Source organism: Falco punctatus (genome assembly GCF_963210335.1).
Source record: "Falco punctatus genome assembly, chromosome: 6".
Classification (NCBI taxonomy): Eukaryota; Metazoa; Chordata; class Aves; order Falconiformes; family Falconidae; genus Falco; species Falco punctatus.
Window position 1 is genome coordinate 55,384,684 of NC_137585.1, and position 60,948 is coordinate 55,445,631.

At 43.2% G+C, this 60,948-nt stretch overlaps 1 protein-coding gene across 1 annotated transcript; it reads right to left on the reverse strand.

Annotated features, from left to right (window-relative positions):
• Positions 1-1,549: 1,549 nt before the first annotated feature.
• WIF1 (WNT inhibitory factor 1) lies at positions 1,550-54,518 on the reverse strand. The gene is made up of 10 exons (XM_080390784.1): positions 54,049-54,518; positions 53,817-53,956; positions 31,910-32,018; positions 27,125-27,265; positions 23,127-23,222; positions 21,386-21,481; positions 19,930-20,025; positions 15,762-15,857; positions 15,061-15,156; positions 1,550-12,754 (listed from the first exon to the last, which is right to left on the reverse strand). Exons 1-10 carry the CDS (start codon positions 54,179-54,181, stop codon positions 12,633-12,635), a joined length of 1,125 nt encoding a protein of 374 aa, XP_080246910.1. The 5' UTR covers positions 54,182-54,518; the 3' UTR covers positions 1,550-12,632.
• Positions 54,519-60,948: the final 6,430 nt, after the last annotated feature.

The window sequence follows — 60,948 nt, forward strand, 5'->3', positions numbered from 1 at the left end:
AATTGCAGAGCATGGCAAATCATGGTCAAATTGTGCCTTAAGCTTACAGTGCTGTTTATAAATGCAAAGGTATCCAATAAAAGATGTTTTTTGGATGTGTAGATGTACAATGTGTAGAGGGGCAAGACTGTTTCAAATTTTAGATGTCCTCAGGTACAGATACGGAACAAAGTTTTGGTTTGAGCACTATAGGTCATGCCTGTGCATCCCAAGAACTGAAGTGAACTGTGATGTATGTTTAAGAAACAAAACAGGTTTGAGGGAATCACTCCTGTCAGACTGGTCTGACATGGATGGTTTTATCTGTTGTCTCAAATCTATGTCCACATGATGTGTGGAACTAGCACATAGACAGTAGGCACAGTGCATACCTGTCTGTGATCTTATTACAGCTCCCAGACATACCTGTCAGTATCCCTTCATTGAGGCCCATTAAAGAATTGTAATTCAGGTTGGGAGGCACCTCAGAAGATCATCTGGTCCAAACCCCTGCTCAAAGCAGGGCCAGCTGCATTCAGGCAGCACCGGGCTGTGTCTGGGCAAGTGTGAGCACCCCCAAGGATGGAGTGTCCATACCTTCCCTGAAGGTAGGTCCAACGTTTGACCATCCACATGGTAAAACTTTCCTTCCCCCTTTTTACTGAATTGGAATATCCTTTGTTGTGGCTTATGCTTGCTGCTTCTTTTTGTGCTGCTGTGCACCTCCCAGAAGAGTCTGGCTCCACCTTCTCTATACCTTCCCGTTAGATGCACCCGTTCTAATGGCAGCAAAGAAGGAAGAATAAAAGCAAGGAAGGGAAAAAGGTGAGTGTTGCTTAAACCTGGTAATAGGACACCCTGCTAAAGCAGGGGCAGTACCAATGACTGTGAAAAGCCCTACAGAGAGGTCCAGATCACCCTGGATGCCTCCTATTCTTGTAAAAGACCAGTATGAGAAGGCAGTGGAAATGCCTAGCTTAAAAAGATGTAACTGGGATCACATAGGAAGAGGGAAGGGAAAGTTGTATTGGTTTAATGCTCAAACTAGTTTTAAAAATGGGTATAGTTAGAACAAATACACTTGTGGGCTGGGGTTTTTCTCTCTATTGAATGCACTAAACATCACATAAATATGAAAATATATTGGATTGAATCTGAAATAAAGTATGGAAAAAAGAAAAGGAACTAAGAAAAACTATTATTAAAAATCAGCTTCCTTAACTAGAAAAAGTTACTATTTATTACCTTTTGTAACCAGATGCATTACTGTACCAATGTGAAACTGATTTATTTACAGTGATGTTTTAATCTACTTAATGTTTTGTAATTTATATTTCCAGTTGTAGGTTTTCAATTAAAAAATCTGGTACTTGGCTTTTTAAAAATGTATTGTATCTCACAATCGTCACTTTGTAAGGTTTACTACTCAGTTATAAACATTTTCCTACTGCAATACTCCACTGGTCGTGGAGGTATTTATGTAAGCCAGGCAGTTTGGAACTTGTGCGGGGTCTGCAGTAAAATGCTCAGCCAAATGGTTTGGATAGTAAAAGGAACCTTTCTTTCTTTCTTTCTTTTTTTTTTTTTTTTTTTTTTTTTAAATGGGTAGATCACAATGGTGGCTGAGAAATCTTTGTGGTTCCCTTCTCTCCCATCAGCAACACTCATATCCAGGCTGAATAAATCCTTCAACGGCATTCTTGGCTCGTGGCCGTTTGATGTGGTTCCAGCACTTTCAAACACAGGAGGGATCCAAACTGCTGGAAGTTGAAAAGACTGAAACTCCACCATCGTGGGAGCCCTGAATGGTGGCAGGGTGGCCTGGCAGTGTCTTGCAGAACCAAAGGTGCTTGCACAGCAAGTCCTTTTGCTATCCTGCTCTGCAACATGGGAGCACTTGGAGCATCTTTCCTAGGGATCAGGACTGCTGGAGAGCCCAACAGGATGGTGGCAGGGTGCTGTGGGTGGTGCTACTGCAGCCATCACCCAGTGAGCATTGTGAGCGCAGTGGGACTGACCGTCTGTCCATTGGAGGGTAGCTGCTGGAAGGAATGACAGTGCTACACTTATCCTGGCTCTGGTGACATGAGTGGTCATGTGGAACCAAGCCCTCTGCTTACTGTGCTGTACTAAGGGTCCAGCTGCAACAAGAAGGTGGAGAAATCGAAGGTGACGGCAGAGACTCAGGGCCCCCAGAGCAGGGTCACATCGGCACTGTTGTGCCCATGAGACTCTCTCCTCTGGTGATGTCTTGGGGTTATATGGTTTCTGTGGGTTTTATTGTGGTTTGGGAGTTAGTTCCTAATGTCACTAAGCCTGGCAGTTTGGTAGCCCGACAGAATGGTCTCTCTCTACTCAGAAGCTGCAGCCAAGTAATGGATAGATGGTTAGAGAGGGCAAGGCCAGTGGAGGAGACAGGCAGCCTGGTGGCCATGAGCACCTTTCCTGAACAGAAAGTGATACCTCTGCATGACGCTGGCCATTTGTGAGTCTGGTATCTTCTCCTGTGGCAGAAGATCTTGGGAAGCCCAGCTTGGTGATGCTCCAACATGAATACTATCACCTCTTTCCAAGCCCTAGACTGGTTACTGCACACTCATGTCCTTACAGACCGAGGCTTTCTCTGTGATGGCTGTACAAAAGAAAAGCTGGGCTGAATTTGGGTGCAGAGCTGTTAGGGGCTATAATAACCAATTGGCATTTCAGTGCCAGGGTAAATCAGTGCCTGCTGTCCCTCCTGCCAGCAGCAGTGCTGGCTCCCAGCTCCCAGCATGGCCCCGGCAGGTCTCCTATTAACAGCTGTCTTCGCCTGCTCAGAGCTCCAGTTCCTTCAGACTTTGGCTTTCTCCTTGGCTTGGTCCCCTTTGACTTCAAAATATGGCTTACATTTTTGAGTTTATACTAAGCCAGACTGACAATGCTGGGGATAAGGATACTTTCTGAATAGAGTGACTTAGGAATTAGGCTTTTGTAGAAAATGCTGATTTCTCAAAACCAACTTGATTTCCTCATAAGAATATATATTTATTTAAATAAAACTGTCAAAAGGAAGCTCTTCTTGACACCCAGAAAAAAGAAGCAGACCCTCCCCAAGATGTGGAGAGTGCAAGGATGAGTGTGCAGTGTCAGTTTTTTTGCTGTTCATCCCAGATTATCTTTCTTCATCCTTCATTCCTGCATGGTGGAACTGAAGGAAGTATGTGAGGTTTGCTACTTCCCCTGCTGAACTGTGGTATGGACAGACTTTGTCTTCCCCAGCTAGTGTTCTGTCACCTTTCAAAAGAATAAAATTCATGTTAACAACAAAATTCCCAAGTAAGAAACCTCAAATAATTAGAGGAAACCACCACAGAGGTATACAGTATCCAGCTGAAGACCTTGCTGAAAACTGAACAGATTACGCTTGTTATATGTGGTTAAACTGGGCCATTAATGTTAAAACTGTTCAAAACACAAAATAAATTCTGATTTTCTTCTGTCAGAGCTTGTGGTTCAGTGTTCACACATTCTAGGCTCCACTTAAATGATTTACTGTACAACGTAATGCCTTTCAGCTGTCACTTGCACAAAAAGATCCCTTGAACCATCTGCCAGCAAATGAAGGCAACACTTGTCCAGGGTGGAGTTTGGCCAGGACTGCAAAACCCAACGTGCCAAGATATGCAGAGGCAATCACATAACCCACGGTGACCCACACTTGGTACCCAGAAAAGCAAAGGCCACACAGCTGTGACAGTATCTCTAAAAACACTTCATTTCAAATATACTGAGACATTCACTCTACTGTGGGGCTTTTGCGAGTAGCTGTCCCTGCAAAGGTTTGTATCACAGGCATGCTGATACTCTGTGTCCTTAGGAATCTTTCTCTGTTCCCGATCTTTAAATAGTGTGATTTTTTGAAGTTTTTCTCAGAACTCTGTCATCATAGATTTTGAATATCCCATTTCTCACATAACAACAGGGTGACGAGAAACAGTTGCCATGGGACAGTGAAAAATGTACTTCAGGAGCAAGGAAGAAAATAAAAAAGCCACAGCTGTTCTTAAATTATACATTTCAGGGTTTGACACGGCCTTGAGTTCTTTGCCTCATCACTAGCTAAAGTCAAAACATGCTTCTTATGGACCAAATATCAGTGTGTATGAGCAGTGTGTAGCTGTGACTTCAGCCACTAGTAAGTTTCATCCTCCTCTGCAGTGAAACTGTGGAGAAGCACTCAGGAATGCAATACCTGCGTTAGGGTTTGGCCTTAGTTCTGGGATTATTCACCATTGTATATGTTTAAAGCCAGAATAAACTATTAGACAAAAGCTTAAACTAGGCGATCATAGTGTGAAAGGAACCAGAACCTTGTCTTGCCATTTCTACATGAAGCCTGTAAACTTTTTTAGCTAATAGCGTGTCTTTTAGAAAGTTGTGCTTTTAAGCCTCAGGTGATGAAGAATGTGCTGCAGTCCCAGGTAAAACCTAGCCGTTACTTAATGCACTGCTAATAATGTGTACCCTGGATCCAGTCTGAAATTTCTTTAGTTTCAATTTTTCAGCTACAGTGGGCATTTCTGTAAAAGAGAGTGGGTTCCGCAAGTACCTGAAGGCTGTGGCTGGGACACCTTTTTAAGATCTCCTCCTTCTGCTGAACTGCTGGAGAGATGGTTGAACTCACTCAGCAGAAAACGGCCCTTTTTTTTTTTGGTAAGGATGGTGTGTGGGGTGAAGGAAAGACCTCTTTTCTAGTGGCAGGAATTTGGGCAATTCAGGCAGCTCAGCCAGTCCTCCTGAATTATGTTCAAAGTCTCTCTGAGACATACTTTTCCACGATTCTTAATAGCTCCTGCTGCTTTCTTCTCAATTCTCGTAAATTTTCCAAGATCTCTTTTGAAATATGAATACTGGAAGCAGACTCCTCCTTTTTTTTTTTCTGGAACTAGTGCTACACCTCTTTAATAACAACATCTGGTTGAGATCTTTAATTCTGTCTGTCACAGAAAATTATATCAACATCACTGCGAGGTCCTCTCTTGCCCTTTTCATGTGAGCGATGATTCAGTACTGCCTGAAAGGGAAGGGAGTCACTGTCAGCTCCTCATTGCTGCTCCCCTTTGATGGGTAACTCAGCTGGGAGAGCTCTGCTAAACTGGGAAAATCAGGCAGGATCAAACAGCTCAAGATGCTCCTGAGTCTGGAACAATCTCCAGGGCTTGGCAAACACAGCTGACCCAAGATGGCCTGAAAGTTGAACAGACCCTCACGCATACAGCAGTAATTGCTTCTAGACTCCAAATACCTCCCATACAAGAGCCAAGTTAGGTTCGTGCCATGTGGCTGTGTTTTCAGACCCAAAGCAGTGAGGCAGCTGCACTCCAGTTTCACAACAAAATTATTTGCCTCTAATAAGAACTTCAGATATATGAAATAACAGTGTTGAATCACTGTCTGTTTATAAGAGGAGGAAGCGTGAGTGGAGTGTTACACGACGGGTAGGAAGGTGGCATTAATAATGGATGGGGTTATAATTACTGTAAATCACTTGCAAGGTTTTTGAAAGATTCTCCCCCTCCCCCTTCATTTAAAAAGGACATTCATTGGCATGTCTTTTAGGGACCTTACTTGTTGTGCTGGGTACAATGGACAAAGCATACCTCCCAATTAGCCACTTTTTTCCTTGTGATTATTCCCTTTCTATTTTCTGGGATGCTGAAGGGAACACATACAAAAGGAATAGGTTTTGCTAGGAGAGGGTTTTGCATTTTTCTCTCCATCAAGATGTACTGTCCAGCATATCTTTTTCTTTTATCTTAAACTCTTCCAGAACAACCTTTGTGACGGATCTTAGAGTACTGCAGCATAGTCAGAGCTGTTGCATGAGGATATGTCAAATCCACTTAAAAAGTGAGCAGGAATCGAAATATTTAACTACCCTCATGGCTCTTTTCAGGTGCTTTCTGTACTTGACAGCTCACGCATTTTACTTTGGTGTTTGTGTTACTCATTTGCTTCAGAGAAGACTCCTCTCTTTCAAGCAGAACAGACTTGCCTGACTGATCAAAACTTATTTCAGTCAAAATACTTACCAACAAACTATTTTCTTACTGTCCTCTAAATCCCCAAGAAAACATCGCACCCAATGCATTCTTCTGGCCACATGGTTGCTGCTCCTTTTGCTTGTGGGTGGTCCACAAGGTGTTCAAAAACATCATAGTGCTATTGTACTGTCATGGACAAGGGAAGAGGTAAGCACAGTGTTACGCACTATTGAATGGCTCCTCCAAATATGCCAGAAGTGGGGAATTCTGAACAAATGCAATACTTGCGGTTTTCAGTTACTTTGGGTCTAATTAAGTTTTTGTTTATTTGCTTGTTTATTTGAAGTTACTGAATTTTAACTCAAACCAAAGAAAGGGAGTAGTAGTAGAGGGGAAAAACCTAAATCAAATATTTGATGAAAGGCTGGGAGAGCTGGGGCTGTTTGACCTGGAGAAGAGAAGGCTCTGAGGAGACCTTATTGCAGCCTTTCAGTATAAAAAGTTTACAAGAAAGACAGAGAGGTATTTTTACCAGGTCCTATAGTGACAGGACAAGGCTTCTGGTTTTAAACTGAAAGAGGGTAGGTTTAGATTGCATATAAGGCAGAAAATGGTTACAATGAGGGTAATGAGACACTGGAACAGGTTGCCCAGAGAAGCTGTGGATGCCCCATCCCTGGAAGTGTTCAAGGCCAGGCTGAATGGGGCTTTGAGCAACCTGGTCTAGTGGAAGGTGTCCCTGCCCGTGGCAGGGGCTTGGAACTAGACGGTCTTTAAGCTCCCTTCCAAACCAAACCATTCTGTGATTCTGTGATTCTGTATTACTAAGTCATACATCGTAACGATGTTCAGAAACAGCTGCAGAGACCCGCAGGGCTTGTGGTGATCCCAGTTTCAGCTCCTCGGAGGCAACAAAGATCCATTTGCCTCCAGAGGGTCAGTGCACCCACCTCACCTGGGATTGCTAGCCTTACCCAACACCAGACAGTGGGGATCCTCTGGGCTTGGGGAAGTTCCTACTCCCACTGACCTCAAAGTTACACAGAAATGAATAAAAATACTAAACCCACCTCTCCCTGGAAAACCCTCACACCTCATTGTTAAGTGGATTGGTCGAACTTGTGCCATCTGAAACATGCAGGAGCTCTGGTAATTTTTGGGGTGGAAGAAAGTTTCAAATTAGTTCAGTATTTCAGCTCCATTTCAAACACAGTTGATTCCTTTTAAGAATAAACCTTGGAGGTGGAACTATTGCTACTGAATCGCTGTCTCATGTGTGATAGACAGAGTGAAGCAGTACAGTCGGTACCAAGTTTCTGGTTCAGAAAATACCCTCTTTATTGTGGCTGTAACTGTAAAAGGAGAAAAATCTTTACTCCTTTACACAATAAAGTGGTTTAAAAATTTGACTTGAATTGTGCTGAGCATTCATTTAACTTTGGAACTGTATCCTTAATCCTGCAGATGCAAGTCTACTTGGACTGCAAATAGCTGAAACGTTTTGGAATCACAGCTTCTCTTGAGCACAGACCTTTTCCCTTCTGGTACATTTAGGCACCCTGACAAATATTTAAATGGTTTTAAAGAAAAGCAAGCTTTTGAAGAAGATGTTTCTCTTTGCTTTCTCTTTTTGGGTAATGTGGCCCCATTTGCTGCTGGCTGCGGGCAGCTTCACCTCCTCCTCTGCCCAGGCTGTCCCCAGGTAGCACCAGCAAGACCAGATACTGAAGCCAGCACTACATTTCACAGCTTCTCTGTCAATTTTGGGCACATGTGCCCAGAAGCAGATGATCACCAAGTGTGCCTGACATTTGAGCTTATCCCTATAGACCAGGCTGGAGGAGAGGTCCCTTCTGCAAAGTATGTGCTTAAAGCGCAGACTGGCCTCTCCTCGGTCCCCAGCAAAAGATCCTCCAAGAACACACCAGGAAAGAAAGTGTTATAAAGGACTTGTGAGGATGTCTGTCATATGTATCTGAACTGCTTATGAGCTGTGGCTTGGCCAGACAGGTTATGCGTGCTAAACCCTCTGAAAAATTCACCTTTCCATGGAAAGATTTGTGAACAAGGCTGTTCTTGTGCTCTAATGGGCTATGTGGAAAGGGATTAAAATGCAATTTCTGAAACTAGTATAAATAATAGAATATGTTATTCTAAGCCAAAAATATAGAGTGGGGTTTTTTTTAACTTTAAATTGTGATGGTTCATTTAAATTAATATCGTTTAATGTTGTGCATTTTAGAAAGCCACAGAGGTAAGCAATAAATCTACTCAGATCTGCATGTATGCATTTTCCAAACCCTGCTGTTCTTCTAACCCATTTGTTCTGTGCCCAGTTCAGCTTTGCGTCGTTGTTGAGTGTTGGTAAACTTGCACAGCTGTGCTGGGCAGCCACCTCCAGCCAGGGACTGAGGACCATGCAAGTAGCCATGCTCCAGCAGGAGCTGGGAGCCACGTGCGAGTGACTGGCCTCTAGCTCCTAGCGACCCTGTCAGAAAGCTGCAAGAATAAATAAACAACTGGGATTCATTTCACCTGAGAGGTTTTTTTCAACTAGATGCTTTTTCATTTAAAGCATCACGTGAGTAAATCTTGCTAGCACATTTTAGAGGTGGAGGTGTCACTGGTTCAATCATGATCTTAAGGTTTGGCTATGACCTGGCTAATCATAGCACCTCGTCACCTCACTGAACATGATGTCATATTCACACTGCAAGACCTGTGGGATTTAGTAGGATTTAATCCCTTTTATGGATGAGAGCACTTTCGGCTAATGCCATTTCTTTAGACTTGAGCTGAAATGACTGCAAGACCCAGAGCTGCCCTGAAGCCATGGCTCTGAGCGATGCCTTGACAAGCCTCAGTGCAGTGCCACGGGCAGGGCGGGCACTGGAGGAATCCTGGCATAACTTTAGGTCATTTCAGGCAGCTCCGGCTCTGCCGCTGCCAGATCTCCCTCAGTATCTGCAAGTAGAAATTTTTTCCATAGTGGGCAAACTCAGTAGAACAGGTGATGTAGAGAAATCAGAGGGAGGGAAAGGTAACAAGTCTGTCCAGCAGAAACAAAGCTGCAGTGTTTGAACTAACAGCACTAGGTCTGGCCAAAGCTTTGAGCCTGGTTTTTGGAGTTTGAATCTCACAGGCAGCGAGTCATCTGGAACAGCTCTGATTTTTTTTTTTTCCTTAATATTCTTTGAAATATAGTTGAAGCTGGAAGAAGAACAACTGGACATGCACTCACACCACACGGAGAAAGTGTGTCCAGTCCTGGCAGCCAGTGCTGCCTCCCAGTCAGAAACACCCTGTGAGCATCACCCGGTGTGCACAGTGCTGCTGGCCCGCTGCTACCCCAGCAGCACAGCCACAGCCCTCGCTTTGCAGGCGGTAGTGAAGGTATGCTGCTAACTCATACAGAGCACAAGCAAGAAAAGACCCAAATTATCTCCAGCTCCCAAAGAGACAAGTGAAGAGGCATTAAAAGTAATATATTTGAAATCAAATGACATAATTGAAGTTAAAGGGATGTAATTTTGTCAGTTGCTTAAATTGGGATTTCTGCGATAGAGCTGTAGTGATTTAACATCTTATGGTCTTTTATCAGTTTGACCATCTCATTGCTGCTGCTCACAAATGCAACTTTTGGCATCTCACTCTGGCTAACTACAGACTTTCCAAAGCTGTCATTGAAAAGGCAGTTTCTGTCTGACCTATTGTAGTAGATTGGTATTTTGTCTTCTCTTGTTATGTTTAACTATTTTTTTCATCTATGGCACATGCATTTGGTTTTCCCATACATGTATCCTGTCCAGTGAGAAGGCATGATAAATTCTGTAGTTTATTTTCTAATGGCAAAATTGCTTCCAACTTTCTACTGGACTTCCTCTGAGGAATGAAAGTCTTCCTTTATCATTGCCAGATATCACAGACTTTGACTTAAAACTCCTCTGACATGGGGGACTGCCTCTACACAGGAAACTCCATGCTCACCCTGACATTAAAGGCAAAGTGGTGTAAAATTTGCATGTAGAAAGTTGATGTTATTTAAGAGAAAGAGTTGTGTTACAGTGGGCACTTTGAGGAATATTTTTTCCTTTTGTAACTTTTCCAACTGTATTCTTCTAATGTTTAATGATCTTTCCAAAAATCAGTGGTGAAACTCTGAAAACAAAGCAGCAGCATTTAGTGCCTTTGCAACAAGAAGCAAAATAAGTTACTCCATATAAAAGAATGCACTTGCTATTTTTAAGGAAGCACTTTCTAAGATATTGACAGGAGCAGAAAAAGTTCAGCCAAAATATCTGAGGAATTTAAAGTAAGAAATTTCTGTGCTTTTTACTGTAGCACGTGGCCAATCAGTTAGGCCAATCTTTGCTACAGAAAGAGCAAAAAGCTGGCAAATGTGACATCCATGTTTGTACACAGCTCCTGGGCATCCCTGGAGATACAGAGCAGTTACACGCTTAACCTCAGTCTCATATTGATTTCCTCTTTTCATCACTTTTAAAGGAAAATTCTCAAAAAATGTTTCCTTCCTCAACACCTCCCCTGGGTTTTCATCACCAAAGTGTCTTCCCCTGTGCCTCAGGCTCCCTGTTTTGGGAAAGCACTGATGGAGGGCAGAGGCTGAGCTCTTTTCCTGCCCCACAGACACCTTTGCTGGTCCCAGCGAAGGAAAAAGCCCAGTTCACACCAGCAGCTGGTATTCTGCCACCCAAGGGCCCCATGCCCCAGGCTTCCCCCAGTCCCCTGGCAGGTCAGAGAGGTGCCAAGGGGTCCCACAGGAGACATGAGCCTGAGGGATGGGGGACCACCACTTCAGAGCCCACCGGCCGTAGCTGTTACACATCCGTGCTAAGAAAACTCCTTCTTCAGCAAACCTGAGCTGTTTTGCTGCCATCCCAGAGAAGGACATCAGGCAAGTGGCCAAACCACCTTGTTCAGGCTGTTTCTTGCTATTGCCCTGGGTGTAACGGGGACTGGCCTGGCCCTGCCCCTCCTTTTCCAGCCGCGTTTCTGCCTGCACCGCAGCCGCGGGGCTGCAGCCATGGATGGCGATGGGAGGTTGGTCTCCTGGTGGATCAGTCTTGCTGGGCAGCATCTACAGTCCCACCACACGAAGGATCATGTAAAAATGGATCCTTAGAGATCTGTCCTCCCTCTCTATCTGGCCTAAGCAAGTCTTTTTACTCGGCCTACAGGTCAATTGGACTAAATCAGACCAGCAAAGTCAGATTAACAAACTGGACTTTCTCCTTTGTAACTCAAAACCTCTTACTCATTAAGATTAATTTTATGCCCCAAATTTTGTGTTTGGTTTTGTTTGTTTTGGTTCTTCAATTTATGTCCCAGATAATAAGGTTCCCAGAACAGCAATATAGCAAGAGTCCGTAATTATTGGTTGAAGTGGATATTGTCCTTTGGCACACAGAGAAACCATTTTCATTGCCTCCTAGCCACAGCACACTGCAAACTGTGTGGCCCTTGACTGTTGCAAAAGGCAGCACCCAGCCTTCTACAGTCTGAACACAACATGACACGGGACCATCGCTCTTGAACTGGAAACATCACCAGGGCTGGACTGTAATCTGCTTGGACAGAGGCTCTGAGGAGAATACCCTGGGTACCAGCAGCACCACGAGCAGGGTGAACCAGCTTGGCGTGGCTGGCTGGCCGTGCAGGGCAGGACAGGAGGGCATGGTGGAGGGCAAACACAGGGAAGAGGAACACCCTGGCCCTTGCCGCTATCCCCTCCCATGCAAAGGCAGCAGAAGAAGTTGCTCTTCTGAAATATTTTTAAGAGCTGTGGGGCTAAAAGCATGAGAGGGAAACCAGCTCCACTGTGCCACTGTTTTATGAGGGTGCTCTAGAAAAGCCATCAGGCCAACCCAGCGCTGACAAGACTGCAGCAGGCCACACAGAGCAGTACTCGAAAAACTAAAGCAGCATCTTTATTTTATATATAACTGTCAGTATAAAAAGTTTATTACATATAAGCTATTTTGTTTACAATATATTATATTGCTTCAAGCTGATGCAGAAAGTTCATACATTATAGTTCTACTTTGTTTACAATATATTACGTTGGTTAAATGGCACCACTGCAGGGTACTTTTAATACTCAGTACTTTGCAAAACTCTAAGGCCAAAAATAATATTGAATTGAATTATTCAGTTTTTAAATTAAGCGACTTATTTATTTTTCTTAGGGAAAAGTCTAAATACACAATAGCAAAAATGCAAAGTGCACCTTTCTTTTGTCTTAGGCAAATTAAATCTGTAGTCATTGGAATTATTCAGGTTAGCATCTACAAGGTTTTCTGCTTGAATATTGTTACTTAATTTTTGGAAAACATTTGCAGCTATATAATCAAAAAAGGAAGTTTAAATGTAACTGAAGTATAGTACAAAACACCATCCAAAGCACTGAAAGAAGCCTATATAATCATGCTATAGAAGTATTTATAAAACTTAAAAGGAATAGTAAATATCAGCTCAGTGGTTTATAATGAAGCTAATAAAATTCCAGCTGGTAATCTTAACTGTAATGAACAGCGTTTTAACATTCAATCCATGAGAGGTTAATGAAGGCTATGAACTTTGTGTAACACGAACCGTTTCAGATGTTGGAATTCACCAGATATAATTGGATTCGGGCGGAACATGCCTCTCCTCGGCCCTTTTCGGCAAAGGCACGTGCTGCCTGTGCTTGCTGCCTTCTGGCCTCAGGGCGCTCAGACCGCTGGCTCCGTACCCTGGAAAATTATCCATTTCAAAAGAAAAGAAACTACAGAAGTGGGCTCTCGATCCACAGCTAATATTTCAAGTGGAAACAGTCTCCCACTTTTGAACAAAGGATTTTGCTATGCTTTAGGCAAGTGTTCGCCCCTCTCTGTGCCCCCCAGGATGGGTGAGGTGCTGCCAGATGCAAAGATGGTCTTGCCTCTCCAGGGAGGCCAGGGGACCATCAGCATGCCCAGGCTATCACTCAGCCCTGTGTTCACGCATGCACAGCCCATGCCAGGTGGTAAAAGTCATCCTATCTGCCAGTGACGGGCTCTAAAGAGGGGTGTAAGCATGCCCCCGGGGAGACCCTGCACCAGCTACCTGAGCTTGGCTTTGGTTTATGGCTGAATGCAAAGATAAAGAATAGCAGCAACAATAAACACTTAAGGGGGGTGGGGTGGGGGGCGGGGAAGCAGTCTGAAACAGGCTTAGTGGAGCTGCTTTGTTGTGGAAAATGAAAATGAACAATAAAAATGAAATTCATAGTATGATGTTGTAATTATTTATAGTTTCACTTACCCATCTCATTATTTAAAGTTAATGGAAATGATTCTGAAATTAAAACTGAGTCGAAATGATTCTGAAATTAAAACTGAGTCCCCTGTTCAAGCTTTTTAACCACTTCTTTTTAAGAAAACAGTTTTTCCAAGGAGCCATTCATTTGATGGACTATGAAGCAAGTCTCTCAAATTAACTATACATCTCCTGTCAGCATCAGATGTTTCATTTTAGTTGAAAAGAGAGAATTCAGTGTGTGCACTTGTATGTGTAATTTAAACCCTACATGGGCATTTAAAATGGGGCTGAATTTTACCCAAATGGCCTATTCTCAGTTTCCTTGCTGTATACAAAGAGAGTTTTGCAGTGCTAAACTCAGCAGGACTGTACCCAAACTCCATGTAACGAAGACTGGAAAGCCTTGGAGCTGACAACAATGCATTGACTCCTCATAACAAGCCAGTTATGAGTTTTGGTTTTGTTGTACAGGTAATTACTTCTTTGGGGATGGTCAGCCATGGTACATATTTTTTTTCACTTCCTATCTGAGTCCTTTATAAGAAGAGTATAAAAGGAAGAAAAAGTTCATCTTGAACTTACGAATTGAAGTTCTACTGGTTCATTTCCATGTTCCTTTTTTCTAAACATGACTTATATTAATGGTATTTCTCCTTCAGAGAATGGCATGGATACTTAAACACAGGTCCACTAACTAACAGCACAGAAGTGGACTCCCCAAACCTAATTTCCACAGCAAAATCCATTTCAGTTAGATAATTCTCATTTTTTAATGAAACAACTATATTTATTCTAATACATTTTAATGTGATACAAATCACGAGCATCAACAGCATTTGATAACAATGAACATTCAGTTGATGCTGCAATGTAAAGGTCACATTTCTAACGGCTAATTGGTGGGGTTTAGGGCTGCAAAATTTTTTAACTTTTTTATTATTGAAACTTAAAACACGAAATGTGAATTGTTAGCTAACAGTGATAAACATTAATACCTCATGGGAGGATATACAGAATGTGTCTTGAAAATCTGCTAATACAGCACTTTTGCACACAAAATATAAAATTAAATCTGAAGTTCTTACTGGATATATACAACTGTTTTTCAAATAATTTTACAGTGCTATTAGAAACCCATTGAAATGATCAATTGCTTCAATAGGTGTCAAATGGACCAATTAGCACAACTGAAATTCATTTTGAGGACTTTTAACTTTGCTTTGGGATAATGTATTTTGTAGCCTGTGGAGCACGGGTGGGAAGAGGAGGAGAAAACTCTTAAGTCAGTAAGCATAGATCTTGCACAACTCTTCAAGTTTTCCCCAAAGTTTCTAAAAGACACTGCATTTTTTCTAAGTTTTAATCAGCTTTAAAACCTGGCCGAGTTTTATTTCTAAAAATTCCTACCCAACATTTTAATGCTAGCTGACATTATTGAGAAGTACTGAAAGATTTTAGATCCCTTCCACACTATGAGTGGAAGACACACAAGGTCATCTAAAAGTCTGGTTGATACCAGACTCTGGAACTTCTAACACAACGGTGATCTTGGCAAAACACTTTCAAATGATTCTGAGGGTTTTTTAAGTAGTTAAAATTATGGAGTATTGAAAATCTTTGGGTTATGGTTTGAATTAAAGGGAAAATGGAGTGCAGTATCATTAATTATGCTGGAAAGGCTCCTGAAGCAGCCATTTCTGTGTAGCATCGGATGTGTAAGACCCCCAGCACGGACTCTTGAGGTTTGTTTCTCACTTACTTTTATTGCAGTGTCTCCCGTGCCAGCCTTCTTTGCACTGGCATTTGTTGGGCTCAACACAGGTGCCGTACAGGCCACAGCCAGGTTCGCAGACAGCTGTAAGAGAGTGAGCACGTACGCCTGACTTTCGGCATTTCATCCAGAGACAGAGTTATATATTTGCTCTTCCTGCTGTTCCTCACAATGGGTTGGTCCTGGCATGGGCTGGGGCCCTCACAGTAAATCTGTGCCTTTGCACTGAGTATGTGCAGAGCCTCAGAACAGTTCACCCCCTCGTCACCTGCAAGGTCTGGCTCTGTCACTGGCAGAGAGCAGCAGAGCTGAGCATCCTCCTAAACCAGCAGGCGAAGGAGAGTAGCCCCCAGCACCCCTCTCACAAAGTGCTCCCATTGGATTTTAACTTTGCAATGTATTGACATTTTATTAAGCATTTCTCTATTACTAAACTGCTATTACTGAGGTGATACATTGCTGTTTTATAGAAACTCAGAGTACAGAGGAGACTGCGAGGAGGCTTTTGTAAAAAGACATTTCTGGTTTCATAATTCCCTTAAGTCTGGTGTATGCTGTATGTCCAGTAAGTAAATTAACCTGAAGAACTTTGACAACAAACAATTCATGCTCACATTATGTAAAAACATACTGTACAGCCAGCTTGATGCTCCTACAACAAGGACCGATGGAGTGGCTTTGGTACTTACGTTTTGAACACAGGTCTCCCTGGTAGCCTTTGGAGCACTTGCATTTATTCTTACCAGTACATTTGCCTCCATTTCGACAGGGCTGATGGCATTTACCTAGAAATTGAAAACATGAAAACAATTGTCTTAGTCCCCTGCACCTATTGGAGACAAGTGTCTGAGAAGCCTGCCTTGTACCCCAAAAAAGCCTTGGATCCTGGTGTAAGAGTGCACACTATGGATCCATCAGGAAGACTCTGCTGCAAGTCTGTGCTTCCAATTTATGTGTGTTCTTATGCTTTGAAAATGCAGCAATAATTGGGCATGGCCAAAGCCCATGTGTCCATACAGTTTCTGTCTCAATTTGTGCCACTCAGACTCCACAGAGTCCTGCCTGCAACCGGTCAGTATTGCCTCCTGCTCTCCTTGCCCTTCATTGAGACAGCACTTAGTGTTTGCAAGTGGGATCCATACCCAGGGGGCACAAACAGAAGCAAATCTGGTGGTGTCCCAGAGAGATTTTAAGCAACAGGATGCTCAGGCACTGACAGGCACAGCTGCTACTTGCAGACAATAAATAGATTGACTGGGCCAGTTGGCTTGTAACAAAAGGCTGTGGAGCACCATGGTGGTGTGGATGGTGCAACAAGGGCTGTTCCACACCACAGCTCAGAAACCAAAGGCACATTAAAAAAGCATGCCCCTCTTTCCTGTTTGCAAAGAACAGAGCATCTTTGGTAACAGTAATTAGAACTGACAGATCTTTGTCAAGGCTTTTGGTCTGGAAATCGCTTTCCCTCACATTCACACGTTGCCAAAGGAAGAGTCTGGGTCTGCCGGCACGGTTGGAGGAAGGTCTGTTTGGCCCTGGCTCACCTGGGGCGACATCAACCAACCATCCAGGTTGGTGGAGGAGATCCACACCCAAGCTCCTGCTGGGCCTGACCCGCACCGAGGGCATTCCTCAAACTTAACGTCAAGTCTCCCATTGCTAGAACTCATCTGCATTATTGAACTAATTAAATCTTCACTCATCTCTAGGAAGGGCAAGCACAGTGCCCACAAGCCAGGTCACCCTCAGGCCAAGGAGACTCACTGCCACGTCCCTGTGTGCTCTTGGGCCTCTGGGAACTGCACCCTCAGTCCCTTGCCTCCTTGGTGGCCATATGTCCCAGTGCAGCTTTTCTCAGTGTTTTCCAAAAACCTTTTTTCATCTTTTCTAATCCCACAACACTTTACAGATTCCTCAGAACAGAGGGAAAAAAAGCCCTTCCTAGACTTAGCACTAGTATTTACCTGAACCTGTGAGCAAACAAAAGCTGGAACCTGGGACAGCAAACTGCTTCCTTTCCTTTCCTTTTTCTTTTTTTTTTTTAAAAAAAGGATGTTAACTGGGACCTGCACATGATAACTGAAGCATCAACGCTGGCTTGCTGTGCTGAAAACCTCAACAAAAGCACTCATCTCGTGATCACAGACTGCCCCCTTGGGAGCTCAATGCCCCAGACAGCGCCTGCTCAGCTTAACCCCAGCAGACTTCTGTGATGCATGTGTGTATCATCAATATAAAAGAAACATTTGTTCCTAATGTGCATAATTATTTTAATAGCCCTGAAATGAGCTTCAAAAGCAGCCAACAGAACAAACCATGCTAAGGGGACTTTGTGCAAAAGCACAATTTCCCTGCAGAAGAGAGGAAACCTTCAGGTATTTTAGTTTTCAACCATGTGGAACCCAAGTACTTAATGACCAAAATGAGCAATGCTAAGGAAATCCATGAATTTTCCTAGTTCTTGAAGAAAATCTGGGGTATATGGGTCAAAGGGTGTGATACCAACTTCCACAGAGTTGCATTAGGTAAGCATTTGGCTTAGCACTTTGGACTAAGGTATTTTCACAGAACGAAGGAGGGAGTAATAACTCCCTCTGTTATTGACTGAGAAATGGAAAAAGCAACAAAACAGTTGGTGACAAATGGGGGAGGAATCCAAACCAAAATAAAACTCTCTGGACTCAAACTGAAACACTAATTAGAGACAATGCATAACTATAGCTAGAAAAAATCTGGAAGACTGTGAATGCTTATTAGTACTGTAGACTGGGTCCAGTACATTTCCCAGGAGTCTTACAGGGTGATTCAACTATTAGACAAGTACTCAAAATCTTTAAACATTATAAAAATAAAAAAAAGAACTTTGCAGTTTTCAGAAGATGGTTTTCTGCCTGTTGAGAAGTTTTCTCCCCTTGTTATTTAAAGACCCCCATGACTGAATGTAGCTGGCCCTGGATCTAAGAAAAGAGACCAAGTTGTGCTTCTCCGGTTTTCTAAGACTCATCTAGCATTTCTTGCAGTCTTTACTTTTGTGCTGGCACTGGGGCAGTGCCCAGAAGTGGTAGCAGACATCAATCACAGTGTAATAATTGCCGTCCTCACTTTACAAAAACCAAGGCAAGTCCATAGCTTTCCTTGCTCTCATCGACATGATCCCAGTTTAGCCCTTAGCATACTGTGAACCTGAAAGCTTTTTTCTTTCTTTTGTACAGGAACTATTTTACTGTCTGTGTTTAATTTAATTTGAGTTGCAGAGAGAAGCCTTTGCAAGCAGCCAAAGTCAGTTGCACCTATCCCAAGCAGCAGTAGACAAGGAGCTTGAGCCCCTCGGACAGATCGGTTAAATGGATTACCCTTGATTGTACATGCCGTAGAATCGGTTGTAAGAATTCTCCTCAAAAAAACACCACTGACATAAAATACACGTGTCTCAAACTTTGAACCAAGCCTTACTCATCATCTGAAGAATAACAACAAAGTTGACTTCTTGGGGACAGAAGAGAGAAATGGGGTCCCATCAGTGTCAAATTCAAACTCGATGTAAGAAAGGTAAATTCAGTGGAAACCCACACTATTGCTCTTGCTGCCATCTGATCTAAATTTGTATCAGAGGACAACCTTTGTTAATTTAATAACAATAAAGCTTTGCTGCTTCCGTTTGGCTCAAGTTTTGGTGAGGTGAAAAGGAGTTGCAAAATGCCTTGTAAATGCATAAAGATATGGTGAAACATTTACATACATTTACTATTTATCTACACATAAATACTGAGCAAAATATAGGTCCTATAGTACCTGTGTTCTTTCTTTACACAGTAACTAATTTCTTGTCCTGTACTGGCTGACAGCATGTTAGAGTTTGTTCCCATGTGTCTCCAAAGTATTCGATGATAGAAATTTCGTAACTGTGAGAAAAGCCTGTCTCTACTGATGCATGTTAAGAAATCAGCTCTTATGTATCCCAGGCCAAATGCTGTTCTCCGTGCTCCTGTGAAGGTTCTGGGAAACCTCAGTGAGATTATTTACAGGAGGGGAAGCTCCAGGCACAGCATCCTATTAGAAGCTTTAAGCCCAGAAAGAACAACCTGGGTGTACATTGTCAAAACCAAAATGCTCATACTCTATTCAAGTGTGGGGAACTATAGAATTAATCCAATTTAACAAAGCTGTGAGAAAACCATTCTTTTAGTGAGATCAAATACTTGACAGCTGACCTCCCAGGTCTGTTCCAGCCTAGCCTTATCTCCACCCCCAGCTTTACACAGCAGACTTAGATCAACCACGAGCTAAAATATTTTGAATTGCTTTGATGCTAAACTTCTGAAAATAGCAAGTCTTTTGATGTTTGTGACACAAATTTTCAAGTTGCCATGTGAATGCAACTTAATAGGTTATATGAAAGCTCTCAGCTCTTACGGTTAAGTCCTCCCTTTGCCCCAAACGCTTTCATTCCCAACTTACATTAGCCCTTTCAGAGGTGCGGGCTCAAACCTAATCTGGTGTGCCCAAGTCCGAATTGCTGTAACGTTTGAAAATAGCTGCTCCACATGGGCTTGGCACAGCAGCACATCTGTCTGCACACTTACTTGCTTGCATACTTACAGCTTGAGGGCTGTTACCAAGCCCAGTTACTAGTAAAACCAAAACAAGGTAGGGGATGAGACAGTCTAGCAACGAGTCAAATTTATCAGTAGGAAACTCATTTGGAGGCATGTGGCATCTGACTCTCTGAGCCGCTCAACCTGCTGTGTGAGACCTTCGCTGTGAGCCCCGCAGAGGCAGGTCACACATCATCACTCAGACACTGACATCAGGAGAAGCTGATGTAAGTGAAAGCAAGCACACGGAGATGCTACTCACTGATTTCACATTGGTCTCCTTCATAGCCTGAAGGACAAATGCATTTTCCCAGATAGAAACACGTTCCTCCATTGAAACAGGTTGTTGTACAGTTTGCTGAAACAAATAAAACAGGAATGAGCTAAGTCACTAGTATGAATTCAATCTGACCTGACCTTAATGTTTTCTGCTGCTTATCATAAAAAAACATTGAGTAGGTTTTAAAAAGTTGCATTAACATCTTTTCATCTAGTTTACAAAGCAAGGCTGAAATGCAGTTTTTCCTACATAATGCTTTACAGGGGCACACACACAAGTCAATACAGAAAGAGATGAGTTAACAACACAGCAATGAGATCTGCAAGGACAGATTGTGTTACATCTTTACCAGTCCTCACATGTAAACCTCGTTGGAGGATCACTATTGCTATTGAAACTGCCAGTGTCTGGTAAAAGGAGCACAGCCTAGGACTGGAAATTACTTCTACAAGAGGATACTTCGCTACAGTTCTTAATTAATGCTTTGACTAGAAAGAAACCTTTATAAGTTTTTGTCGTGTGGTGACATAGATGCAAATGCTGTGTCTCTCACCTGCCGAATTACTTAACACTGTGTTAGACGTGACTTTCCACCATACAGCTGGGATTCACATTAATCCTTCAAGACATCCGGAGCATTTCATTACAGTGCATTTTTGAAACATTTTTCAAATGTGGTAAAAGTCTCATCAAGGACCAGATACAAATCAGAAGGCCACTGACAACAACAGTTTGTGCAAGCATACCTAAAGGCCTAGGAAGGCTCCCATTACTCTGCTGGAAAGTCTGCTAGGACCTTTTGCATTTAGTCTTTACTTCATATAGTTCTGCAACAATAAATGCAACGTGATGTTCTGTAATCTGCTCTGCCATGAGCAGGTCACGTATATTTCTGCAGGCAACTACTTCTGCTTTCCCATGTGGTAGCTTGCACTCTTCCAAATTACTGTTCTGACCAGTGACTGTTCCTTTTTATCCGTCCTGAGCCACAATGCAGCACCAAAAGATGAACAGCCTGCTTATATTTTCATGTGTCCAGATGCAACAGATTAATGTACTAATTAGTAAAACTAATTACTCCAGGAAACTAGAGTTCAACTAGAGATCATTTTTTCTTCTAGGCCAGAAATACAAGTGAATTTTGTGGTAGGTCCCACAGCTTTCAGTGGATTAATTAAAGCAGTTATTTAAATTACCCTTCATAGAGCTGGTGTATATGGATGCCTGCACATCCAGCTGCGAAAGCACTGCAAATCCCTATATTCTTCCAGCAGCTGCCAGGTTGTGCTAGAGCATCTATTTGACCAATCATTAAACTTCTAAAACTTACTTCATTACTTGCCTGACCTTCCAAAATCCACTCCTAAAGGGAAACTAACACAGGTGAATAAAGAGAGGCTGCTGGACAGGGAGCCTGGGGGGGGTTTGCTTCAGTTACCTTTGTCGCAGTTGATGCCATAGAACCCTGGGGGGCAGATGCAGAGGCCGGGTGTAATGCAGAGCCCACCGTTCATGCAGCGAGGAGCACACAGCACTGAGGAGCAGGAAGAACAGAAAAAACATGGCTGGCATCGTAGCAACTGGCTATTTAAATACACCGCACTTTGACTCCTTAAGCTACTTTTCCTTCTGCTGAATGTACTAAGTCACCTTTGCAAAGCATCTTTGTTAGCGGTTTAAACCAGTTACATCTCTGGTTTGTATCTGGCAATTTTTATATAGTGTTACTAGAAAAGTGAAGACTAAATTAAGTTCAAATCTGGTTCCATATGTAAGCAGGAGTTGCCTCTTGTACAGTTTAACTCCAAACAGGGTAGAGCAAAGTGCCTACCTACACCCTCTGGGTATCTGAAATCCTCCAGACCAGTCCTCTCTATAACTGGGCTGGTGCTGCAGCTGGTGCCTCAGCTCTGCAGACAGGGCTGTCTCTTCAGGGGCTGTGCTCAGAGGTGTCCCAGCTGGGTCCCCAGGTAGGCTTTACAATGAACCCTCCTTTCTCCCTCTGCACACCTGAGCATAAGCATGGCTACCTAAGTTAGGCTAGGGAAGCCTGATGCATGGACTGCTTTTGGTGGCCAAACTGTCCTGCATGCACCTTCTCCAGAGCCTCGGCACTCTCCCAAGACTTCTCTGCACTTGTGGCCATCCCTCAAGGCTCTTCCATGGAGGCATCTCAGGGGGCAATGCTTCATTTCGTGGCTGCCCACAACTGGTACATGCAGTGAGGCTGGGTCCATACTCATGAGTTAAACAGCACCCAGGCACGGGGCTAAGTGGGCGCACAGGACCATCCATCTTGTGAAACTGTCGGTGCTGTTCTTGGCACAGCTTCATCTCTGGAAGACTGGCAAACCCTTCTGGGCATGGCCCTGGGGCAAGCAGTAGCCATGTCCTCCTCCCAGCAAGGAGTTTGAAGGGGGTATGGCTTTTGAGGGTGAGAGTGTTTATTAAACACACAAATGTAAGCTGTGCCATGCCAGGTGGCCCCCAGGCCAGAGAACAGTCCCTGATCCTTTGTGCTTAATATTTTGGAAGTAGCTACAGTGTCTAGAAGTGAAGGATGGCATTGGAGTAGGATGCCTATGGGGATGGTTTGCTCCATCTCAGGTCACCTGGAAGAGGGTCTGCCATAGATGAAGGAGGAAGAGATAGAAAGAAGAGCTAGTTTCCTCGCTGAGTCACACCAGTTTCCTGGTCCTTCACTCCTAGAATGTCATTTGGGGCTATTAGTCACTAATGGAAGGGAAAAGGAGACTCTTTCCTTCATCTTCCCACCTTCATTGTCAGCCTGCCTCTAAATTATATCTTATCTTCAAATAAACAAGCACAGAACAACTAAAGTCCTGTGCTTTGTTTCCCAGCTAGTCGTCATTAGCAGAAGAATTTTATTTGATCTTTTTGCTAAATGGATTCCCTGTGATTAAGGATCACTTAACTATTGTGTCAGTTTTTGTTAAAAGCAATCTCAGAAAACATTTTTCTTGTAAGCAATTAATGTTTCCATTAGACCATGGACAATAATAGTAATTCTCTTACATATGCGGACTCAAAATATATGAAATCTTTTATTTCATATGAAATATGCCTTTCTTGGTTTTAGGAGAGGCTACAGTGCAGTAGCTACAGTTTTGTTGAGATTATGGCAAAGACGACAATTGAGAAGATCTTTTAAAAATTACCTTGCTCACAGTGAGGCCCATAAAATCCACCTGGACATTCGCAGACATGTCTTTCGTTGCAAAACCCTCCGTTTCTGCATCCTCCTGGACACTCCGCTTCATAAAACATAATGACAATCTTAATTTAATATTCTATACTTCATCTGTCAGTCAACTCTTGGTAGGATCAATATATTCCTTTGACATAACAGTAAAAATATTTCCTGACAGACAGGCAAATGCTCACAAAAATGGGAGTTCAGCTAAGACCTCCTCAAGAGAAATTACTTTCTTTTTTGTTAGTCTACAAATACAGGTTTCATCACATGTTCAAAGGCAGGATGTGCTTCTCCACAGACTGTGCATTTCCATTGCTCTGCTGTTCTGTAAGTGCATGAGCAATGTGGATGCTCTGCTCAGTCCAGCACTTTCTCCTCTGTGTGGAAATGAGTAGGCAGCTCAGTGCAGGACTTGCATCGCTGGTTAGACCTGCCCTCAGTATGCAGGACCAGTCTCAGCTTCTGCAGCCTTAAGTAGACTGCACTGCAACTTGCATTGCATTAATTGCTACATCTGTTACTACTGAGGTAAGAGTGATGAAATCTCTAGTCAAATGAAAGAACCAGCTTCAAGGCTAAATGAAAGAAGGCCAGAAAGGAAGATGAAAGCATTCCTGCACAGTGGTCCTATATCATCATCTGACTTATTCATATCTCAACGATTGATCAAACACTGGTAAAAGCATTTGGCAACACTGGCTGGATTATACAAGGACAAGAAATACCTCTGGGTAATACCACCATCCCCAAAACACCGGAGTCCATTGAACAAGAGGCAAACTGAATCGAACCCTATGGAACCCCATGAAAACATGACTGCTTGGCAGAAACACAGTTACGCAAAACCACCTTCCCAGATCTCTCACAGGGAAGGAGGCAGGCAGGAGAGGCTCCCAGCTTTCATTAGAAAAACTTAAATTCACTAGCGATCAGTGGTACCAGGGCCACAGGGCAGCTTTAGCAGAGTAGGCGTGACGTTCTCATCTTAATGCTATGCTGCGTGACACTCCAAGTGACAAGGTTCAAAAATTCTGAGGTAGACTGATATGTCTCAACCCAAATTCAAAGGCCGTCTATCAGACAGCAGTTGGCTGTAATGTTGGCATCATTACAATTTTTTTTCCCTTCAGTGTAACAGTGCTGTAAACATATGTGACTGCCAACACCTGCCAACAGCATCCTTACCCCTTTTCCATTGCCTCATCAGGAAGTGCTGGCACCTACCGTCCCTCGGTTGTAAAGATGTACCACTGATTCACACTGATTCCCAGCTGAATAATACCTGAGTTCAAACTAGAAGCAGTTACAGCCTTTAAGGTACGCTTCTTTAACTGGCAAGGAGTAGCAGGGTGTCTAAAATTCAGGAGGATCAGGTTGCCTGAGACATTTTTGCAGTCCACAGAGATTCTTTAAATGTAACTCCTATTAATACAGAGGAAAACATAACCCTGGACTTCAAAAACCTGAATTATTCTTCCTTCTAATATTTGAGTCAGGTGACATATCTGTTAGACTTACACACAAGTTTTTGGTTTTGAAAATGTATCTACTAGTTGATTAAAGCCATGGGAAATGATGGGTGCTGTACCTACGTGCAATATTCTGCTGTGCTCATGTAATAGTTCTCTATTCAGTGGAATGCAAAAGGTAACACGGAGACTAAGCAAAGGAAAGAAAATCTGATGTGCTGGTCAGGTGGCTTGATATTGTGCACAACTGCCAAACAAACAGGAAAGACAGTGGAGGAAAGATGTAATTCTAAAATGCTCTTCTGTCCAAGGCCACAGATATATGAAGCAAAAAGTTTTGCTTTAAAAGTAAAGCTCTCTGCACCAGTAGTAATAGTGGTAAAGGCTTTTTGGTCTTACTGTGTTCCAACACTGTACTCTAGGACTCTCTCTGGATATGCTTCTTTCTTTGTACCCAAATCCAGAGCTGCTATCCATTACAGAAAATGCATGCTTAAATACATACCATTTCAAATAGAAAAATAGGAAAACATAATTTTTTGTGGGGCCGCCTCTTAGCCACAATAAATCCTCTCCTATCCCACAAAATTGCTCCCTCGTTTCCCTCACTTCCTCTGGCAGGGGCCCTTCTGGATGGCCAAGAATGACTGGAAACAGTGACCGGAGTCCCAGCAGGAGGGATCAGAGCTCCTCACCACGAACCATGTCTTTCAGAGGAAGGAAACTCACCCCTACTCTAACATAAACTGGTAAGAACGTGCTCATCCTTCTCAGCATCTGTTCCAAAGAACTGTGGTGTCCACCTTAACAGACAGAGGACAGGAATGGGAGTTATTCCAGTACATGCTGGGAGAGACAAGGTTGAGAAAACTCCTCCTCTGCCCATCTCTAGTGTTTGGAAAATCATCCTTGTGTCTCTCAGCTGGCTCTGGGAACAAAAGACCGGGACAATAATCACCCCCAGCTTTCCTGAGAGGCCATATGATGTAATACTGCTAAATTGTTCAATATTACATCTCACATCAAAATGGTAACAACAACAACAACAACAAAGAGCACTGAAATGATAACTTGGATGAACACTACCTACTACACTGAGTTTGGAGCCCTCTCTGTTTAAGCCACATTTTCCCACAATTCGGACCTGTAACTCTGCTGTCCCTATCAGATTACCCCAACACTATTTCTGAAGTTTATTAAGTTCGGTGTCTTTGAACTGAACTGAAAATAAAAAGATAGGAAATATTTAGTGTTGTATTTACATCTAACACACTACTTCATACATGAGATCTGATTGATTTTGCTGCCATTAAGCCCCCATTTTCTTTCCTGCTTCTCTGCCCACTTCTTTTCCCCCTCCTCCACTTTCCCTGGGCTAACTGGCAGCAGCAAGGCTTCAAAGGGGACAAGCAGCTTTGCTGTTTAGGTGTAGCAAGGTTTCAAAGAATAAACAGCTCCTGCTCCTGATGATTGCTCTTTGAAGCCACACTACAGCCAATTAGCTCAGAGAAAAGAGCACAGAGAAGCAAGTGTGGGACTGGGAATGAAGATTTCATAGGAGAAGAATAAAAATCTCATTTTGTACATCAGCCCTGTCATGGGTTAATCTGATACAATTGCCACATGACATGGGATAACTGCCTTACCTTAGATACTAGTTCTTCAATTTCCACGGCCTCAGTTTAAAGTGATAATTATAGTTATTTGTAATGTAACAAATTAATCCAGAAAGTCTTACTACATAGTGTTTATGGTTCAAAGATTGGTTGATTAAACAGGTTCCCTCCTTTCCAAGTAAACACTGCAATAACTTCATGGTGCCCTTCTTCTACCAGTGCATCCTGTGTGTGTTTACTGCTTGATGACTCTAAGTCTCGAGGACCAGGTTCCACCACCTTACCTGTATCCAAAACCAAGAGGTTGCCATCCAAGCTCCAGAAAAGGCAAAGCCAACTTTTTCAGAAATGTTCTGATTTAGGATTTTTGCATTTGGTTTGGATGTGCAAGTTGAGATTTAAGGAAATGTTGATTTTAAGGTACCAAACAGTATTAATTGAAGTCAGCGTCCCGACTGCAGATCCCATAAGTTCAGTTCTCCAAACTACATGCCATTTCTGGAAATGTTAGCCTCAGCTTGTTTTCACAGAACTAGCTCTCCTCCAAGCACCTCAAATAATTTGCTGACAGTTGCTTCTCATATAATACATTTCTACCAACGTCCTTGACGTGATGAACAATGAACAGGAGGAGAAATGGCTCCAACCCAGGCTGCTAAGAGAGATGGAGTTGACAGGACGAAAAGGGTTAGTAAACATGTACTAAACAAACAGCAAACCCACAGACAGAGCCAGAACAGCCTGGCATTCACCACCACTGCTACACACTGTGTGACCACTTTATTTCCATCTTCTCTAGCCCTTATCCTGAATGAAACACAAGAAAGTTGGTGACCTGGTCTAACAGTATTCTGGCATGTTCTCTTTAGTGTTACCTTGCTGACAGGTTTTAAAGAAGATGGCATTCTGAGGGGTCTGGAGAATAATATTGCCTTCTGAATTCATTATGATCACGTTCACTTCAAATGCAGCAACACCATCTTGTTTTCCAAGGCAAGGAAATCCAACCTGAACAACTTAAAGGAGAATAAACCCAATAATATTTCTATTTACATGCATATATATATATATACATATACAATATATATATATACACACATATACAAGCATACACCAAAATACTAAAAAATATAGATAGTATTTGTATTTAACCTTTAGAGTAATGCCATTGATGAAAACCTGCAACACAGAGATACACAAATCACCTTACTCATAGGTGGCCCCCAAACTAGAAATACAGCAGAACAGGAGATGAGCCTGTGCTCACTTACTGACATAACCCCAACAGTCTACAGCACAGAAAGTGATCTTAACACAAACATACTTTTACTTGCAGATGAAGCAATTACTCATGTGGAGGTATCTAAGGACACACCAAACCAAGCTGGAAGCCTACATGCAGTTTTCTCAGCTGAGCTGATCACTTCTGAGTCTAAATTTGGCAGGCTCTCATATGACTTCTGCAAAAACATCTGACGCATTTTGGAAAAAAAAGTCACTTTAGATATGTTTTTCAGGTTTGGATATTGTAATTAATACTTAAATGAGATACTAATTTAATCAAAACTTAGTCTGTAAAATGCTGGCAAGATGCTACACTTGATAAATAATATCACAGGTGCAAATATTTAACAAGAAGACAAAGACATGTCACTCCAAAGGAACTTGTGAAGTGTAGCGATATTTGGAGATTGCCTTTCCAGGAGAAGTACTCAAACACTTTTGAACTACAGAGAGTTTAAATAAATAATTATGGCCAGTAAATCTGGAGTATTTTAATGAGGAAGCAGGTTTGATACCTCAGAGCTATAGAATGCTCTGCTGTGATTGTCTGAAGTGATCTCAAACAGAATCGTCTAGGTTGGGAAAGACCTTTAAGATCATCAAGTCCAACTGTAGATGCCTCTGACCTTGGACTAGACCTTCCAGAGGCCTATACCAGCTTTACGTGAAACGATTTCATCTCTCTTCTTCAAAATTGGCTCTTCCTAGCTGCTAGGTAGATCCAGCTAAAAGAAATTGATTATTCATTTCTTCAAAAGCTGGACTGAGATTTCAGATGCAAATATTGAGCTAGCAGCCCTATACATGCCCATTATAAAAAAAATATCTGCAATTCATAATTCAGCCATTTTTGTTATTTGTTATCTTGTTATAATACAGAATAATTTATTGCTGAAACACATTCTGCTTCTGGTAAGTCAGATCTACAGACTGAAAGGGCTGTTGCAGTTTTCATTATAAAGCCATTTCACTGGTGAAGCACTTGGACACCAATCTTTTAAAAGACCATTACAAAAAACGTGCAGCCATGTGGTAAGAAGGAAACTCTTACAGTGGAGTAAATACAGTTTAAATGCAGTGAACTTCTGAAACTGCAGCAACCTTCTTACAGCGCGAGTGCAGGACATCAGTGCTTGGATGTGTGACTTAGCTGAGCAAATTGCAAGGAGGAGGAAGATATGGCAGAAGTTTAACGATGGCACTATAGTCATATCCAGACTCCACTGAATCCGTAGCAAACCCCTGAACTCCCCTGAGATTTGGCTGTGGGTTTAAATGCCGAGAGCAAAGGCTGGCTCAGGGCGCTTGGGGGGCCAGCTCCTTCTCAGTCACAGGCCACTACATTTCTTCCAGGCACAGATCAATAGCTGGTTTTACTTTGCTCAGTGTGGTCTTCAAGATATTGGTCACTGCCACTACTGACAACACCTGGCTTCATTTTGAACTTGCTGACCTCAGTTTGAACCACCGGCTCCTCACAAGCTTCCCCCTGAAATGAGCAGTCAGCCTTCTCTCAACAGACAGGTACCCACACTCTTCTCAAACTTCTTTTGGACAAGCTGAGTAGTCTTAGCTTTTCAAGCTCTCACTGAAAGGCATCTCCTCCAGCCTTCTGAACATCTTACCATGTGTCTAGGTGTAACGGTATCCATGTTGTGAGCACTGAATCAAGTAGCAATCCTGGGATTTGGGGATGGGATTTTCCAACGAGTCTAAGAAACCTAAGTGATTTAAATCTAATTTAAATTTGAGGAGAATTTGATACCTCATCTCATTAAGGATATACTGAATTAAGAGAAAGTTGAGAGAAGGATAATAAGGCTGCATCCAATGAGGAGCAACTGAGTAGGTTGTGACAAAGCCTGGCAAAAAGAAAAATTAGGGGGAACGTAATAGACATCTGCAAAACCATGACTGTCACTGGATAGACATACTGGATAGGACCAACAGTATGGATTGACTGCTGTCTCTACCGGTTCAAGGACTAGTGCCCACCAGATGAAGCTGTCGCAGCCAGACTGGAAACAACAGGAGGGGGTTCCTCATGCAATGGGGGGCAGTGAACTCCTTGCCAAAGGAGATACCAGAAGACAAAATGGACTCTTAAGACTCAGGAAACCCCCCAAGCTGAAGAGCTGAAGTCAGAGCTGAGAGGGTAAACAGAAGTATCACTTATGCTTGCCCTCCTTTTGGTCTTCCACAGGTCTCCTCACAGACATAAGACAAAATACAGGCTAGGCAGGCCCTAAAGCTCTAAGGCTATACTTATGCTTTAGTGGTCATAGGCAAATATCCTCAAAGAAATTTTAAAAGTCCACTGATTTTGACAAGACCACTGGGATCAGGTACCTCTGAGTAAGATACCTAACTGCTAATCCTCGTTCTTGTTCCCCACTCTCATGTTTAAGACAGCTGTCTTGCCTTTTTTATTCCTCCTTAATTGTCTTTAGTGTAATCTTTTGGGCTAAAATGCTTTTCCAAGAAATAACTTGCTACTGTTGATTTGTTACTAAAGACAAGCTGGTGACTGAATTTCTTTTGACGTGCTTATGCGTAGAAAAATGATTTGCTAATGCAATAAATCCAGGCAAAGTAGACCAGATTCGTTGGAACTGGTTTGTAAACATATAAGTTATATAAATAACTACAAAGTAGCAAACATTCACTACTTTTATAGCATATATTTATTTAAGGCTACTTCGCTAATTTTGGCCACCTAGCAGGCAGTGCAACAAAAAACACCATCATACTAGTGGCTCACTGTTAAATCATGTATGTGCTTCAAATACTGCAGTTGTACTGATTATCAATCACTGTTAAACACTGGACTCACTATAATGCCAAACAAGACTTAAATACATCTTATATATACACTAAGTGCAGTGGTGCCCTGCACATGATCCACCTAAGGGAACACCACGGACATGCCCATATTAGTCCTGGAACAGAGGTACCAGTGCTGCAGACAGGGTAAGTCCTTTTTGGCTTTAATCAGACCTTCCCCCATCCTGACAGTGAACAGACCTTCTGCTGGAATATGAGATCTCATCTCCAGCCTCCCTGCACTTGTAGATTATGTTTTCCTAAACAGTCGGAAGGGGGGCCTTTTGGTTTAGCCTTTCTGGATAGTAAAAAATTAAAGGAGAAACTAGCTTATATTAGAGGATGCTGAGTGCAGAGCTTCCCACATATCTCACCTGCTTTATATGGAGATGGAAACAACGCTTAACAAGAACTTTGCCTTTGTGACCTTTTAAGTTACATTTAAATGTCTTTATTTGCCACCATGTCAGGCTTGCAACCAATTAAATTGCAGCAACTGTGGTACAAATATCACAGCACTTCACCCAAATCCATTTTCAATACCACTCATTCCATCCACATTGAATGGAGAGACCAATCACTAATGTTAAATTCCAGGTGCCACAGCAAAAAGATGTGCAACATTACCTTGACACCATTCTGCTACAAGCTGAAAATGGAGGATATCAAACACAAACCGTCAGAATTTATACATTGAAAAAGATAAGAGAAAGAAAGACTGGTAAAAGTTGTAAACTCGTGTATCAGTGGTCCACTTGCAGCCTGTCCACTTGTCCTGTTCCATTCCTCATTTCCTTCTCATTTTATCTCATGTGGTCTTAGGCTGGCTAAGGCTGATCATGAAACCATAATCACTAAGATGCTACGGTCACCCAGATGTACATTTCTGCCATTCTGCCAGAGACTACCACACATTAGCCCTGGAGCAATTATCTAAAATGTTACTCATCTACTTCAGAGCCTCCCGTGGAAGCCTTTTTACTTCACTCGGCTCACTGCACCGCAGTGCTCCTGGAGCACTCGTGTTGGCTTGGGCTCAGCCTCTGCTGTGGAGGCAAAAGGTCCAGTGAAGGGCTAAGAATGCACAACTGAGGGAGAAGTGGTAAATGATAATATCCTAAACTAGAATTTGTGTCTCTGAGCTGAATGTGTGATGACAACAGCTGACCTCAGCTGAAAGTAAAATGTCCACAAACTGTAACCTCTGAGAAACAGAATAATTTGATAACTATTCCTTACAGTGACCAAAGACTTTGTTTCCCAATTGTTGCACAACTTAAGCAGTAGTATTCACGCACATGAATTTTATGCGACAATTTTGTACAAGTTTTTACTGATTTATCTACACATAAAAGCGTCAGGTGACTTGGCTCAGACAAAATACACTGCTGTAGTCAGGCAAGGCACTCACAAACTGTTCAGTGTCAAGTACTGTGGCAAGCATTTCTTTAGCAATAAATTTCAGAACTGCAATTCATAATAAAACATTTAGACTTTACTGGCTATGGAATATTTTTTACAGGAACACAATTTATAATACCAACAGCACAAACCTGATGCTTTATGAGGAACTGTTCCAAGCAGAGGGATATTTATAGTTGGATCAGCCATTATGCCCTTATCCAAAGAGTGCAAAGACAGGAACTCATAGAAGTACTCAGCCTGTGACAAAACAAATGAAAAATCTGTATGTATTTTAATTGCATTCACAGAAGCAAACTGTTTAGCATATAAACTACAGCAGGAAAATACTACACTTTTTATTATGCCATTCACTTGATTTGTTTCTATTATTTCGCCGAGTGCTTCTTCACCCAAGCATAATTTTCAGATAATTTCCTCTTTCAGAGACTGTGAGTGACCATACAGTAATCGGGATGCAGCATAACAGCAAGGAAAATGGCATTCACACAGTGAACAAGTATTATACAGAGAAGGAATTTTTCACAACCCACACCTTTTATCTAGCAGACCACAAAACACGTGTGAATGCTAGGCTAATTCTTCAAGCTGTTCTGGGGGCAGAATCCTCCTGGAACTACCTGGGGAGCCTGGGTGATGTGCTTGCACCACGAGTGCAGTTTAAAGGACATACCCATACGCATGACGCAGCTGTGGCATGAGAATATCCATCCTTGCTCTCGGCTGATCTGCACAGCATGGCACACTGCCTGAGGGAAACAGTGCCAGGCAATGAACAGCCGCACTGCTGGAGCGCCAGGCTAGGACACATAGCTTGCTTAAAGCTCCAACACTGCCCTGTGCACCCCCAGTTCATTAAACTGCTCCAAAGGTGGAGCTGAGAGCTCCCCTACAGAGCCGGCTTCATGTCACTCATTATTAACCGCAACATAAATGATTTGTTTTGGCGATCCCCAAAAGGTGTTGGCATGATTTAAAAACTGCTTTCCACTACCTTCATCCTGCTCCCAATATTGCACTGTGGCACAGACTGTAGGCTTCGTTACTTTCTTCCATGGGACCCTGGCCTCTCCGTTCAGTCATTTGTTCAATATTTCTTCACATTCGATGCAAAGCAACGTCATGCGTCAGCAGCATAGCGGTACACACCACATACACCTGAGATGTATGCATCTTACCATGTCACTGGAGGCTTCCCCTACTGTCAATGGAACAACTTCAGGTGTGCAGAGCAAGTGGAAATGAACCTTTGAACCTAAAGTCTGGCTTCTCACTTATCCTGAAGCATATAAGGGTTCACAGGTAATCGTACCTGCTGCTCTCAGAAAAGCACTTGAGACCTTAGCAAGGGCACTGGCAAAAAAGTGTTTTCACCCAGCAATTCATTGATAGTAGACAGTATTGTTGTCGGCTTTGTAGCTAAAATAGTGAAATAAAGAGAGATTAAAACCAACATTTTATGAGAACTTTGGGCTGATAAAATGTAGTTGATTTATGTCTACAAGATGGCAGTCAATGCCCTTAGTGAGAAGACTGTCGTTTTTCTCCTGTAATATCCTGGCTCCCTAGTACAAGGAAGACGTGGACTTACTGGAGTGAGACCAGCAAAGGGCCACAAAGGTGATCAAGGGACTGGAGTGTCTGACATACAGGGAGAGGCCGAGACAGCTGGGACCATTCAGAGAAGGTTGACAGAAGATCTAATCAATGTGTGCAAATAGTTGATAGGGGGTGTAAAGAACATGGAGCCAGGCTCTGCCTGGCAGTGCCCAGTGACAAGGCAAGATGCAATGGACACAGTACAGAAAACTCCATCTGAACCTGAGAAAACACCTTTTTACTATGTAGGTGACTGAGCACTGGCAAAGGATGTCCAAAGAGGTTGTGGAGCCCCCATCTGCAAAGATATTCAAAACCCAACTCAACACAGTCCTGGGCAAGTGGCTCTAGGTGACCCTGCTTGAGCAGAGGGGTGGACTAGATCACCTCGAGGTCAGACTGTCTGGTTTCAGGTCATCCTCAGCCCTTCTGTGATTCTGTGCTCTGCTAACCTGAGCAGAAACCCTGGCAGTGTGTGAGGGACCATCTCCCTTTAGGTTCTGGTGACACCAGCAAGGCACTCAGGAGCTGGGTGGAAAGGTCGTTAAGACATTCCTAATCAGCCCTGGCAGCACCTCCAGTCACTGTGCAGGGACACCAAGGAGACCCCAAACAGCATGTGGGGGGCACAATCCATACGGAGGGTGTTGTGTCGGCACAGAAACCGCAGAGGAGGCCTTGCAAAACAACAGGGAATGAAGCGATGAAAGTTTTTAAGGGTGGGTTAAACACATGGAGCATATGTGGGAGGGAGAGGGGACAGCAAAGCAGTAAAACAGGAGATGAAAATTGAAGTCTGGGGTAATGTTCAAAAGGCTGCTTTTAATTAAAGACATTTCTTCCCAGTAAAATATACCATGCCAAAATATGAAAACAAGCCATAAAGTCAGATTGTGAACATTTTTGTTTTCAAATAAAACTTTGGTTCAGAAAAATAATTATATGTCTCCACACATCTATAGAATAGTACAATGAGTGAGTCAATGCCGTTCTGTCTGTTTCTCATTGGTTAGCTTTGATGTTTGGTTATATCTAAACCAGGTCATAATAGGTTGGGATATTAAAACATTATGTTCGTACTACTCTAGTAAACAAGAACTGCTAACTAGACCAAATAGCTCCACTCCCATATTTCCATTCCAGCCATGCTGTTGTAGCAGGTTAGCTTGTGAGCCAGACCTTAATTTGTAGGAAAGGAACTGGAATCCCATTTTCTAGACTTGAAACGATGCCTAAGGACAAAGACAAAAAGAAAGTTCACTGTGGGAAAGGGGAACGATTGCTGCATGAGCCACAATATTCACCGCCTAACGAGGAAGGCATTCCTCTAACCAGAGCAGAGGCGCAGCAGTGATTAGTGCCCGAGGCAGGAGTAAGTTCTGCTCGCATGTTAAAAAGATGGGAAGAGACATTGCACAAGCAACAGGCTGCTCGTGAGGAAAGCCACACATTGCACTGGGGGGAGATACCTACTCTCACCACTTCTGCACCAAGGTTTGTACATCTGCTGAGCTGACAAAAAATGGACACCTGCAAATGATAGTATCTAAGAAGACCTGAAACACCTCATGTGGATGCAGCTAGCATGACTTCAAAGTTATGAAGCCATGTGCTGCAGAGTATGATTGCAAATCACGTACTGCACTGGGTGGTTAAATTTTGATATAAAAATTATCTACAAAAATCAGTCTAGAGAGGCTGCACAGTGGAGCAAAGTAGTTTTAACTCCTCAGACCTGTGAATCTGAAACAAGATTTGGCTGCCATAAATCCTATCTATTTGGAAAAAATCTATCTTGACACAATCCCTACATCTAGTCTCCAGTACTGCCCCGCTGTAATTGAGTTGATTGCCAATTAATTTGCATTAATCATCATGACTGAAAAGCAAACAACACACTCTCAGCAAATATTTACCATGCTCCAGCCTAGCATGAAATTTAGTCATGATGGTTAATTGAAGAGATAGGTCTGTGCAATTAAAATATTGTCTAGTGACTACCGTAATTTATGCTGTAAGTGGTCATTGTGAGTGAGAGCAAAATTTCCTGGGATATTGTTGAGAGATAAAGGGGGAACTCATAATCTATAATCCCTTTTTCATTACGAAAACAATCTCGTGACGTTTTTGTTTTTAAGACAGCCTATGAAGCATCTGGCATGTGAGGGGAAATCTGGTACCGAAGCTAAATCTTAGAGAAATGGTGTGATCAGAAGTGACGGAGGAAATGGGGTTTGAGATAAATTGTTGATCTTTGACAACTGCACACTCTACACGCACAGAAGATTTTTGGTTTTGGCTTGGCTTCAGGAAGCACCCAAGAAAGAATACGCTTTACTTTTCTGTAAAGACTTTGAGATGCTCAGAAACTGAGGCAAGGGCCCCTGCAGACCGTGTGTGAACAGTCTGGGGACCCAGTGCCTTCAGGCAGCAGGTAGCCCTGCACAGCTGCCCTTTAACTGTTCCTCATGTGGACTAAGCCTTCAGCAAAGGGAGGAAATTTCTTTTTAGGCAAATAATTCCATGGTCAGGATTAACTTTTATGGACTTTAAATGGCTGTTTTCTATAAATCAGAGGAATTTAAAAGGTTATAAAAATAACGAAGCCCTCTAACAAGACTTGTAGCAAACATCTGTTGGCAGTTTGGTTTTAAATTATATACACTTAAAATTCCTACAGAACTCCACTCCTCAGTACAAGATCTGTTGCCTTAGAATTTTCTTATCACTCAGATGCCATGTTGTGCCCACCTTGGTTTTGTTTCGTATTTAATCAAAACATTCACAGGAATGTGCATTGTGTTTTCTTCATTTTACATGAAATATGTAGAATTAGAATTAATTGTAGCACCTGAAGTGAAGCAGAGTAGCTTAAAGTGTTGTATGTCACAGCTCAATAACCTAATGAAATCTGCAGCCCTTCTAACAAAGAAAAGAGAACATGTGCTAGCTTTGCAAGTAGATGTAAGAAATTAACTGTATTTTCTCCTCATTATTTTAAAGGGATCAGTGCTGAATGTTACCAGTTATCAGTTAAAGGACAAATATACCCTAATGCCAATTTTCTACATTTAAAGATAGAAACTCATCAAAAAAGTTCCTTTTTATCCCAGATCCATGAATATTTCTGGCTATGCACATGCTAAAAGATGCTAGTAGGCATTATCTATAGCAGATGCTCACAGCACCGTATGCCATAAATAAAATCACAAAGTGAGGCAATGTATGTGTTTGTTAGGTGTTTACAGCATGGACCATTGCTTCTCCAAGATACTAACTGCATTAGGTCAGAGAAGTTGGTCCGTTTACATTCCAAGATGAAGCATGAAGCAAAATGAGATGAATTTCAACAAAGAGGGGAGCTGTAACCATACTGCACGTACCAGGCTATTGAAGGAGCCTGGCCAGAGTATGAGTATGTATGTCAGCAGCACAATTTATTACTGCAGTGCAGTCTAGACACTGCTGTAATGAACATCATAATGATGCCTCCTTAGACAAGCAGATAATAAACTGTCTGCTTACAAAGTTTTATTTTTCTGCTAGGGAAGGCAGCCTGGCCTTACTTGACAAATGGTCCTGTCACAGAGTGGGTAAACCATTTTTTGTACCTCCGTGTGACACTCAAAGAGATTTGCCATCAGCTTCACAAGGTAGTCCCAAAGTAGGAGGCATGCTTAACAGTACGAAGTGATACAGAAACACGCTCTGAGAACACCATTTTACACAGAAGACAGGATAACCTGCCTGTTTGCTAAGGGTATGGGAACGAACTGAAGAAGTAGGATTAACAAAATCAGAGGTGCACACAAAAGGAAAAATGGAGATATTTTTGTGTTTCTAAGAAAGAAGGACCCAAATCAGAATTCACTGAAATGGGCAATCTCAAAGAAAAATACATGATGTGACTGTTAATTGCACACCGCTGTGGTGAAATGCACACAGCTCTGCAGAGCATGTTTTATGCCTGCTTTCTTCACGTTAAGAAAACTGTGGCAGACTGAAGAAAATCCATGCATGAGGAGGAAGACTTTTTTAACAAGGGAGTGAATTCCTGCATGCAACTTTCAACAATAACCACTTGTGGTTTTAGTGGTTTTAGAAGAAGAATGGGACAAAAACTCTCTGGTTTTGTCAATGGAAGATCACTAAGTGGTGCTTAATGTTTCTTGTGACATGTGACTGTGGATGGCAGATCACATCCTCCAAAAGAAGGACTTAGAAAGCTGGAAAAAAGAAATTTCTTCATTGCTGTCAAAAGGAGCCCCAGATTTTGAGAGGTGACATTGCAGGCTTCTGAGAATGCTTTGCACAGGAGAGATGGACAGAAATCTTTGCAAGAATACATTAAACTTTCCTCCAAGTAATAAGAAAATAATTTCTGTAAAGGTAAGTAATGCAAAGAAATCACTGTCAAGAAGCTTGGTGAGGCCGCAAAGTAATAGATTTAGATTACGTTTAGCAGTTGAGTTTCTGGCAGTTGGCTGCTCTTTGGGAGACAGGGGAAACAGGGCTGCTACTTGGTCATTTTGAGCTGATATTTTCTCCCACCAGACCTTGAGTTCTGGAAACGCTCTAGCATTTGAAGGGGTCATTTGAAACCAACACAAGACTGGAAGCTGAAAGGCTTGGCAGAAAGAGTGGGGTTCAAGATGGGCACCAGCGAAAAAGAAAAATCGAAATACACCAGCAGAATATTAACTTTGAAACTCATCCCCACACGCAAGAAAAGTAGACTACCTGAAACAGAGAGCCAAATAAACAAACACCTGTTGCACATCCCTGTCCATCATCAGCCTGCCAATGTTAGATCAGAGTCAATCCCTTGATGCAGTAGGCATCTGTAATGGGGACAGTGGGACCATTCCACAAGGCTAAAGCCTTTGAAAGCAGTAGATGGGCAAACAGATCCACAACAATTTCCAAGTAAGTACAAGTACATCGATACAAAGGCACGTGGCATGCAGAATTTCTTAACAGTCACAACAAATTTACAGCTGCTTGTTGAGGAAAGTCTTGGGGTTTCTCACTCCTTCTTTACCTTGCTTTATTCAGAAACAAAAGAGAAAGCAAGAGAGCACAACTCTCCATATTTAGATGTTTTCTTGTTTAACAGATTTTATGTAACATATTTTATTACTGCTTCCCTAGTTACTACTGAGAAAACTAAGCTAAAAGGAGACAAAAAAGGGGTTTCATGAAGATTCACAGTTAATTACATCTTGAAAATCTATAGCAAGGAATAATATTTTGCAGCATGAACCAGGCTGGAATGTGTACGTGGTGCACAAGACTCCTTTAAATTGTTTTCTCCTATGTCTTAACAGATGCAAATTAGAAAACTCTGCTTTGGGGAAGGGGAAATAAACAACCAATATCCCCAACAGAAAAACAGCGTTAAGAGTTCAGATTAAAAAAAGTTAAAGATACACAAGCCTTTATTATCTTCAAATATTTAATGAAACATATTGTTCTGGTATCCTGATAACTGGTAAAAGCTATTATCCTGAAGTTATTTCTTGTTCTGGCTCAACAAGAGCTAATTGATTCTTTCATCACACACCAGAAGATCAGTGCTCTCTCCAGTGGAGATTTCATGATCAGGGATGTTCAAAATGCCGATTTCCTAAGGGGAAATTATTACTGCCTCTTAGAGAAAAAAACTAAAACCTGTCTCATCAGGCTAGTTCCTAACAAAACAATGCTGTACAGGTCTACTATCAGCACCTGCAACACAACTATGTGGCTCTATCTACATTGAGAATAAACTGAGAGGTTGTTTTCTTCCCCTCATAGCTCGAAAAATAAGTGAAATCCTTGGATGGCTGGTCCTGGGAGTGCATCTTTACATAGATTACAAACTGTTTGCAGTTTCAGGCTCTGGATAGATTTATTTATAACTAATAAATTAGCCTGAAAATTCTTTTCAGAGAATATCAAATAATTTCAATAAAACCTTTACAATTAGGGAAACGATTGCACTAACAAGCGTTTAGACTAGTTACGATGGAGATCTGAGCAGACACTACATTTAATTAAACAGAACGCTTTTAAAAGCACAAATGTAAACCTTAGAGATGGTGGCTCATCTGATGTGACGAGAGAAAGTTCACAGCTGAAGAATATGCTAATCCACCTCCTGCTTGGTGGTAAACATAGATAATGCCACGGATTCATTTTGGCCATGCTTCAAACTTCCAACCCTTTGTTCTTAAGCCTCACAGGACAGCTTTGAAGTTGAGGATAAAGCTCCTCTAGCACACCATTACCAACGAACAACCTTCTCATTATGATCTCATGAAAGTGTAATCAATAACTTACACAAGTTAAAAGCATGGCAAACAGCAAAGGTCATGTAATTGGGCCTTTATTGAGTCCATGTGTTTCACTCTTGGCTTTAACTGGCACTCCCATATAATAAATATCTCTCCCCAAAATGTAAGCAATGAAATTTCCCAAAAGTTATGAAATCACACAGCAGCTTCTGTCAGACTGGAGTCCTTTTCTAGGGTCTCAAAGTGGGACGCTTCCGCTTTTGTGCACCTAAGTGACAGAAAGTTTGAAGCACCTCTGAGTGAGAGTTTCTTTATCTACTGCTCAGTAGATAATGGTCTTTAGCCTTGTATTTCAAGCAAACAAGTGTTTAAAAGTTATGGTGTAAACATTTTGGAAAAAATTCAACTCTTTATCTGATTAGTTGCTAGAAAGACTTCCTTCACACTGCTCTCTTTTAACATCTGCTGCATGGATTTTTCAATGCCTTTTTTTTTTTTTAAATATCCAGAGTAATTTTGTTCTTGTTTCACAGGCTGACATTGACCAAAGCAAATTCTACCATGAAAGAACAACTAAATTTTTATTTAAATAGAATGTTTGATTGGTGCATCTGAAAAGGAACTTGTGCGTTTGCTGTTGTACCTGAAAAAACACTGATTTGGCTATTGAGACAAGACCCTGGTATGTGGACATACATTACTGTACTATTTCCACGTACCACACAGGCCTCCATATAGTTATGCCCTCCGTAACTATACCTTAAATTTTGCAAAGCATCATAAAGCAGGAAAGTACTACCATATCCCCAGTTTCTGATGAGAAACTGAAGTTTTTCAAACAACTTGTCTTTCAGGCTGTTTCTTAGGTTAGGCAGGATCTGCACAGCTTCACCCCTGGGTTACATCGCCAGCCTCACAGGGTCCAGCCTTTTGATTTAAGGTCCAGAATGGTCCAATGTATTTCCCAGCATTTAAATGAAGTATCTTCCTTAAGGCCAGCTCGTTCCCAATTTCCTCGACACTCAGAGGAAAGAGCAGCACTTGCAGAATACAATTCAGCCCAGTGAGAGTCTGATTTACCTGCTGTCTTGAACTGCCTTTCTCGCTCCCCCTGGTGCAGATGGAGCCTTCTCGTGGCGTGGGCACCTTCACGTGCCCTGGGCTCTGCTGAATTTCTCTGTGCTGGTTTGTAAAGTTGCACACCGGAGAGGCAGTGAGTCCTGAGTTTCGCTGTGGCACGTGGCTGTGCTGCTGAACACAGTTCTCTCCACTTGGTACCATTCCACTGAGTCTAAGTGGGTTATTTAGAGAAGCCCCCTCACCAAAAATGTCTGTCTTCTGCCCTAGCCACTGCTAGTGTACCAGTCCCTTCCTTTTCAAGGCCTGTCCTTCTCGCCTTCTCCTTCTTCTGGTCACAATCTTTATTTAGAGGGGGTTCAGATGATGAACATGGCAAAGAGCCATGCTGGGTTTTCCTTTTTTCTCCTTCTGCTACTGTCCCTATCTTCAGTGGGATTAAGAAATAGTCCTGGCACTTTCTAGGTTAAAAGTTTTGTGCAGATGAACTTGGTGAAAGACAAAAGTAGTGTTCTGGTACAGGCAGTGCTGGCACGACCAGGGCAACCCTCCATTCGAGGAAGATGAAAAGAAATTAGGAAGAGTTGTGACAGTCAGGGTCAAGTTGAGCTTCCAGATGAACCCTCTGCACACATTTGCAGGACTGAGTCCTACTCAGAAAGGTATGAAGCTTATTTTGGGAAAGCTACATCATCCTTCTGGGTTTTTTTCCACTCTGGATAACATGGCCTATCATCTGTCAATATAAATCCTGACAGGGAGGGCTAGCAGCTGAAAGGTCCCCAGAAGAATGTTTTGCAGAGACCCTAACCTCATTTTTATTAGAGAAAATGCCAGTGAGACAGTTCAGCTTCAGACAAGAATACGTGGACCTCCCCAGATTTACCTCTGATGAAAAACCAGCTGGAGTCTGATGACACCGGAAGCTTATACTCTGCTTTGAGATAACTGCCCCATTTGGGATTAAAGAGTTTTGCTAAGATCAGAGATGTAATTTATTCCTTGACGCACAACTATGGTAAATCTGGTCTGCTCTTGCAGACTGAGGCCAAATTGTCCTTTTTTGTCACTTAATACATCCCAGATGTGCTGACACTCCCTAACTTCTGCTGGAGTCAAAGGCTGCTGGAGGTTCTCCAAATGCCCCAAACCAGCCTTTATTGACTAAACGCAGCGAGTAGCTCTGGACTGAGTGTGGTCCATGGTACTTGCAGGAAGAAAGACACACTGGAGCAGAACAATGTCCTGCACTGCAGGCCCTGCTGAGCTGTCAGGTCTGCTCTCTGCATCACTACAGGGTGCAGAAATGCAGTGCTCAGACAGCAGCCTATGGGTCCAGCCCTACCTGTCACCTGCATCAGGACTCGCTGTGATACCAGCCGGCTGAGTCAATTTTATTTGGTTCTGCTTGAATTTCTGCCAGTGAGAAGGTGCTTGGGGTTTGGGAGTTGTTTCTCTGTTCTGATTTGATTTGCCACATTTTCTGTAGCTTGCAGTACTGGGACTGCACCAGGGCAGCAGAAGGCAGCCTGAGACTGTGCTGTCACAGTCCCACCCTCTTCAGACATGGCCCGTGTGATGAGCTAACCAAGAGAGCAGATGAAGCTAAAAATTGATCACTTCTTTCTGCAGGGTTAGTTTTCAGCCAGAGCAGCTCCCTGAGCAGCCCATCAGCACTGGCACAACAAAGAGAACGGAAATGTGTGACCAGGGATGGGAAAGAAGATGGGACAGTGTCAGCTGGTAGCCTGGCTGAAGCTGTTGTGGAATGGCACTGGAAGTGAGGCAAATTGTTCCTATGCCATTGACAGGCGTCACGTTTTATTATCCTGGCGTGAGGAAGCAGCTACGCTGCGAATCATCAGCAAGAAGTTGGTTGCCTCAATGCACTGCTGAAAGCAACAGAACCCGCACTCAAACAGGGCACGTGCATTCTCGATAGCACTGCCAGAGTCATCATGTGGACACAAGGTTTTTTACCTCTGAGAAAAACTTAAAAATCCAAACATGTGATCCCACCCTCAGAAATATCTTGCTATTGTTCACTGAGGTTTTACACCAGGAATAATTCACATTGACTCAGGTTTGTCATGTTTTTAAGCTTTGGGTTTTAAGCAGTTTGTGTTAACAGGTTTCTTTGGAGCAACGCTGGATTACAAACACGTTTCTAAAATGTGACCAGGGAGTCACCAAGTGCCACCTTTCCAGTTGTGGCATGCCATGTAGGTGTGCTGTGCAGCTGAAGTGAAGACAGGTTGCACATCTGTTTTCAAGTGACTCTCTTGCCACATCTTAGGAAAATGTTGTACAGAGTCTCACGGAAGGCTGGACAAGGATGCTGCACCAGAGGCATTTGTGATCACACTGACCACACACATACAGTTTGCCAGTGAGGAAATCCACTGGTCAGGGTATGACCTGTCTCAGCTAAGGATGATGCTGTTCTAGCGCAAAGGTGAGGCCCATGCTCGGCTGCTTTTGCGCCTGAGGTTCTCGGGCAAACCAGCCTGGAACCCATGCACTCCTGCGTCAAGTGAGCCTGAGCTCCTCCAGCAGCCGTTGCCAGCACGGTGGTGCACACAGCATAGGGGCTCCCTCCTGTGGATCTCCTAAAGTGTACCGGAGAAGGACCATGGAGCACAGCCGGGGAGCCCTGCGGCTGAGGAAGGCCCACACAACCTGCTCTCTGCAGCTCCTCTCCCACAGCCTCCCCGGCGTGGGGAAGGAGATCCCATCTCTGCTCCGCTCAGGGTGAAGAGACACACCGCTGTCTAGACAATTCAGTTTATGTAACATGCAAGCTGTTTTCAAACTTATAGATCTCCGAGGAACACAGTAGAGTTTTTTCCCTAATTCTTTCTACCTTTCAATCATTTGGTTTTCTTTTAAAGGAAACAGAGAAAATGTCATACAAAAAACACTTGTGTTAAAAAAAAAAAAAACAACTTTCAAGAAGCCTTATGGTATCCAGTTAAGCAGTCAAAAACCAGGAAATACCAGTGAATAATGCTGTATGTACAAACTTACCTCTGCCTCTGTTTTTACAAGACATTCAAAGCTCATTAGTTACATGAGCCCATACCAACTCTCATCTATGAGACGTGACTCAGGTGCTTTTGCAGCTGTGAATCTCAGAACCAAAGAACTGCTGCTGAAGGCCCGTGGGCTTCCTCGGGGTGAATGGCTGTTACAAAACTGGGTAGCCTTTGGAAATCTGGCCCATTACATCAACTGGACACATTAATATGCAGATACACAGTAAACTGCACAGTCACAAGCTGTGCAGTACAAGACATGCAGAGGTCTGGGGAAAGCATGCTTGCACATGAAGGCCAACTACCTTAATGTAATAGTTTGTTGCTGCCACCTTTCAATTGTATTTCATAAACTGAGATTCATATGAATTATGGGTGGCAGAAACTGGAACGCCACAACTTGCTGACAACAAGATTCATTAGGAATGTTTTTTGGGGGAAATGTATATGGAAAAAACTCTCAAGCTCAAACCATGCTGGTCATTTCCTAAAACCCACATATGTTTTCAAATGCAGATTTTTAAAGTAGTAGAAATCTGTGGTTTATCTGCAGGCTATTAACATACTCCTGAAGGACAACAGGCAAACAACACACCTCAGTTAGAAGGTCCATTTTCAATGATATACTGAAAGGTATGTTTAGTTGATGGTTGAGCTGTTGACATGCAGGTTGTACAAATTTTAATCCAAGGGTTTTTGCTTTTTCAAATAAATGTCTTCAAATATTTTCAGTGCATTGAGAGTGGTCAGTAGCTCATCTTGTCCTTGACAGAAATATAACTTAGACTTTACCACAGGAACTAATTTAAGTATACCATTACTAAATCTGGCTTATCTGGAAGTCTGTAATCAGAGATTACAAGCTTCACGTAAACATCTTTGCTGCTTGATTACCATCAGAGTAGATGCTCATGCATGTAAACGGTCCTCTGAATGTGGCCAGGGTAGCAAAACCAGATTTGTTGTCAAGACATAACAATAATAATAATGTGTGAAACAGTGCTGCAAATTCCCGTAATTATCAGTTCAAGGAATTCTGCTCAGGTTATAAGAAAAGCACTAGCCCTCCTTTCTGTGTCTCACCGTGCTCAGGGAAGCCCCTGGGGACTGGCTGCTTCCTCCACCTTCTCCAATCCTGAGTGGAATAACCAGACAGTGCCCGAGCAGGAGACTGGCACAGCTCTCCTCTCAGAGCCAAGAGGGTTAGTTTGGGGATCCTCTTTTGTTTTTACGGGGAGTGGCTATAAAGGAATCACAGAAGGAAGAATTTCACAACGCCACTTTCACAGAAGGGCGACAGCCATCCCTTTCTTTCCATCTCTCACAAAAACATCTTCCTACTTCCCACTCTTTATGAGACCTCTGGCCTGCAGAAGGGAGGAAATCCCAAAGAACCTGGGTATGCTCCATCACCTGCTCTAAACCAAGAAGAGGAAAGACTTACTGCAGTTACCTCAATCTTTGCAGACAGGGACAGGAAACATATAAACCTAGAGACAGAAGTTTCTGTTGGAGATGTTGGGGCTGGGGAGAGGTGGAGAAACAGAGATTTCACAAGAACTTGCAGAGGCTGTGAGCTCTGTAAGTCCAGGTAATCACTCCTCCCACCAGCAAACTTTCAGATTCCTCATCCTTTTAAATATTTCCCCATTAATTTAATTGAACGAACTTATACTGCTTGGTTGTATTGTACAGGATGAGAAAACCTTAGTTTTGGATGAATAAAGGTCTTTTATAAATAAGTTAAATAGGAATGTTTTAAAACTTGTAATTCTACTGCTAGGTTTCAATTAATTGCTGTCTAAACAAATAATAGTCACAGTGGCATCATGGCACCAACTATATAAATTATGAAGTTTACTCAACTGCAAATGTTTGGAAGGACAATTACAAAGAGTCTATTAACTAATCAGGATATTCACACTGATATAATTCAAATGCCAATGCCATTACTGGGCAGGATAAGGCGCAGACTTTGTCCCACCAAAGGAAAGGTACGGTTATGTCAAGTAAAAATGTGAAACCCAAGTGGTTCTTGATGCGACGAAGATCTCTAATTTCTCTCTGTAAGGCACAGTATAAGCTTCTCCACCTTGTACTTAAGACAACATGTCACAGCTCTGACTGGAGGGGAGCAACATGTTAGGTCATAAGCCTTCAGCTACACTCCTTTGCCAATACGGAAATCTGATCATGCCTATGCAATCTGAATAGATGTTCCTCTGCAAAACTGGGAGGAAGGAGAGAAAGAAAACCCAGCACAAAGAAAAAAAAAAAATAAAACCACCAATGCAATGGTCAACACAACCTGCTAGCAAGTTATTTCCTAACTCTTAATGTGGTTATGCATTTCATCTGTTGCTTGTGATTACAGACCCAGTTAACTGTATTTTGCCTCTCCTTCCTTTCTGGCAGATGCCAGTGGGCTCTGTGGTACACCCTGCCTGTTCTCACTGAAGGTCTCTGGGTGGAATACTGCAGACACATAGCCACTTGCAGTAATTTGTTGTATCTGTAGCTTCACAAGAGAAAAATAAATTTGTTTCAAATGGACTCTGTTTCAACAGTTCAACTTATTTCCCAGAACCTCTGCAAGAAAGAGAACTGACTAAGGCTCAAACTTGGAAAAATGAAAGCAGTTTGCTGCAGTTTAAAAGGAACAGGTTGAAGCTGGTACTTGTACTCCTTACTGAAGCTGTTCAGTGGACTTTATTTCTTGCCCATGTGTTTTTCAGTCTTAGATCCCCATCCACCATATCAACATTCACACATCTGCAAGTTGACAGCACGTAGAAAACACTGCAGGGAGAGCCTATCTTCTCCTGCTCATCAACAAGTTGTGATTTCTCCATGTCTTTTTCATGTTCTCAGAACAAATAGGTTCATAATCGCAGTACTGAAAGCTCTGAACTTGTTCTTTGCTGGTCAGAACGGTCCAAGAGCCTGCTGTCTCCTCCTCTAGGCAGCCATCATTGTGAAGGCTGGCTCTGCTGCTCTTGCTACTGGTTTCTGTGCTTCAGCACTCAGGGCTGGCGACAGACCTTCTCATTAGTGGGCTGCTGTTTAGGGAGTTTGTTTTCCCTGGTGATGGGTCAAAACCTGAGGCTGGGAGATTGCCAGGTTTGATGTCAAGCGTATTTATTTCCTTTAGGATCAGTTGGGTTTAGCTAGTCGTTTATCCAGGCTAAGGGGCAACTTCAGAGGATTTGTGGAACCAGCTCCGAAAGCCATGTTTGGTCTCTAAGTTATTTATTGAAGTATTTGGCAGTGATGGCAGCAAGTGCTGAAGCAGCTGGAAGGCAATTGCCCACTTTTCCTTATACAGCCAAACAAGCTAGATTCCACCAGATGGTTACAAAACAAAGCAAACTTTCATACTAGATGCAAAAAAATCCAGGTGTTTTCTTGTTTGGCTGAAAAAAAAATCCACCCCGAATCTTTGTAAGCCTTTACTAAGGCATTTCTATTCTGCATGTGCCTCTTCTCCAAATCAGACTTGTCAAGTAACTCCTTCTCAGCATTTTAGTGCAGCTACGCAGTCTTCTATAAATGGACTACAAATCCACATACTGTGGTGGATTTCAGGTATCATATCTGGATAAAGTCCTACAACAGCATCACTGTCCTTGTTTTATTTATGTTACTTTTTCTGAGGCAGATCTCAGTTTGCTGCTTCTCTGTGATTGTACAAGCCAGTCTCAGTTCTGTGCTCGTGCCTGACCCATTTTGTATTAATGGCACAGAAGAAGTGGGGATGCTCCTTCATCACATTATTAATTCATCACATTCATTAATTCACACTTCACTAGAAGCAAGTCATTCATACTCATAGCTACCCCAAAAAAAAAAAATAAAACCTCTTTGGAAAGCATGATATCAACAAAAGTTGTTAAATACATTAAAAGTCCTTCCAGCTAGTTCTTGTTATGGTTAGTTCTTACTTTTTACTCCATGGCATTACTTGTAATGGCATTAACTTTGGACCACCAAGAACATACTTCGGAAGCTGTCTGTAAATAAGAGGTGATGTTGACAGAAAACATTTTCACTTCCACAAGGAAGAAGAAAGCAACACAGCTTAGATTTTATATTTTAGAAAAACCATTAGTAACATGGGGAAAAAAAAAATCTGTACATTTTCACACAGTATAGCCTTGAAGCTCGGGGTGTCCTGTTAGTTCCAGTGCTTCTCAGCAGTTAGGTTGTACAATGCAGCTACTACTGTAAAAGTAGTGGAAATATTTTATTACTTAAGCTTTTTTGTTAAAAATATATTAGAATATTTATAGAAAGGATAAACAACGAAAATCTTGAAGAATGGTTTATTTAACACAGCTTTACACTGCTGTGTAAAGAGAATAATTGTGAAGTTTACACATATACCATGTAAATTACTATGGAAACCAGATGTAGCTTACACTACAAGGTGCCTTGTAACTCATCTCTGCTGAGCAATAAATCCCCCTCTTTTCTTCTTGGCAAAACTTTGAGAAACTTTACTGCTGTTTTCTATCAGCAGATACACCAGATGGCTGGCACATGCCTGCCTTACTAAGAAAGTGGGATCTCTACAGCATTACTTTGATCCCTGGTGGCATGTCTACAACACTGAGACGCAAAATACCACAGCTGAGCAGAATCTAAATATTAAAGGTTTGGAGCTGTGCTCTCAATATGAGAACGCTCTGTCTAAAAATCATGCTCACAGTATGTAAACATCTTCGCATTCCACATGGAAATTTTGGTACAGAGGTCAGAAAACAAAGTATTTCCCCTGTTTGGTAACATGAAACTGCAGTGAAGGTACTACTGTAAATCCCAGGAGTGCAAGTTTATGCGACTGCCCTGACCAAACTTCCAGAACACCAATACCGTTATCAGAAGAAAACCCTAAATTGTGCATATGAGCCATTTTTTAACCTGAAAAGCATCACTGCAATCGCTGGGTATGAGTAAAATATTTACAAAAAAATCAGCAGCTTCTCTGAAGAAAGGCTTCCTTCGAAGAATTACATGCTTTGAAATTCACTGTTGTTTTTTTTTTTAATTTCAGTTTATCAGGGAAATAATGATGTTTGAATGGAGAACCCTATTACATCAATAATGCCTTAAAACTGGTAGTCTGTTAGCTTTCCTCTGGACAAGGAAACAAAACTTCTACTGGCATAGCTGGATATTCCATTTTATCTTCATAGTCAGGCTACATCTCAGCAGTACAGGGTAATTCCAGAAAAATCAATTGAGCTATTCAGGGTTGATGCTCACATCTCTGAGATCAGATCTATCCTCCACAAGCTGTAATTAAATAGCACTCCTAAGCTCCACTTTACAATATAGAAATGATGCTAGGAAATGCCTTGATGACCTCTCTTTACAAGGTACACATCTTTTTGCTTTACTCAAGGTTATCAATAACTCTGATCAGAAGTAACCCAGCCATTCCAGTAGGGTCAGGTCCAGTTGCCTCTTCTAAGGGCCCCAAGGACTATATGCCGGGATGCCCCCTTACCTCCTGACACTTGTGCTCTTGTGACCAGAAGTTCTCCCAGACCAAAGACCTTTCCCCAGCACTTTATTCCCTTGCACACAATGCACACCACCACTGCCATATCACAAAATGGCATGCATCCAGCAGCACCAGGCTGGATATGTCTTTAGCACTAATATACATGCGATATCCATGCACCATGAGACATGAGATTCAGGCACCAGCATACAACTGACCAAATGGCACATCACGGACACACGCATTCAACCATGCAACAGGAGAGGAGCTGTGGGGTACTCATGACAGTTGGGAGTAGGAGGGAAGCTGCTACAATAATTCTTCTGGCTTCTCACCCAAATACTTCTCCCACATACGAAAGGACGAAAGCAGCCTGGGCAGGCTGTGGCCTAGGCTGATTGCTTCTGTGGATCAAACCAGAGACTACTACAAGACAAAAATTCCAGCTTGCTGTTTGGTTTCTTTTTTCACCTCCTGTCTATTAAATCAACCTGGCTGCTGCTCTGTCACTGATCAACCTTTTTTTTTAAATATGGCTCTCTCCCACCAATACTCACATGTGAACTTAATTCTATTGCTGTCAGAAGTCCCACTGAAAGTTAACCACACATATTGGGTTGTGTATTTGGAACTTAAATACCTGTCATACGTTTCTCAACACTGTAGAGATTATGTTATCACTGCAATCTTTGCTACCTTCCGCTGGTGGACATGGTGAAACATGACATAGCATTAGATAGCATAATAGGTTCTCTTCCTCTCTCATTGGGAAGCCTTTCAGTGCAATCTTTCCCAGAGGACAAGACCCTCAAAAGTCATTATTCTTTATTTTGCAAAAACCATACAGAATAAGAGCAAGAAACACACCAGTGAGCTCCAGTGGTTACACAGATGCCTACCATATGGTATATATTACCACTGATTTTTGCTTTTTTAAACCTTTCAAATCAAGGAGCAACCTTTGTAAACACCAATTTACCCAGATTACATTTTTTCTAAAGAGAACGTAACATCTGTAATCTTATATTTAAATTCACAGGTAAAACCATGAAGTGCATAAAAACATAACAAATCCATTCTGCAGTACTCTAGCCTTCTCATAACCCCTGGCTCATCCTGACTTCCCCAGAAAAAGTAGGTATTTAGCGCCTTCAGACCCTTAGATTTCAGGGTTTCCCCAATATTTCCTAATAATTATTTAGAACTAAGAGACTAAGGACTAAAAGCAACACATACTTTCCTTTGGTTAATGTTTTCTAGTGAAAATGGCCTTAATTTTCAAAAGTTTAATACCATAAAAAGTCTTTTCCATGTAAAATAGATGCAGGGCAGAAAGGCCACTGCATTAGAAACATAACATCTTAAATGTAGTGGGCTTTTACCACTTCAGTTTATACAGAATACAGGTATAATCTGGTCCTTAAAACACTCCTTTCAACAGACATTTTTGAACTAGACTATGCACATACACAGCAGTGCAGGACTGAGAAATATTGCCACTCCCTGGGTTGGATTATTTACTCACCTACAACTTGGATCATTGTTTATCCCAGGAGCAGGTAGATGGAATCTACCCACAGGATGTTTATATCCAGTTTCCACAGGTGTAAACAGGGATGCAGGGTGCATCTCAGGAGAGACTTAGCCCTACCCTGCTGGAGAGCCCAGGTGTGGTGGGTTGACCTTGGCTGGCTACCAGGCACCCCCCAGCCACTCTCTCACTCCCCTTCCTGTTGACACAGACAGGATCTCCTGTACCTTCTCAGGAGAAGTCTGGTCTCTATAGACCCAAAAAGGGTCTAGCTACTGCTAGAGGCTGTGGCATATGCTACTGACAGCCGCCCAAAACCTTGGCGCTCCAGAGAAACACCTTCAAATCTCAAGTGGGATACAAGATATAAGGCACAAAATACAAGACTCACAGAAGAAATTATTTCAGCTTTACCAAACAGGAAACAGCTGTATGCTAGTGAACAGTTGTTTCACAGAAAGCAGTCTAGTACCTCAGTATCTTGAATGCCTTTCCTCTTTCAAAGAATACATTTCAATTTCTTTTCCTTCTTCCTTTCTTGACTCTCTCCTCTCCTCCCTTCCCCTTCCCAGACTTAGGAAATCCCCAGAAAAAAGTATTCTGCTGGAATAAAGGTAGCAAGTATTTAGTACTTTCCTGGATGCGTCAATGGAAACTTCTAAGAACATGTATACTTAAAAACAAAAGAGAACACTGAAAAAATATGTTAGAATGTGCTCATTTGTTCCCCTCATAAAATATTGGAAATTCTGGAGAAACTGTGGTTTTTTGCCACAAATAACTTCTATCCTGCTTCTCTTTGCAGCACTACTGTGGGCAATGGTGTTGTTCCTCTATGGGCTACGGAAGAAATACTCATGTTTTTTCCTGCCCTTTCTCATCACATAAAGAGCTGCCTGGCAGAGGGACAGTAACTGCCCTGGTTTCCACAGAGGATGATAAGAACAGTGAGTAACAGGCAGCTGTAACCACACACCTCTGAGGGATGCAAAAACCAACGGGACTGTAATACCAAAAGAAAACATTTTCTCTAGGATGCCGAGTATATCCATTTTTTCCCCAACTCATAAAAGACTAGGGGCTTGAAACTCCTTCCTAAGCTTAGGCTGCTGGTTGAAATCCTGCTCTTCATCTGCAGATGTGCATACGTATCTAAATATCCACAGCCATAAGGCTGGAGTGCCAATGTTTTTATTGACTGTACACACAGATAAACTTGTAAGGAGTAGTTAGATGAGATTATAAAATCTCCAAATACAGAGTCTCTCAGCTTTAACACTTGTTTGACCCATGAACATTTGAAAGTTAACACACTGTTATAGGGACAGAGTGATGCAATGACGTTACTTTAACCGTTAGGTATTTCACTTACAAATTATGTTTCATCTAACAGGAACTCAGTAATTCAGCAAAGAGGAGAAGGAATAATGGGTTAAACAGCTTTGCTGCGGCTCAGAAGGGATTTTGTCCTGCAAGTTGCATCAAGGGGAACACTTGTTTATGTTGTCTTTAAGCCTGTGACTCCACATCAGTGTTACAATCATCTTTTCCTAATGAGCTACCTGTAGGCAGCAAAGGAGGGAGAGGAGAGCACAAGAAAGGAGGACAAGGTTCAGTCTAATATCTCAATCCTCCTTTCCCAAAAAGAGGTAGTAAATTTTATCATGGACAGCAAGTGAAGCTGGCAGAGAAACATCACAGGAAATATCATCCCAAACCACACTAATTATTTCTAGGTACTTAAATGCCAACCCTTGGTGTACAAAGTCGTTTCCTCTGTAAAGCCGAACTGGAACACCAAAGACCTTCAGCAAGTCACTTAGCCTTTGTGACTAAGTTTTGTCTCTCTGCATTCCCTTCCCTCTCTAAAAGAAGAGGTGAAGTGTTTCCTGAACTCAAAGGCTTTGTGAGGACAGCAAAAAAAATCACAAGGGCCTCAGACAACACCTCAAAGCCAAACAAGTTCTGTAGTCAGAAAGAGTATTTTAAAACAACCAAAACCACAACCAAATTGGTGAAGCTGCAATTAGCTGAATTACACAACCAATTTACACTGAATGTTTGAAGGTAAATATTGTTTCATCTTTACCAAGCTCTTTATTGCATGAAGTCCACGTCCGGATTTTAAAAATGACTTAATTTCATCCATCGTTTTTCTGTTACACTGATTTCTTTTCTGTATCCACCACAACGTATGCTAACGTGTTTCAGCTTTATGCAAATTTAACATATGTTGTCAGCGCGTCAAATCGTGCATCTGTTTCTTCAGAAAAACATGTCATTCTTATCTTTTCAATGAAAGAACCCAAAGGGATCCAATACACTACAGAGCTGTGTGGTTTTGCAATTAAACTTGATAAAATTAAGACTACAGGAGACAATTATTATTTACCAGAACTACAAATGAAGCATGCGTGTTCAGTAAATAGACATCAATGAATAACCTGTAGCGTACGTCCATAAACTGAAGGGAGCCGAAAGAAAATTGCATCCGAACTACTGTCAGGTTAAGTTTTATTGAAAGCAAAGGAGACCGGTGTCTTCCCCGCGGGCTCCGGCTGGCCGCTCCCGCCTCACACGGGCCCGCCGCGTCCTCCAGCGCCCGGGACACCCGGCGCCACCGCGCACGCCACAACCCCGCGACGGGGCCGCGCGTCCCGCCGCCCCCCCAGCCCTGCCCGCCGGTCCTGCCGCCCGCCGCCCCAGCCCGCCGCCCCCCGGGCCCTGCCCGCCTGTTCTGCCGCCACCCGAGCCCTGCCCGCCGGTCCTGCCGCCCGCCGCCCCAGCCCGCCGCCCCCCGAGCCCTGCCCGCCGGTCCTGCCGCCCCCGAGCCCTGCCCGCCGCCCGGGCACCCTGCGGGCTCCGGGCGCTGCCCGCGCGGCGTGGGGCACGGCGGCAGGCGACCCGCACCTGGGGGCGCACCGGCACCCTCGGAGAGGGTCTCCCCGACTGTTCAACAGCCAAACCACCTGTCCGGTTTTAAAGAGCCGCCCCTCGCCTCGTCTCTGCACCTACCCGTCCCGTTGCCTGCCAGGTGAAGTTCATGGCGTGAATGCCGACGGGGATGGCGGGCATCCTCTGCTGGGCTTTCCTGAAGTCGTGGGTGAACGGGGCCATCTTCCCCTCGGACACGATCAGGATGTCCTCCTCGAAGCCTGCGAAAGGCAAAGGGGCGCGATGGGCGGCAGCCCCGCCGGGCCCGGCTCCCGCCCGCTGCTCAGCCGGCCGGGGCAGCGGCCCCGCTTACCGATGAGGACCCGCGCTTGCTGGGCATCGATCCACATGTAGAGCGTGTCGGGCTGCCGCGGCGCGGCCCGCAGGCTGCAGAGGCTGAGCGCACCGCAGAGCAGCGCGGCGCACAGCCGCCCCGCCGGGGCCATGCTCCGCGCACAGCCCGCCGCGCCCGGGGCTCGCCGGCTGCCGCTGCCGCTGCCGCTCCGGCCGCGCCTGCCCTCTGCCGCTGCGCGCCCGCAGGCGCGGGGCGGCCCCGCCGGCGGCGGCGGGAGGGGGGCGCGGAGCGGGGCGGGCACGGGGAGGGCGGCGTGCGGCGTCGCAGCCGCGCACGGCCGCCGGCGGGCAGCCGGGAGCTCGGTGCTCGCAGGCTGCTGCAGGCGTGCGCCTTCCCTAGCTCCGATGGGCGGCGGCGCGACGTGCAGCGACGGGGTAGCCGGCGGTCGGCCCCCCGCTCCCCCGGGCACGGTGCGTGACCCACGCCTCCTCCGCCCCGGGGGACGTGCCGTGGGGCCGTCGTGCCCGGCACATGCTGCGCACGAGGTGAGGTGCGGTGCGATGCGGTGCGGCACGTCCCGCCCCCTCCCGCTGCTCGCCCGCAAGGGGCACCGACGGCACCCCGGCAATGCCGTCGGCACCGCCACGGGCACAAACGCGTCGGTGAAGCAAGCAAGCCTGTGCGCCGCGGCCGCCTGGCACAGGCGGCGTTGGGGCTGGGGGCTGGGGGAGCTCCAGCAGAGCGGCAGGGGGTGCAGCCGGGCAGGGGCTCCCAGCGGGATCCGGCACGGCCGGGCCACAGAGAAGCGCGGCAGCGACGGCGCGTCCCGGCGCTGGGGTGCTGCGCGGTGCGGGTGACAAGGTGCCAGAGGGAGAAAAGGCTTTCACCTTGCACGTGTCCCATGGTCTCGGGAACAGTGGTGATGCTGAAAGACACTGAAGTGTTGCCATTTACGCAGAAACTGGAACGGGGTCGATGTAGAAACTTAGTACAGCTGAAAGAATTTTACGTTCAAAAAGTTATTTAAACAGAATCATGCCCTTTAAAGGAAGAAAAAAAAAAATACTGTTTCTATATTTTTCAGATTCTTTCATAAGAAAAAAACAGGTCTTATTTAAAAAAAAAAAAAAACAAACCAACAAAATAACTAAATCTGACCAGGGTAGATACAGTTTGAGTAAAACCCCCAAGTTTCTGTCTGTAATGTTCTGGAAGGAGCCGAAGGGTATTTTCTGCCTGTGAATGCTGCCTTGGGTGCTGCTGTGCTCCATCCCATGACTGCAAAAGTTACCTCTGGATTAACTGCCTGAAACAGAATTCTTCGGGTCATGGGAAACACCATGAAGTTGGTCTTGCTTTTCCAGACAGATTTATATGAGCTGGATTTGCCATGTCGGCTTACACACAGGGAAAGGTACTGAGCTCTGTCATTATTTCGCTTTTTCATGCCCCAGGAGCATAGCCGAACTGGTAATGGTGATTTTTGTACGCAGAAGATTTATGCTTCAACACATTAACTAACCTCACCCTCCCACTGACGTACTGAACTGCCCGTTTTCCTCCTCTCCCTCCTCCTGCCGCTGGCTGACGTTACAAACGCCGCCTCGCGTGCTGTCCCGGCGCAGGTACCCCCCCGTGTTCTGTCCCTCGGCCCGCTCGGGGGTTTATTGTCAAATCCCCCAGGGCAGCACACGTGCGCGCCAGGGAGAAACGCGCGTACTGACACACCGCGTGTATGCGTACGTGTCAGAAATACCCTGTAACTATGAAGCGCGCCGCGAGAACACCGCCTCTACATTTTCCACATGCAAGTGCACGTAAGGCAGCCGTGCGCCCCCCAGCACTTGCAGACGCCTTCCTTCCAGTGCACCGCGTTCTGCGGGTGGGGAGCTGGCGCGCGGGGACGGAGCGGCTCGCGCAAGTTCATCCGAGGAAGATGCGGCCGGGATGCAGTGCTCCCGCATCCGCAGGTGCTGCTCTAGAAACCTGCCCAGCCGGAAAAGCTCAAGCTCCAAAAGCTGGAGTCAGCCTACGTACCCTTAACAGAAATGCCCCACCTCTAGACCCTTGTTAGATAAGGATGATTATTTACTATCTTTTTATTATTTATCATTATTTATTTTGTATAAAGTTTCATCTTACGCACTCCCCTGCGCTTTCCCCTAACCGACTACCTACGGTTCGAAGGGTAACCGCGGGTCAGGCTGCTCCCGAATTCCCGCCCCCTGGCCGGTGCTTTCCTTCCGCCCCGCCCGCCCCGGGGGAGCGGCCCCTCCGCGCCGGGCGGGACACCGGGACACCGCCGAGACACCGCCGGGACACCGCCGGGACACCGCCCGGACACCGCCGGGACACCGCCGGTGCGAGGCTGCCCTCTGCCGGCCGCCGGCGGCCCCTGCAAGCCCCGGGGCGGGACGGCTGCCACAGCTCCCGCTCCCTTCCCGCGCCGCCCCCCGGCTCCAGCGGCGGGCCGGGGGTCTTGTCCCGCAGGCTGCACTGCCAGGGGCCTTCCTGAATAATCTAATAAACAGGGAGAGACACTGGCTTTCGATCGATGTTCCTAAAAAACCCCATGCCGAATAAAGTTACGTCATGTGGAGTTTTGAGGTAGTGTAGGACAACAGCTGTTAATTATTTTGGAAATTTGCTGCTAATGGATGTGATTTTAGAAAGCAGAAAAAATATTTTGATTTGAAGAATTAAATGCGATTAATTTTTCCTAGCTTAGAAGTACACAATTTTAAGTTTGCTACTAAAGAGAAATGCAGTGGGGGAAAAATAATATCTGAACTATAAAGCTTTTAGGAAGAGGTTAAAATGGGTCCTTAATGTAGGTAAGCATTTTGTGTGTTCCAAATATGATTCAAGTTGTTATTTTTCACTTAAAGACGCTTTCTTAAGATCTAGCAAAGGAAGAGAATTTAACTACCAAGTAATTACACTGGAACATAATTTCTAAAACTATGAGGGTATCATATAAACACCCCTTAGTAAAAAAAATGCAGTCATGATCAGCTGACTTTCTGCAGAAATCAGGAGCGTGCAGTGGCTGAAATGCTGTTCAGTGGGTACGTACCTGCAGTAGGGCCCACCCAGCCTGTGCACCTCTGTGCCCGTTGGCACGCTGTGGGTCTTTTCAGCAACATCTGCCGAGGTTCCATGAGCCCTGCGTTAGTGCCGAGCCTGGCCTGTGGTACCGCAGGGTCCGTTCGCCTGAGTTCCTCTCTGTTGTAGTATTGTACCACGATGAGATTCATTGAGGATACGGTTTGCAAAGCTTGTGTTCATGCAGCCTGCTTGCATTCAACGTGAAGATCTAGGTAAGAGCTTGTTACATTTCTTCTCGATCCCTTATTTAAATGTCTCTTTCTTCTAATTCACATGATGTATTTCAGGGAATAATAGTCACTTTTTAAGTGAGTTGAGAGCACTATGGAGAGTGGAATGGAATATACTTGGAAGAGCCAACATTTTGTGGTTCTTTGTTTAATTAAATGAAAAACATACATGAAAACAGAACTACATTGTGAATGTGGCTTCAAGATCCATTAACTTTCCTAGGAATGCACATATATTTGTAGCCTGCTCTGACATTCATTGCAAATGACAGTATTCCCCTGATGACAGCCTTGGAATGAATTAACGAATGGATGGTTTGAATGATGGTATATCTGGGGAGGGATACGGAAGACAGTGCCTGATGCCCATCAATCATCAATTATGAGTAATATAAAAATAGGGAGAAAAATGCATAAATAATAACAGTAATGGGCATAAATATGGCCTGAGGTGGTAATTTTCATTCCCAAGGTTATACATGCTGCTTTACCTTAGGTGTACAGAAACAGTAAATAAAGATTTTATTTATTTGTTTCTTTGTGGTGAACACCAGTAGATAATAACCAACACCTGCACAATTTAAATAAGGAAGAAGATGCCAAATTGCAACAGGATTTTCAAAAGTGCTCAGCCTTCACTGGGTTTATTCACCGAAGTGAATCACAAAATTCCTGCCAGTTTCAGCAGAAACAAAGTTTATTCATTGGGAATTAGATCCCCTTAAATTTTTGCTGGTTAGGCCAAAACAACCAGCATTAAGAGCTGAGGGTGGGGTGGGGGGTGGGAGGGTGGAGGATGGGGATCATAGAACTGTTTTTATTAGAAAAGTCAGTTTTGCTGGAATTGGAATACGTTGAAGTTTCTGAAATTTCAAATGGGAAATCAAAGGCTCCACATTCAGTTATTCTGAATATAACATTACTATTATTTGTTTTAGAACATGGTCTATACTGTAGCTTTAAAAATTATCTTAAAGCAACAATCAAGGTTGTAACATCACACACTCTAGAGGCAGGAGAGGTCCCCTATTTTATGTCATTTATGATACAGTTATTTATCTGTTCTCTTTCTTTTCCTACAATATTCCTGGCTCATCCGTTGGAGAGCATGGAATTAGTCTGGCTTTGAACCAAGCTGGGTACTGAAGATGACAAATTATTTTTAGAGCCATTGCCTCCTTTGTTGCTGAAGTTGAAAAGTGTATAGCAAATGAGACAGGAGCTTGCAGAAGTAAAAATTACCACATCATTAAAGAAACTAGAGAGAGATGTCCTTGTCCTTGTTTCTGTCACACTCCTATGTGGCAATAGGCAAGTTACTTCATTCTTTTTCCCAGGTGGTCACCTATTTTTGTTCTTCATTTCAGGGTGCCTGACATCAGCTCTTTGGTCTTGTCTGCAGAATACCAGAATAGAGCTAGGTTATTGCAGAGATGGTGCAAAAAGGTATGGTTCTATCTTTAAAAAGGATAGTATAGCGAGAAGATCAAGGCCAGATGACGAAGACTGGAGAAAATGAAGTATCAAGTAGGCATTACTTGTTTTCTGCAACTGTATTATTAGCTACCACCTTATGATGCAAGAACATGTGTTACATGCACACTCATCATTCTGGGAGTTTTAAAAGTTTTTGCATCATTGAATTTGCAATGTTTTAAATGCTGGGTTTTTTTTATAATGCATGTGCCATTTCTCAGTTTTTAAAAAAGCAGATCTAACCTTCTTTTAAACTGCAGTAGCAAATCACACTGCTTTAACTTAATTAGTTTTTATTGTAATTTTCATTATCTTAATGGATTGTAGTAAATTTAGACTTTAATAATTTCATTTTTAAAAGGAACAGTGTACACTAATGATTTTATCAATTAATCCCAAAATTTATCATTGCTATGAGCCTGAAGGCATCACTTCCCAGCTCTCTCACAGTGACATGTCTTCTAACTTTGCTTCAAGCTGCAAGTTCCATTTCTGAAATGGATTTTGTGTTTAACTGAGCAATGTGAATACTTGGTTCAAAACAACTCTCAGACCAAAGTAATTCTAAACAAAGTAGATTCTTTGTTGTTGTATATTTTTATAAATAATTTCCATGCAAGTACATTTTTAATAGTTTCAGTTTTCTCAAATCTTGATTATCATTGAAAAGTATATTTAATTGAAAAATGTATACCATGAAAATTAGATGTCCCTAAAACACCAAAAAACATACTAGTTGCATTAGTTTAGGATTAACATAATTCATTGTACCTTTCCCATTCATAAGAATAGCAAGTAGACTAAAATTAATTTATCCAAGTTGCTTTGAAGTATTTACTTGTGAAATATTCTCAGAAATAATTAAAAGGAAAACTTCATATGGGAATACATATATATGAAAAACTATTTCTATGAGTTTCCTTTTATTGCTTGTATTTATGAAGCTTCTGTAGTACTTTTCAGTGAATGAAGAGAACTTTACCATCTACCCAGGTATTTTGTCCCGCGCTGTTTGACAGAGGATGGGACATTGCCTAGAAATGGCAGCATTAGTTAGCGTAGGTGGGTGGCCCAGGGTCTGGTGGCCCGTACCAGCTCTTCTGCAGAAGAAGCAAAAATCCTGTTTAATTGTGTTTACCAGGGTGGATTTATGGGGTGAAACAAAGGGCAGCTATTTGCTCTGGTTTCATGGGAGCAAAGCTCCCTGAGGGGATGCTCCAGCTCAGAACCGGAGCTCAGCACCTCTTGCAGCCAGGCAGCACTATGTGGAGTGCCTGACACTAGCTCACAGTGTGGACCTGGGACACCACATACCACAGGGTCTCGTCTTCGAGCAGTGCTGGAGGCTGCTGGGAGGCTGACGGGCTGTTTCAGGCACTGGGCTTAGCCTGTTCTCAGACACAATGAATTCCAGAGGCTAACTGGCCATTCTGGGGCTGAAGAGGGTATTTTCTCCCAGTTTTAAATTGCCTTATTTTATTTTCCATGAGCATTCCCTTGTTCTGCAGACGAAGGAAACCCTTATCCTTCTGCTCTCCACTACTTAGTGCTCTAAATATTATCATTACTCGAGTTGCTTGTCCCTTCCCTCTGGTGCACATCATTGCTTTCTCTGTATCAGATCTCTTCCACGCTCCTGGTCATTCTTCTTCCCTTTCTCTGGCTGTTCATTACCTTTGCAATACTCTTTTTGGAGGTATGTCGACAAGTGCCGTTCACAAGGCCACACCATTAGTTTTTCTTGAGAACATTGTTTTATGTTTTAGCTTGTCTTCCTATGCAAATGACATCTATACAATGTTTGCAATGTCTGTGAACTGATTAGTTGATTTCTACCAATTTTGACAGTTAAGTATAGGTGTCAAAGCTTATTTAATACCTTATTGCAAATAGTTAGCAGCAAAGCAGAAAGAAAAGAGGCAGCCTCTAAATGTCCTGTCTGTGGCAGAACTGCAGCCTGTCCTCATGCATTATTTCATATAACAGAATTACTTTTCCCTAGATGTCCCCAAATGCAGGGGGAACTTCAGCTGGAGTTACCTTCTCAAACAGAAAATCAATCAGTCATGAGGTGCAAACTGTAGTAATCCAGTCTGTGTTAGAT

Coding starts and splice junctions, on each gene's coding strand:
- WIF1 (XM_080390784.1), bottom strand. CDS start 54,181: ATGGCCCCGGCGGGGCGGCTGTGCGCCGCGCTGCTCTGCGGTGCGCTC. Junction 53,957..54,048: donor GCAAGCGCGGGTCCTCATCG/GTAAGCGGGGCC, acceptor TGCCTTTCGCAG/GCTTCGAGGAGGACATCCTG. Junction 27,266..31,909: donor AGTTCCTCATAAAGCATCAG/GTTTGTGCTGTT, acceptor TTCTCCTTTAAG/TTGTTCAGGTTGGATTTCCT.